Raw genomic sequence first — 70,124 nt, forward strand, 5'->3', positions numbered from 1 at the left:
GGCTGGGGCATAGCACAGAGGTACTATGCCCCTGGGTTCCATCCCCAGTACCGCAAAATAAATAAATAAAATAAATAAATGGGCTGGGGGTATAGCTCGGAGGTAAGACGATCCTGGATTCCATCTCCAGTACCACACGAAAGAAAAAAAGAGCTTTATTTACTTATTTATTTCTGTATTTATGTGTGTACTTATTTAGTGATACCAGGGATTGAACCCAGAGCCATTCTGGCATTCTATCTCTGAGCTACCCATCCCATCCAGCCCTTCTTTCTATTTTTATTTTGAAATAGGGTCTCATTAGGTTGCTGAGAGCCTTGCTATGCAATTCTGCTGTTGCAACCTCCCAAGTACCGGAATTACAGGTGTGTATACAATGCCAGTTTAGAGAACTTTTTTTTTTTTTCAGGTCTGGGGATGGGACCTGGGGGCATTCGACCTCTGAGCCACACCCCCTGCCCTATTTATTTTTTATTTTGAAACAGGGTCTCACTGAGTTGCAGAGGGCCTCACGAAGTAGCTGAGTCTGTCCGTGAACGATCCTCGGTTCTCAGCCTCCGGAACGGTGATACAAGCGTGCACCACCACCGGGCTTAGGAGACTTTTTTTTTTTTTTTTTTTTTTTTGGTACTGGGGTTCCTGGAAGCCCTTCTACCTCCGGGCTACACTCCCAGACCTATTTTTTATACTTTTTTATTTGGAAACAGGGTCTCATAAGCCAGCGCGCGCGGCTGGCTTCGAACCTGCGCGATCCTCCTGTCTCTGCCTCCCAAGCGCGGGGATTACAAGCGTGCACCACCACACCCGGCTTAGGAGACATTTTTAAAGTACCTACTGGATGACCTGGCACAGTGGTACACACCTATAATCTCAGTATTGGGGAAACTGAGATGACGGTTTCATGTTCAAGGCCAGCTTCAGGAATTTATCGAGGCTCTCAGCAACTTGGTGAGACCCTGGTTCAAAAATAAAAAATGCAAAGTGGCGGGAGTGTAGTTCAGAGGTAGAGTGTCTCTGGTTTCAACTCCCAGCACCAAAAAAAAAGAAGTTGTAGAATGAATGATTAGCACTTGTCAAATCTGCGTTTACTCGCCTGTCTGTCATGCCTCCAGGGCTGACAGTGCAAAACGCTGTTAGCGGAAGGAAGGGAACTGAACTAAAGTAGTTAAAAGGGGCCTCGCGGATAAAATGGCATGTAAATGACACTGGCAGGAAGGAGGGGAAAGTAAAAGGAGCCCGCGCGCAGCGACGCCCCAGGAATCGTCGGGCGGCCAAGATGGCGCCGCGCTCTCGCCTCCACATCAATATGGCGGCCAGAGAACGGCCCTGGAGGAAACCTCGCGAGAGTCGCGTGACGCCGACGGTCCGCGAGCTGAGCCGGGGGCGTGGAGCAGCCAAGATGGAGCCGGCGGCCGGCGTTCCCGGCCCGCTGGCGGTGAACAACAAGCAGCCCCAGCCGCCGCCCCCGCCGCCCCCGGCAGCCGCGCAGCCCCCGCCCGGGACCCCGCGCGCCGCCGGCGGCCTCCTGCCCGGGGGCAAAGCCCGAGAGTTCAACCGCAATCAGCGCAAAGACTCGGAGGTCAGGGGCTTGGGGGCGAGGCTGCCCAGCGGCGGCGGCGGGCGGGGGCCTGCAGGGCCAGCGCGGGCTCCCGAGGCCTGGGGAGCTGTCACTGGAGCGCGGGCGGGAGGGGCGTGGCCTCGGGCCGGTGGGCGTGGCCTCGGCGCGGCGGGGGACCCGCGGGGTCTGCGGGCGCCGCGCCCCTCCCGGGCCCCGCGGGTCTGTCCTGGGCCCCAGCTGGACCGCGCGGCGGACAGGGACGGGGCTGGCGAGGGCTTGGAAAGCGCTTAGAAGCCAGACAGCCGATTGCCACTCCTAATGCTGCGGCAGTCGCTGGGGGACATCCCGGGCCCCTCCGTCCTTAGTCGGACCCGTGGTTGGTGTGGCCGGTGCGGCTGATGCTGAGCTGTTCGGGCTGAGACGCGCACCGTGTGAACGTGCGTCAGGTACGGGATTCCCTCCACTCCGGCGAGGGAGCCGCGCCTCCCCTTCCGGAGACTCGGTAGTCTGGAGCTGACTATTCACCTCGCCCCGACTTAAAAATTCCTCCCACCGCTTCCCTTTGCAGAATTCATGAATGAAGACACGCGCGTCGCAGCGTTTTAGGCTTCTTAATCAGCACGTTCCCAGAGCTCTTACTATGCGATAGTCTCCTTCACCTGAGACGACTCCCAGGCAGATGAGCACTCCGGCGCTTAGTAATGAGAGGGAGTTACTCCTAGGCGAAGCTGGCCGTCCCAGCGCATGCCAGAGGGATGATACTGTTTTTTTAGACCTGTGAAATCAATTCCTCTCAAACGTCTTTTGTTTCGTTTTGTTTTTGTTGCAAGCCCAAAACTCTAGGAAAACGTGAGAAATGGGAAGGCCAAAAAAGTAGAGGTACCTTGGGCTGGATGAAAATTATTTGAAAAAGCAAAGAAATCAACTTTTTAGAAGACCTTGCAAGGTAGAATGCTGAGACAGCAGTGGTAAAATCAAATAATTTTTCAAATGTGGAGGATTATGAAAGTAGTGAGAGTGGGCTCACCTTCATGGGTGAGAGGGATAATTTTTTTTTCTTCAGTGCGGAGGATTGAACCCAGAGTCTCTTCTTGATTGCTCTGCCACTGAGCTACACCTCCAACTTATTTATTATTTATTTATTGTGCTGAGGCTTGAACCCAGAGGCGTTTTACATCTGAGCTACTCCTCCAGCCCTATTTTATTTTTTATTTGGAAACAGGGTCTTGCTAAGTTTTGGAGGGCCTTGATAAGTTGCTGAGGCTGGCTCCAAACCTGTGATCTTCCTGTCTCAGCCACCCAAGTACTAGAATTACAGACATGTGTCACCATGCCCAGGTTCCGACTCTTCTTTTAAAAATTAGTTTTAGCCAGGTGTAGTGGCGCATCCTTGTAATCCCCGTGCTTGGGAGGCTGAGACAGGAGGATCTCACAGGTTCAAAGCCAGCCTCAGCTACTTAGGGGCTCTCAGCAACTTAATGAGACTCTGTTTCCAAATAAAATATAAAATAGTTCTGGGAGTATAGCCCAGAGGTAGAAAGCCTCTGGGTTCCACCCCCAGTACCATATACACAAAAAAATTAGTTTTAAATTTTCAGAAGTAAGCCGGGCGTGGTGGCGCACGCTTGTAATCCCCGCGCTTGGGAGGCAGAGACAGGAGGATCGCGCAGGTTCGAAGTCAGCCACGCGCGCTGGCTTAGGAGACCCTGTTTCCAAAATGAAAATGTAAAAAATAGGTCTGGGAGTGTAGCCCGGAGGTAGAAGGGCTTCCAGAAACCCCAGTACCACCAAAAAAATAAATAAATAAAAAAAATAAGTAAATTTTCAGAAGTAGCCATAAATTGGTCAGTTAAATACCCTTTGATGTTACTTACTTATTTTGTGCTACTGAGGATTGAACCCAAAGGCATTCTACCTCCTAGGTACACTCCAGCTGTATTTTATTTTTTTTATTTTGAAATAGGATCTCGCTAAGTTCCGAAGGGTCTCACTAAGTGACAGAGGCTGGCCTCAAACCTGAGATCCTCTTTTTTTAACCTCTCAAGTACTGGGATTATAGGCGTGGACCTTCATGCCTAGGTTATTCATTATTAAGTGGTGGTAGGGATTGGATTCAGGGCCTTGTGCATGCCAGATAACTCCTGTACCACAGAGCTGTATGTCTGCTCCCTCTGATGCATTTTAATTTACTTTTCTACGTTTTAAGTATCATCACATAGACTCTAAACATGGGAAGCCAAACAAAGACCTGTCTAAATTCATAACTTAGAGATGCTGATATTCTATGCTTTTTCTAGGCATAGCTGAAATCAGTAGTTTAGGAGCCTGATCAATGTCTGGAAGACAAAGAGGCTGACATTTGATGAGAGCTTACTAATGACACATAATTTTGATTAGTCCTTAAAAACATTCAAGGCAGATTGTTGTCATCCTGTTCCATAAATGAAGACACGGAGGCTCAGTAACTTGTGAAAGTATATTACACTATTGTCTCTGAATAAGGAGTTTAGTTCTTGTCTGTGGGTAGTCTTTGTCTTCTCAAATAGAGTTTTTCCTTTTTCTTTTCTTTCTCCTTTTCTTTCTTTCTATACTGAAGATTGATCCCAGAGCCTTACACATACTAGGCAATTGCTGTACCACTGAGCTATACTCCCTAGACCCCAAAGTAGACTTTTAGTTAAGCTTAAGGCATTTAACTATTTATTTTGGGGGGAGTGGGTACTAGGGATTGCACCCAGAGACATTCTACCTTTGAGCTACACCCCTACTTTCTGTTTTTAGATAGGGTCTCACTAGGTTGCTGAGGGTCTCACTAAGTTGCTGAGGCTAGCCTCAAACCTGCAGCCCTCCTGTCTCAGCCTCCCAACTACTGGGGTTATAGTCACGCTCCACCACACCCAGTGCATTTACCTCTTTCTTCCTGACTTTTTTACTTTTCCTAGTACAAAGCTTCCAAGATGGCATGTTATTAGTAATCACCTATTCCCAGCAGTAAAAAGATTTTCTTTGTCACATTGTCTTCTATGTGTGGGAGGGAACCAGTCTGTTCCATTTCTGCCTTCTCTGTCAATTCTCACTGAAATTTGAGACAGGCAGGAAAACTGATAAGATTTCAGTACTCATTTTGTCCTGAGATATTGTAGTCCGCTACTGAGAAAGAAGTGAGTCCTCTGGATTTTTAATACACTATAGAGTGGTTATTCACTCCACACAATAGATAGAAGCCATATGTTAATTCATTCAATGGGTATATATTTGAATATATCTAATTCATTCACTCATTTGTACTGTCCTGGGCATTGTAGAATCATTGGTAAGCAAAGTGGACAGAGTTCCTGATCACAACTTGCAGTCTTGTAGGTAGGCAGACACTAAGCAAATAGACACGGCAATATATAATTATGTTATGATAATAAGTGCTGTGGAGGCAAAGTATTAGGTGCTCTGAGAGGGCTGATAGTAGGGTGAACTCAGCTACCCCAAGAAACAAAATAGTGTAATAAAACAACTGAGAAGTGGAGGCAGTGGTATCCTGTAACACAGCAGTGTCTCCAGAAGCTCATGTGTTTTTCCCTTTGGAAACCACTCGGGGTCATTTTCTCTCCTTTACCAACAGGGTTATTCTGAGTCTCCAGACCTGGAATTTGAATATGCTGACACAGACAAGTGGGCTGCAGAGCTCTCAGGTAAAACACAGGACTTCATGGTTTTGTTTTTTGTTTTGTTTTGTTTTTGGTATTAGAGATTGAACCCAGAGGCATTCTACCTCACTGCTACATCTTAGCCTATTTTATTTTATTGTATTTTTTTATTGTGGTACTGGGGATTGAAGCCAAGGGCATTCTACTTCTGAGCTAAACTCCAACTCTTTGTTTTATTTTGAAACGGAGTCTTACTAAATTGCATAGTTGCAGAGGCTGTCCTTGAACCTGCAATTTTCCTGTCTCAGCCTCCCAAGTACTGGAATTACAGGCATGTCACCACATCTGGCCTCAAACCTGTGATCCTATCTCCCAATACTGGGAGTGCCCAGCTGGCCTTCATGTTATTTGAGGGTCGTTTTTTCTTACTGGTTTTTAAGAAAATTAAGAATGAATATCAAGCCGGGCATGGTGGTGCTTACTTGTAATCCCAGCATTTGAGAGGCCGAGCCCAGAGGATCATGGTTCGCGGACAGTCTCAGCTACTTAGTGAGGCCCTCTGCAACTCAGTGAGACCCTGTTTCAAAATAAAGAATAAAAAAATAAAAAACAAAAATCTTTTTTTTTTTTTTTTTTGCAGGTCTGGGGATGGAACTTGGGGGCATTCAACCTCTGAGCTACACCCCCTGTCCAATTTTTTATTCTTTATTTTGAAACAGGATCTCACTGAGTTGCAGTTGCAGAGGGCCTCACTAAGTGGCTGAGGTTGTCTGTGAACTGCGATCCTCTGATCTCAGCCTCCCGAATGCTGGGATTACAAGCGTGCTGCCACCACGCCCAGCTAGAATATCTTTTTAGAATTTATTTTTAGACTTGTCAATGATACATATAAAACAAATATTATTTATTTGACTCAAGCCCTTTGTATGTCATAACTTGGAAGTGTCTATTTTTTGTGATAATAACAAATGGTCACTAGTTGGCCAGGGCCCAGTCTCGGTGCAAGACAGTGATGCTCCTTGGCCATACACTGTACATCCCCCTATAGGGATGCTATAGCTGTGGGTCATGAGGGATGTGCTTGCATCTGCACATCTGTTGCTGCCGTTGCTGTCATGTGTAATAGGTCAGTGATCTGTTTTTCCAGCCTCCATAATATGGGTCCTATACAGAAGATGGCACTTGAGAGAGATATGTTCAGGGTGATGGTCAGCCTCTGGCGTGGCAGGTTGGGATGGATGCATATCCGACTGTAAATGCCTGGATTTATGCTTCGTTGGCATTCTGGTTATGAGCTACAAGCCTGATCACTGTTCATTCCATTGTACTCATCAGACCACTAAGACTCCCTTAGTAGTTAGAGAGCATAGTCTAGGGGTCCCTGTGACTCAGGAACAGAGCTGGGACTGGAAGCAAATGTTACCCTCTTTACATGTGAGACCTGGTATGGAGTGAGGATGTGGAGCTGCTGCTGATGAGACTTTGTTCTTGACAGAGCTTTACAGCTACACCGAAGGGCCAGAATTCCTTATGAATCGGAAATGCTTTGAGGAGGATTTCCGGATCCACGGTGAGATGATTCCCCCCACTTCTTGGTTTCTTTCACCCTTTATCAAGAGAGCTGCAGAGTTTCTCTTAGTCATCTGATGACCTAAGTCATCCGAGCAACATAAGAAACTTGCTGAGCCATGATAGTTGAAGGCCAGATGCCCCATTTAGAGTGGGCCTTATGGGCACTTTGGTGGGGGCTTTTTAGGAAATGCAATTCACAGAGAAGGAGTACGACCTTAACCCATATGTGGGGAGTAAATTAACTTTTTGGCCCTGTGGTAGTCCTGAGTTTGGAGCATTAACATTGCTTCCATTCCATTGTGAGAATTTTTCTGGGTTTGGGTATAACTGGTCGATTGCTCTGCAGTGACAGACAAGAAGTGGACTGAGCTGGACACCAACCAGCACCGTACTCATGCCATGAGGCTCCTGGATGGCTTGGAAGTCACCGCCAGGGAGAAGAGACTCAAGGTGGCCCGAGCAATTCTCTACGTTGCCCAAGGTACCGCGCGGGCCTCCTCAGGGACCCATCGCTCCTCAGTGATGCTGCCAGGTGTGTGTGTGGAGGTGCTGTGTGAACTGTGCACTGTGTTTGCAGGCACCTTTGGGGAGTGTGGCTCGGAGGCAGAGGTGCAGTTCTGGATGCGCTACAACATCTTTCTGCTCCTGGAGGTGGGCACGTTCAATGCCTTGGTGGAGCTTCTGAACATGGAAATTGAGTGAGCATTTCTGCTGTGGGGATGGAGGAGGGAAGGGAAGACAGGAGGGGGGCAGAGCTGGCACTACTAAGTGCCTTACGGTAGGCTAATGGGCCACCTGGGGTGGAAGGTCTGGTCCCAGGCTTTGTTCTGACAATGCCAAGTTGAGTACTGGGTGAGTTTTTTGACACCTTCAAGAATAATGAAGATTAATGACAGGTCCTGGAAGCTCCTAACGCTGGAGCTTTTACACCAAACTGTGGGGACTGTCGAGGCCTAAGGCACCCCTCACTGGGAGGCTTCTCATTGAACTCATTTTTGAACCTGTGAACCTCTCTGTGTTTGCCCTGCACTTACCCTTTGGTCAGGAGGCCAGGCACAAATCTGACATGGACTCAACCAAAGCTTGCTCTAAAGTGTCTCTCCACTGATCCCTTGTTCAGTGAACAGGTCAGCTGCTGCTCATCTAAGAACGACACTGTTGGTAATACAGCTAAGAAGCTGGGCACAGGTTGCATGCCTCTAATCCCATTACAAGGGAAGCTGAGACAGGAAGATAGCAAGTTTGAGGACAGCCTCTCCAGTATGGTGAAACTCAGCAACTCCCCTGTTTCAAAACAAAAAATAAAATGAGTTGGAAGTGTAGCTTGGAGGTAGAATGCCCCCTGAGTTTAATTCCCAGTAACACACACACACACACACACACACACACTCCTTTGAACACTGTGAGTGCTTCATGTCTCAGGCTTTCTTCTAAGGGCATTGCATATACTAATTCACATTAATGCCATAGCTACTATTATCATTCCCATTTTATACATGAGGAAACTGAGGCACAAACAAGTTGGTTACCTTGGCACTCTGGTCTTGGGCTTGGGCTTGAGTTTTTTTTTTTTTTTTTTTTTTTTTTTTTTAGTGGTACTAGGGATTAAACCCAGGAGCCTTCTACCCACAGCCCTATTTTATTTTTTATTTTGAAACGGTCTCACTGAGTTGCCAAGGCTAGCCTTGAACCTGTGATCCTCTTGTCTCAGCTTCCCAAGTACTTGGATTACAGGCATGCACCATGCCGGGCTGGGGTTGAGTTCCTAACACCATGTCCTATGGCCTCTTGTGCTGTCTAAGCACATACCACAGCATAATTGTACTTACCTATTGGGGCATCACTTACCACTGCCTTGCTGGGCGAGGGTACTGACTCTTAAGTCTCCTCTACAGCAACAGTGCCGCGTGTAGCAGTGCCGTGAGGAAGCCCGCCATCTCCCTAGCTGACAGCACGGACCTGAGGTGAGGTGTGCAGAAGCCTGGGCCCTGAGCATTCCCCAGAGAGTGAGCTCAGACCAGAGTGTGTGTACGCTTAGAGCTGTGTGTGCATCCCTTCTGCACACACTAATGTCCAGGTGTAAGTAATGTCCATGCACATAAGCAGGGGGCTCTGCTGAGGGCTCTACCTGGGCAGGGTGTCTGGAAACCCAAGGGAAATCTAGGGGGGTCAAGGCACTTGGCGGAGCCAAAGTTAAATGTGCAGGAGGCCCACACTGCTGCTGAAGACTGGCTGTGGGTCTTTTATGGCTGTTGTCTCCTGGGCCCTCACCTTCTGTGTAGTTAGGTCATCTGCACTAGGTTGGTCCCGACAGCCTCATCAGGTTTCACAGCTGCACGTGAAGCAACAGCACCTGCTGAACAAGATCACCTTTCTGATTTGAGGGTAGAGCCCTTTGTTTTTGGATGTTTGCAGTGTTCCCCACTGTAGTTAGGGGCCTGTGTTTCCGCCCCTCAGGGTAAATTCTGCCCTTTCTCACTGTGGTCCTGCCCTGCTTTGACCCCCGCAGCTCACTGGAACCTCTGTGTTTTGTTTTTCTTTCCAGGAAGCTTAGGGCAGTGAGTTTTTTTAGCCATTCGTGTTCCTGTTTAATTCGACAAGCACCTATTAAGTACCTGCTTTGAGAAAGCACTTTGTTAGTTAGATACAGAGATACAAAACAGTGAGATCTGGGCCCAGCCAAAGCAACCTGAACCACTGGACGAAGGCCCAGGAGGGAAGGACCTAAGCGTTCCTTTGCCCTGCAGGTTGCTCGGATTGTCACCTCTCAGTTTTCTCTTACTGCAGCCTTCTCCCACCAGCTAGCCTCTGTGCACAGGCATTCTCATGTTAACTGGGATGTGAGGAAGTCAGGGGTACTCCTTGACACCCCGTCCTGCTCCATTATGGCCTCTGTGCTCAGGGTTCTGCTCAACATCATGTACCTGGTTGTGGAGACTGTTCACCAGGAGTACGAGGGTGACAAGGCCGAGTGGAGGACGATGCGGCAGACCTTCAGAGCCGAGCTGGGTAGGGCGCTGGGGACCCTCTCTGGGCCCTGCTGGGAACTGAGACCGGAGGGTGCTGGGGGGGTCCTGTTGCTGTCTGCTGTCCTGATGCCTTTGGGTCACTGCCAGGGTCCCCGCTGTACAACAATGAGCCGTTTGCCATCATGCTGTTTGGAATGGTGACCAAATTTTGCAGTGGCCATGCCCCTCACTTCCCCATGAAGAAAGTTCTCTTGCTGCTCTGGAAGACAGTATTGGTGAGCACTTGGGGAACCATGGCACTAGGGACAGGGCGGGAGGGGACCTCCTTTTGTACGCTCAGTCCTCTGTTTCCACGAGTTGGTATCTATGGACTCAGCCAACAGCAAACCCAAAATATTCGGGGAAAAAAATTGCTTCTCTACAGAAGATGTACAGATTTTCCATGTCATTCCCTAAATAGTACACTACAGCAATTTATATAGCATTTGTATTATATTAGGTATTTTAAGTAATCTGGGGATTATTTAAAATATATAGGAGGGGCTGAGTATATAGCTAAGTGACAGAGTGCTTATTTAGCATGCATAAGGCCTCAAGTTCAATCCTTAATACCACAAGTAATAATAATAATAATAAATATATAGGAGAATATGATTAAGTCATATACAAGTACCGCACCATTTTATATAAGAGACTTGAGCATCTGCAGATTTGGTATCTGTCTGGGGGAGGGGCATGATGGAAGGAACCTGAAACAATCCCCTGTGGTTAACAAGGGATGACTTTATCCTTTTGAATACTGAATTATATGGCTGTAATTTGCTTTGGTTAAAAATAAATACATTTAGCCGGGCATGGTGGCGCATGCTTGTAATCCCCGCGCTTGGGAGGCAGAGACGGGAAGATTGCGCGGGTTCGAAGCCAGCCTCGCTGGCTTAAGAGACCCTGTTTCCAAATAAAAATATAAAAATCTGGGAGTATAGCCCAGAGGTAGAAGGGCTTCCAGGAACCCCAGTACCACCAAAAAACAAAGAAACAAAAATAAATAAATTTAAAAGATTATTTTAAAAAGCTCCTGAAAGAGCCAGGCGTGGTGGCGCACACTTGTAATCCCAGCATTTGGAGGCTGAGACTGGAGGATCACGGTTCGCAGGGCGTGGTGGTGTGTTCTTGTAATCCCAGTACTTGGGAGGCTGAGATAGGAAAATCACAGGTTCGAGGCCAGTCTCAGCAACCGCATGAAGCCCTTCACAACTTAGGGAGACCTTGTTTCAAAATAAAACAAAAATAGGACTGGATATGTAGCTCAGAGGTAGAATGCCCCTGAGTTCAATCCTCAGTACCAGAAAAAAGCAAAAACAGCTTCATCTGTAAGCAAGGCACCTCAGAAAGCAGCTCCCCAACCTGGAATTTGAAGTGATTTGAGGCAGAGTTAGAGCTGGTGTAGTTGGGACCCCTCAGATGGCACTTGGGCAAAATGAGGGTGAGCCCTGAGCTAGTGTTTCCTTGGGACACGGTATGAAACGGACTCACTTCTAGCTGCAAAGGGAAGGGAACGTGTGGGGCTTGTCACAGGTCAGCACCCGTGGCCCAGAGGCACTGTCCGCAGTGGGCCAGGTGGGGCAGGAACCCTTCCCAAGGACACTGCCCTCCCCAGCTGGCTCTTTTCTTGCAGAAAGGGCCGACTGCAGCCAGGGCTCAGGGAGTTTCTGGCCCTTTAAGAGTCATCTGTGTGCTTTATCTTGGCAAGGCATCCTACTGGTTCCTCCCAGAGCCTCACTGAAGGCACAGAGGGAAGCTGAGTTGCTCGGGAACAGTGACACTAAGCAGTCTAAAATGGCTGTGCAGTGCTGGAATTTGGCCCTCTAGGGAAGAATTTAGATAAAGCTTTTTTTTTGTTTAATTTGAGCAACCAACAGTATATTTCCAGTTTGACTTCAAAAGACTAGTATGCACACCTTCTGAAGCAAGAGTTTTTCCAACTTTTTTGGGGACTGGAAAAGCCTGATTTTCTAGTCTGCTACTTTTTAGAACTGAAGATTATGTGATACCTCCAGCTAAGTGTGTGTACTAGGTTCTGTCACCAACGTTTTGCTCCTTCCTAGCTCCTTTTTCTCCTCTACTTTGCTGGAGTCTTTGGTATGTGTGGGTCTTTGTAAAGATGTAGGCCATGATGGGGTCACAGGAGCTTTTGAGCCTGACACCGTGATCAGGGACCAGGCCTGTGAACATGATGAGCCGGTGCTGCATCTCCCTCCATCATCTGACGCAGTGCACACTGGGTGGATTTGAGGAGCTGCAGAGCATGAAGGCGGAGAAGCGTACCCTCCTCGGGCTCCCCCCGCTGCCCGAGGACAGCATCAAAGTGATCCGCAACATGAGGGCTGCCTCCCCACCAGCATCCGCCTCAGACCTGATTGAGCAGCAGCAGAAACGAGGCCGCCGGGAGCACAAGGTGAGCACAAGATCCCCCTTGACTCCTGAGAGCTCTGGAGGTGCACGCTGCAGCGGTCCTGCCCTTGGAGGCGCGGGTGCTGAGGTTGCCTCTGATCAGCGGGGCAGAACCAGTGCCCCCGCAGCAGGGCTGCTTGTCTCCCGCCCCAGGCCTGCCTGAGCAGACATTCAGGACACAGAACCTTCAGGGTGGCTTGTCATTTGGTCCCAGCCTTGACTCCCTTTCTGCATCCTTCACTGTTGTCCGCTGTCTGCCCAGCACCTTTTTGTGCCCCAGCCGCGGACCCCACATTTCCCTCTTCTGTGCCGTCACTAGGCTCTGATTATCTCATCCTCCTCCCTCTCTAAGGCTTTGATAAAGCAGGACAACCTAGATGCCTTCAATGAGCGGGATCCCTACAAGGCTGATGATTCTCGGGAAGAGGAAGAAGAGAATGATGATGACAACAGTCTGGAGGGGGAGACGTTCCCCCTGGAGCGTGACGAGGTGATGCCTCCCCCACTGCAGCACCCCCAGACTGACAGGCTTGCCTGCCCCAAGGGCCTTCCGTGGGCTCCCAAGGTCAGGTGAGTCTCAGACAGCCAAACACTTGGCTCCTGGAGCCAGAACCAGCATGGGAGCCCCCAGGGAGCCTGAGGTCCCGCAAGGCCCTGCGCAGGGCTGGGGCTCTGTGGCTCTGGGGCGAGGCTCTCTTAATGTACCCTGTGTTGTCCTGGGGCTTAAGGGTCTACACGAAGTATCTTCGTGTGGCTTCTAAGCTAGTACTCTGTGTTAGCATTTGGTCAAATTTGCTAGTGAAGGAGGATAGGAAAAAATAAAAATAAGAGCACTTAAGCAACTAACTTTCCATTTATACCAACACCATATAAGTATTTGTTTTCACTGTTAGGGATAGAACTCAGTGCTTTGTACATGCTAGGCCATGTATTATGTAAGTTTTTTTACAGAAAAATGACAGTTTATGGAAGAGTTTATTTTGAATCATAATTAAGATATTTGAGGTATATGTGGGTGAATTGATGGATAGAAAGGCATATACAGATATAAAAATGATATATTTTGTTTTGTTGGTACTGGGGATTGAACTCAGAAGCATTCTACCACCAAGCTACACCCCTGGTGCTATTTTATTTTTTATTTGGAAATAGGGTCTTGCTAGGTTGTTGAGGCTGTCGTTGAACCTGTGATCCTCCTGTCTCAGCCTCCCAAGTTCTGGGATTATATGTGTGTACCATCACGCCCAGCAAAATGATATCTTTTTGATAGGCAGCAACTTAAAAAAATAGATGAAGGTGTGAAAAGAGAAAAAAAATCATTTTCTTGATCTAGATAAAGCTGCATTTTTCAATGTTCTGTGAAGGGAATGAAGAACAGGTCATCATACAGGGTGTACCAGTTGTTTGAGACAGGAAAATGTGACCCACATGAAAATTCAGAAGCTAGCTGGGTGTGGCGCATGCTTATAATCCCAGCGCTTGGGAGGCTGAGACAGGAGGATCGCACAAGTTCAAATCCAGCCTCAGCTACTTAGTTAGGCTCTCAGCAACTTAGTGAGACCCTGTTTCCAATAAAGTATAAAATAGGTCTGGGAGTATAGCCTGGAGGTAGAAAAGCCCCTGGGTTCCACCCCCAGAACCACAAAAAAAAAAAAAAGAAAAAAGAAAATTCAGAAGCTTATACCTTGCTCAGTGTGTAAAAATGTTAAATACTTAAGATGGAACTTATAATCTATTGATAGACTTACTACTGTCTGAGTAAAGTATACTTTGAAATTTGGTGTATCTCCTTAATGTTATGAGTAAACTAGGTACACATATTTACAAAATTATAAAGAACATCAAAATAGCTGAAAGGAAAACAGTAGTGGGAGAGTCTTCCTCCTGGTTCACACTTTCTGGTCATTCTGTTTCTGTGGACAGAGACATCTTGGCATGGCATTTGATAGCACCTTCTCTTTGCTTCCTTTGCAGAGAGAAAGACATTGAGATGTTCCTCGAGTCCAGCCGCAGCAAATTCATAGGTTACACTCTGGGCAGGTGAGTGCCATCTGAGTTCCTTTCGAAGTTTACTCTCCTGGCCTTTGGTGTGTGGAGACCCAGACGACTCGATGCTGAGGCTCAGCACAAGGCCTTCTTTATTCTCCAGTGACACGAACACAGTGGTGGGGCTGCCCAGGCCAATCCACGAAAGCATCAAGACTCTGAAGCAGGTAAGTGACTCTGGTGAGCACTTGGCCTAGTTTGATCCGAGTGAGTAAAGTGATACTGGCCTGAGGGAGAAGCCTTTCAGGATTGCTGTCTGGCTGCCAGCAAGAAGCTGAGCAGAGCAGTCTGGGAAGCAGCACTTTAGGCTTTTTCTTTTTTTGTTTTGTTTGGTTTTGGTGCTGGAGATGGAACTGATCATTCTAGCTCTGAGCTGCACCTAGCCCTTTTTATTTTTTATTTTGGAATAGACCTTTGCTAAGTTGCTGGGGATCTCACTAAGTTGCTAACCCTGGTTTTGAACCTGCAATCCTCCCGTCTCGACCTCCCAAGGACTGGGATTATAGGCATGTGGCCACCATGGACTGGCTTCTTAAATTTGATATCTTATAAACTGAGATTTAGGGTTTTGGCACTTAGTTCCTTAGTGGTCATATCACCTGCCAGTCACTCGAGTTTTAAGGATGCAATAAATGTGCTTCCTTTCCTTGCCTGAATTTTAAGGCAGTTGAGATAGAGGAAGGGGTAGACGGAGACTGCAGTGCCAGTGTACTGCTCACAGAGCAGTTGAGAGAAATGAGGTTTAAGAGGACCTGGAATGTCCTAATACCACATGTGAGTGTTAGGCAAGCTCACCTACCCATTCAGGGCAGGGCTGGAGGGCCTTGCTAGGCCTGGTAGAGAAGAGACAGGCTCTCAGCAGGCAGGTGAGTGGATTCTAAAGAAAACAGAGAGGGGCTGAGCCAAGACTGTCCTGTTCTTCTCCCATAGCAGTGGGTGGAAGGAAGGGGCTGGGAATTTCATAAACCCTCCACATGGAGGGGGACATCAAGAGTGGGGAAGAGGTAGCTTCCCCTACCAACATATCTGGAATGTTAACTACCATGTTTTGAAACATTTTTGAAATTTGTAACACTAGGCAGTGACTGTAGTTAGGCTTTTTGAGTATAAACTTGGTTTTGCTTTTAATAGTTTTTCTCCTATCACTTAGCTAATCTGAAAGTCCTTTCCCCTCCTTTAATTTTTTTTTTCTTTTCTGATTTACTGTGGGCTTTTTACCCTAGTTCTAAGAGATGTTCACACTTGCAAAAATATTTTGGGTTTGGGATTTTAGTTAGGGATCTTTGTGGTAACTTAGGCCTCTTTGAGAAGACTGTGTGGAGAAATGTATGTGGGTCTTTGCCAGGGTGTGGGAGTGGGGCCAGAGAATGAGGGGTGCTTTTCCAGTTCCTCCTTCCCTGTCTTTCTCTTCAGCATAAGTATACATCAATCGCAGAGGTCCAGGCACAGATGGAGGAGGAGTATCTTCGCTCTCCACTCTCAGGGGTGAGTTGAAGGCCCTCAGCCACAGGATCCCAGATGTTCCCCCCTCAGAACCTCCTGGGGCTCAGTTCTCACCTCAAGAGCTCCCAGCCCCGCGCCCAGCACCCAGTGTGGGGTGGTATGAGTCTAGCAGAGGTTTTGAGCCCGGCACCTGTCTTTGAACTCCAGCTCAGCAGTCAGTAGATGGCATCTTGGGCTTGTGAATGTCTTTCTCCATGCTTTGTGTCTCTGCCTATAAAGTGGGAAAAATAGTATCTTCTTCATAGGGTTTTAGTAAGGATGAGCTGAGCTATTCCAGGTAAAGCATGTGACACATTTTATGTGTTCAGTTTGCTATCGTTTTTATCATTCTTTACTTTGATGCTTACAGGTTCTCCTCCAGCCAGCTAGAAAGCTGGCTCAGGAGATTGTAGCTTGGACTGGGGCTTTGTGTTTGTACTCCTTGTATTAAAAGGGAGAAGAGGAAGTCGAACAAGTCCCCGCAGAAACTCTCTACCAAGGCTTGCTTCCCAGCCTGCCTCAGTACATGGTGAGTGCTCTGTGTGCAGGATCCCTCTCGGTGGCCGTCAGTAGGTACCTGCAATGGGATCCCACGGCCACTACTAGGTCTTCTTCACCCCCTTGAGCCCTTGGGCACCTGAGGAACATCACTTCCCAGGCCTTGGCTCCTGCCGAGCTCTTGCGTTCACGTGTCTGAGCATCTGCTCTTCCCAGATTGCCCTCCTGAAGATCCTGCTGGCTGCAGCACCCACCTCAAAAGCCAAAACAGACTCAATCAACATCCTAGCAGATGTCCTGCCTGAGGAAATGCCGTAAGTATATAATTTCTGTGAATGGGGGTCAGGGGGCAGAAAGCAGAGGGGAAAGGGGAAATGTGTTCTAGGTCAGTTTCTTTTGTTGACCCACATTTTCTGCCAATTCAGTTTAGGGTATTCCTGACTCAGACAAAGGAAACTACTGGGTTCAGCCATTTCACTGGTTGGGGTGGGATTTCAGTCCAGCGGGCCTGGATTCGTGTGTAGACTGCCACCAGTGAGCTTCTGAGTGAATTAGGAAAGTCATTCCTCTGTAAAGTAGATGGGGCGGCACAGACATTTCCCAGAGCCCACCTTCCAAAGACTGGGACATCACACAGCTGGAAGGTGAGCTCCCGGGTAGCTCACCAGTCACAGGTGAGCCTGTGCTGCTTTGTAGTTTCTCCTGTTGGCCAGTGGACTGGCAGGTAGAATCCTAGCCAGTGTCTCAGGAGACAGAGTGAGACTCTTAAGAGTTTTCCTCCCTTGGGATGACTTCATCTCTGAGCTGAGACTACAAGGTGAGATCATGTTCTACATTGAGAGGGGCTCGGGCCTTCACCTGCCTGGGCCTCCCCGTCATACTGTCCTGCTCAGCCCAGCCTGGCGTCTGGGAGTGAGGCTGGGGGAGGGAGGAGGCACCGACACTAGAGGGAGAGGCACAGGACGCTGGGCCGTCCTGATGGCCCTAGGAACACAGGTTCCAGAGTCAAATAGTAAATTACCTCTTATAAAGATTGACAGTGAGAAGTCCTAAACTAAAAAGCTGCTATAAATCAGTGCCTCCTAAATGTATCTGACTTCAAAACTCTTACTCCCTTAGCTTGAAACTGCTCAATGTACTGATATGCCACAGAACACTCTTTAGGAAACTCAAGTTAATATGGTGGCCAAGGTTTAGGGGAGATCTTGAGAAGATGAAATCTTATTTTTGGAGGAAAATAAGAGAAACAGGCTAAGAATACATTTGGGAGTATCCTGGAGAAATAATTTTTGCTCAGCTAGATTGCGTGGGAGGTGGGAGGTGGCGCGCCGGCCTGCCCTCTGAGGTTCATGCGGCCTCTGCCAGAGGACCCAGGAGTCATCTCTGCTTCGGGCACCTAGAAAGAGGGCACTGCGTGTGCTGGCAGCCCACCTGTGCACCTATGTTTCTAGCACCACAGTGCTGCAGAGCATGAAGCTGGGCGTGGACGTGAACCGCCACAAAGAGGTCATTGTTAAGGCCATTTCTGCTGTGCTGCTGCTGCTGCTCAAGCACTTTAAGTTGAACCACGTCTACCAGGTACCTGCAGGGCCGCCTCCCTGTCTGCTGGGCTGGGGCTTCAGGCAGTGCTGCTCCTCCAGCCCCAAAGAAGTGGCCTTCCAACCCACCGGAGCTCTGCATGCATGTTCTAAGACTCTTCCTCCAACCAAGTCCTTTCATCACTGGAGGAAAGAGGGTAACGTACTCAGGGACACGCTTATGTTTTTTCTTTTGGTTTCAGTTTGAATATATGGCCCAGCACCTGGTGTTTGCCAACTGCATCCCTTTGATCCTAAAGTTCTTCAATCAAAACATCATGTCCTACATCACTGCCAAGAACAGGTGATGAGGACCAGGGACCAGGAAGGGATGAGGACAGCCAGATGGCGGGGCTCCCAGCAGGTCTCCCACTGAGTCCGTTCGGCTAAGATTTTTCCAGTACCTACAGGCCAGCACTCTGCCCGGCGTCAGGACACAGTGAATGGAAGGGGTTCCTGCCTGAGGAGGAGCCAATGTGTCAAGTTTGAGACTGGCTAGTCTAGAGATAGTTTGAGCCTGGGCAGGGGGCTCATCCTGGGCTCCACTGCTGCCTTTTTGTCCCTTCTGTCCCCTCTCCTCCAAAGAGACAGTCTGGGCTGGCCCTTTCAAATGATTTTGACCACATACATGCACTGTGCAGTCTTGGCTGCTGACTCCTACACACACACACACACACACACACACACACTCTCTCTCTCTCTCTCTCTCTCTCTTACTCACTCACTCACTCACTCACTCACTCACCTCCTTGGGACAGCTGCACCCCAGAGTACCTGCTTATCAGTGTGTGACACCATAGAGTGAGCTGCCAGCCAGGTACCATCTCAAGTGAAGCTTAGTGCACATTAGTCACCTTGAGCCACACACACCCCCAGCTCCAGGTTTATTGTGGGAAAGGCTACAATAGGGTCTCCACCCCTTGCAAGATTACAAACCGAGCCAGCCAGCTGTAGTGGTACACGCCTATGATGATGATTCTGGTACTTCAGAAGCTGTGACAGGAGGATTGCAGGTTTGAGGATAGTCTCAGCAACATAGTGAGATTCTCAGCAACCTAGTGAGACCTTGTTTCAAAAATAATAAATAGTGCCAGGCATGGTGGTGCACACTTATAATCCGGCACTTGGGAGGCTGGGACAGGAGGATTGCACAGGTTCGAAGCCAGCCTCAGCTACTTAGTGAGACCCTGTTTTCAAATAAAGTATAAAATAGGTCTGGGAGTATAGCCCAGAGGTAGAAAAGCCCCTGGGTTCCACCCCCAGTACCCCCCCACACACAAATACAAAAAGGGCAGAGGGTATAGCTCAGAGGTAGAATACCTCTGGGTTCAATCCATCTCTCTCCTCTTTCTTTCTCTCTCTCTCTTTCTCTCTCTCTCTCTCTCTCTCTCTCTCTCTCTCCCCCCTTCTTTCACACACACAAATATTACAGCCTGGTCTCCAGCCACAAGGGCAGCAGATATAGCCTCATCGTACAGCTGGGGAGACTGGGGTGGGGCAAACAGGCTAGCTCCCTGCTTTTGCTTCAACATGCAAGGAGGAAAGCCAGGAGTCATTGAGTTGTGGCTGCTCCGCCAGACCCAGGCCTTTGCTCACGGGGGACGCGGCTCTCTTGCCTCTTCAGCATTTCTGTCCTGGATTACCCTCACTGCGTGGTGAACGAGCTGCCAGAGCTGACTGCAGAGAGTCTGGTGAGTGGCTGGGCTCTCCCCAGCTTTCCCTTGGGCATGACGTTGCCTCCCCCAACACTGTGACGGAGGAGCTTCCACAGAGGAGGTCACTTTTGAGTGCCGGGCTGCTGGAGCACCAGAAATGCACAGAAGTGCTCAGGGAGGGACCTTGCAGAGCAGGATTTGGATGTAGGGTCTTCAGGGACAGCTGGCCAAAGCTCCCTAGAGTTACTTCCCTCTCGGTGTCCACACTGGACTCTGGTTTATGGCCCATGTTTGCTGCAGGGAAAGTGTAGATATCGCCCTCCCCAAATCCCTGCCAGTGCTGGGGATAGGGTCCCACTGGGCAGCTCTGAGAGGAGGGTGCCTTTGGGAAACTGCTGAGCACCTGCAGCTGTGATGGTTGTGACTGTTGCTGTTTTACCCTGCAGGAAGCAGGTGACAACAACCAGTTTTGCTGGAGGAATCTCTTTTCTTGTATCAATCTGCTTCGGATCTTGAACAAGCTGACAAAATGGAAGCATTCAAGGACCATGGTGAGTGAGTGCCGTCAGCGGGCCTGAACTTGAGAACTCACAGAAGAGTACCTCATGCCTCCCCTCACCCCAAGAGCTAGGAAGCCCCAGGCTGGGGCTGCTGCCACGTTGTCCTTCTCCCTTAGCTTTGCTGCTAAGTTGAGCTTGATGAGTTGAACCAGAAGCTGGAAGAGGCTTAATCAGTGTGCTAAAATAAACCCACACTCACAGATGAGCTTTTTCTGTATTCTCTTAATCTTGATTGGTAACATTACCAGGGTTCTAGAGTCTTCCTTAACATTGGTCTCAGGATGCTCCTGGGGTGGGCGGCCCATGAGTTTTCTGAGTTTTGTGCATGTGAGTGTTTGGTAAAGGCATGTGTAGTTTCTTTAGATTCCAGAGTCACCTGCAGTTAGGGTGACCAGGGATCCTGATTTGCCTGGAACTCTTCCAGTTTTAGCCCTTAAGTCTCATGTGCCAGCAAGCCTGTGAGTTCAGGAAGGGCTGGGACAACTTGTCTGTAACCCGGGCGGTAAGCCGGGGTGCAAGCATTTCCTGTCCTCACCGCCATCCAGATGCTGGTGGTGTTCAAGTCAGCGCCCATCCTGAAGCGGGCCCTGAAGGTGAAGCAGGCCATGATGCAACTGTATGTGCTGAAGCTGCTCAAGGTGCAGACCAAGTACTTGGGGCGGCAGTGGCGCAAGAGCAATATGAAGACCATGTCCGCCATCTACCAGAAGGTGCGGCACCGGCTGAACGACGACTGGGCCTACGGCAATGGTGAGGCCGGGCTGGAGGCAGGACTGGGGGAGGGAAGGGGAAGGGGACGTCTTCCCGCTCTGCGCGTAGCTCGGGGGCCTCTCTGTGCTGAGTCGGAAGGAGCCCAGCTCCCGCTTTTATGGCACTGGGGTGGGAGCTCTAGGAAGGACTTTGGAAGCTGCCCAGGTTCCGCCTCGGCCGCGCCCTGTTTCCATCTCTCCCCTTCAAACCATTCCTTTTCTAGAGCTTGTCATATGACTACTCCTCAACCCCACAGCTGCCTTAGTTCTGGCTACATAAACTGGCAGCTCCTGGCTGGTTCCCTGCTTCCAGTTTCTTCCCCTCAGCTCCTCAGACGTGGCCCTGGTGTTCCTTTCAGCACGGAGATCCTGTGATCTTTCACCTCCCCAAATAAAATACTTTGCTAGCTTCCTATTTCCCTTAGAATTGGATTGAAACCCTTATGCAAGGCATGTGAGGCCCACTCATCCCCCCCACCCATAATCGAACCCAGCTTCCTTTCAACTGGATTACCCAGGGCTCTAGGCGCAGCACAGCGTGCCGTGTTTATCCACCAAGCATTGGTTCCAGGGGCCCATGCAGATCAAAGTCATAGGTGCTCAAGCCCCTTTATTCAGTTCGGCATCCACAGGTACAGAGGGCTGACTAATTACTTACTCTTGAAACATTAGCCATGTCACTGCCTGCTTCTGGGCCTCTCTGTCTGCTCCCTCTGCTCGCCCCCTCAACGGCTCTGTGTCTGCACATGGCTGCACACTACAGTGTCTGGAACACAGCCCCAAGGTGACACGTGCCACCTGGTCAGGGAGTTGAGAGGATGAGCAGATGAGAGCACCTCCAGGTTCCTGCCTCTGACCTAGAGAGCCAGGAGGACCTCACCTTCAGGGAAGGGTATTGTGCGTGCTTTCCCTCTGAGTCTACACAGTCTCTGTAGTACAGGTCTTTCTCAGTAGATCTGCATTTTCTTCTTATACCTGGCTCCTGGCTCTCCTTTGCATCTAGGAAGGAGTGTGTGTGCGCGTGCGTGCTGGGGATTGAACTCGGGCATTCTACCTCTGAGCTATACCCCCAGTCCTATTTTATTTTTTATTTAGAAACAGAGTCTCACTAAGTTGCTGAGGGCCCTGCTAAGTTGCTGAGGCTGGCCTTGAACCCACAATCCTCCTGTCTCAGCCTCCCAAGTACTGGGATTGCAGCCATGTGCCACCACACAAGGCTTAGGGAGGAGTTCTCATCAGTCTTCCCGAGGATGAGCTGGGAGGTGTTCGGTTTGCAGTCGACAGTCACCGTTCTCATCCCTGGCCAGCCTGGCCTGAGCTGTAGTGCCCACACAGCTGCTGCAGGGTTGAGCTCCTAACCATGTCTTCCTTCTCTGTCCCAGATCTTGATGCCCGGCCTTGGGACTTCCAGGCTGAGGAGTGTGCCCTCCGTGCCAACATCGAGCGCTTCAATGCCCGGCGCTATGACCGAGCCCACAGCAACCCTGACTTTCTGCCAGTGGACAACTGCTTGCAGAGTGTACTGGGCCAGCGGGTGGACCTTCCTGAGGACTTCCAGATGAACTATGACCTCTGGTTAGAAAGAGAGGTCTTCTCCAAGCCTATTTCCTGGGAAGAGCTGCTGCAGTGAGGTCGCTGGCAGGGAACTGGAACAGAAAAAAGGGGCGATCTTATACCTGAGGCACTCTCCTGGTCATTGCTGCAGTGCTCCCATCGCCCACCAGGTGGCAGCACAGCCCCACTGGGCCCCGCCAGGTTGGCCTCAGGTTGATTCCTGGCGTCCTGAGGAGTGGTCATCTCTCTGCTCAGGCTCCACTCTTCCTTCACTCCCCTCAACTTCTCCCCACTCCGAACATGGTTGGTTGCAGCTCATTTCACAATCAGCCTGAGGCTGGGAAGAGCTAGGAGGGGATGGGCACCCTTCTCTTCACCTCTGAAGTTCAGGGTCACGCTGACTCCTCTCAAGATACGTAGCCTGGCATGTCAGCTTGCCCAGGAAACAGGCTTAGGATTAGGGCCAGGGCCAGGTTGTTGACATCTTGGTTGTGCTATGGGATTTCTGATGTCATTCCAGCCTCTCACTCAGTTTCTTCCAGAAGCAGCAGCAGGGGCTTCTGCAGCTGTTGCACTCTGGTTTTGGACAGCGTTGAGGCAGAGAGAGAGGCTGCCCCTTATCCAGAGGTGCCATTTCCTCTGGGCTTGCAAGGGCCTGTAAATATCTCTCTATAAATCTCTGTGTTCTCTTGTGTTATTTTGGGGTTTTTAATGTGCTTGTGTATTCTGTTTACATTAAAAGGAAGCAAAAACAATCCTCGTTTCCTTGTGTGTGGGAAATATGGCTTCTGAAAATCTCCAGGTTTCAAAAGTAGATTTCCCTGCCAGCACTGACAGGTCACATAACCCACATATCCCCTGCCAGGCTGCCTGCCTTTCCTAGTTAAGGTACTTAGCCCAAGGGTTACCTCCTGAGATCAACCTGGGGTTGCTACAGCCCAGGTCCAGGTCTCTGGGTTGCTGGAATGGTGAGTGTTTCTGCACCCCTGGGTTTGATATAGTTTGTGTAAGAGCCCCAAGTTCCTCGGGATCACCCCCTGAGCTGGTCTCAGCCAAACCAGATTTAATGCTAGATTAAAGTAAGGTCAGGCCTCACTGGGGCAGGTGATTGAGATGAAGAAAGGTCTGGGAAGTAGGCCACCAGGTGTCAGTGAAACCATGGGAAAGTGTGTGGGAGAGCCCAGGAGAGGCTAAGGGAGAAGAGAGGATAATCTTGGGGTAGGGAAGGGTCAGATCCCTGGTCAGGTTTGCCTCTGCCTTTGTCCACCTGCAGGCCCTGCCCCTGAGGATATTTCACTTCCATTCAGGTGAAAGGACTATTCTCTTTTCAGAATTGCTATAAGATCCCTTATCTTACCTATAGGCAATGTGTATGGGGGCTTAAATTCTCTACAGGATCTTGACCGATATAGGAAACATCCTGCAAAGAAACCCGTGTTGAGTGTCTGTGGAGCAGCTGGGTGGAGACCACAGTGCACTCCTGAGGGTCACGCAGCCTTCGTGATGGGGACTCCTGGGACTCACTGGCCCTTTTCCCCAAAGAAACTGTACAGGACAAGAGAGTTTGACACAATCTCTGCGTGTATGATGGACTTTCTGCTATGTTTTGCCAGGACTGATAGAAATTATATATCTTGAGATTTTCATTTTAGGAAGGGTAAATTTTTTTTTCAGTACTAAGCATGGGACCCAAGGGCATTCTACCTCTGAGCTATACCCCCAGCCTTATTTTTTATTCTCTAATTTAAAACAGCCTCACTAAGTAGCTGAGGCTGGCTGCGAACCTGGATCCTCCTATCTCAGCCTCCCAAATGCTGGGATTACAAGCGTGTACCACCACGCCCAGCTGGAAGGGTGGATTTTTAATATTCTCACTCCAACATGCATCCAGGTCTCTGGAATTGCCTGGTCTGATATTTTGGTTACCTTCTCTCAACTTCCCTGGTCTTTCCTCTGCCTTGCAAGAAAGAACTTAGAGCCATCAAGAATCCCTTCATCTGGAGGTTTAAGCACCAGCCATGGAGGACAAGCGGCTTCTAATGGCTATAGAGCATTAGTGGCAGGTTGGCCACTTGAACCTGGGTGCTTGTACAGGAATGTCTTTTAGAGCCACCCAGTCATCCCATCTGGGTCATGAGATGGACAGGGTACATGGAGCCCTCGGCAAGTGGTTGGGTTGCATAGAATGTGGGTAATCACTGGGTCACATCCCTGAGGCTCGTGTCAACTTGAGAATGGAAACCGGTTCTTCTTAATCAAGAGCTAACCACTTGCTGGGTGCCAGGCACAATATTGGATGCTTCTTGAAAGCACGTTCTTCTGCTTACTAGTCAGAAAATGCTGAATATTATGTGCAAACCACCGTTCTAAGCAATTTATGTAAAATATGCATTTTGGACAGTAACCCAAAAGGTAAATACCAATGCAATCCCTGTTTTGCAGATGAGAACATTGTAGCACAGAAATGGTAAAGAACTTCTCCACAAAACATCTCAACAAAAATAAGGGCTGGGGCCAAAATTCCAGGTCCCTGCAATATATGAATTCCCTGCCTCACCCCTTTCTGTTAATCTCTGTGGTTCCCTGGCACTTAGCCACCAGTACGCTCCTTTGTTCGCCTTAGCCAGTTCTTAGTGTTCTCTCTAGCATGGGTCCTGGCCATTTAAGCTTGGCCTTGGCCTCCCCTTTGGTTTGCTCTAATATTCCCTTAAAGGAAGTTGGGGTTGCTGCTACCTTTTTTCCCCTTTTCATCCTGAGCCTCAATTTTTTTTCTCTGGTGGACCCAGAGGACTCTGTCAGCTGCCCCTGCCATTCCCACTGGGCTCATCTCCCTGGCGCTGCCTTCCTGTCTGTCCTCCAATGAATTGACCTCTCAGAGCCGCAGTAGCTGCTGGCATTCATTTGGAACATGGCACAGTCAGCTTCAGGTCGCTGCTATGAAACAAGGGGTTAGCTCCATTTGGCAATGAGACAGGCCTGTCTTTCTCAGCCTAATCAATCTCTAAGCCTCAATTGGCTCATTTATGAAATTTGGTTTCATATTGGTCCTACAAGCTGGGTGTGGTGGTGCACACCTGTAATCTCAGTACTAGGGAGGCTGAGACAAGGAGGATGGTAGGTTTGAGGACAGTCTCAGCAAGTAGTGAGACTCTCATCAACCTAGTGAGACCTCCTGTTTGAAAAAAAAAAAAAAAAAAGCCGGGCGTGGTGGCGCACACTTTTAATCCAAGGATCACAGTTCGCAGACAGCCTTAGCTACTTGATGAGGCCCTCTGCAACTTAATGAGACCCTATTTCAAAAAAAAGAATGAAAAATAGGGCAGGGGGTATAGCTCAGAGGTTGATGTCCCTGGGTTCCATCCCCAGACCTGCAAAAAAAGAAAGAGAAGGCCAGGCGTGGTGGCACATGCTTGTAATCCCCGCGCTTGGGAGGCAGAGACAGGAGGATCGCGCAGGTTCAGAGCCAGCAGCGCTGGCTTCAGAGACCCTTTTTCCAAATAAAAATATATTAAAAAAAAAATAGGTCTGGGAGTGTAGCCCGGAGGTAGAAGGGCTTCCAGGAATCCCAGTGCCACCAAAAAAAAAAAGAAGAAGAAAAGAAAAAGAAAGAAAGAGAGAGAAAAGGAAGGAAGGAAGGAAGGAAGGAAGGAAGGAAGGAAGGAAGGAAGGAAAATTTTAAAAATAGGGTGGGGCTGTAGCTCAGAGTTAGAATGCCCCTGGGTTCAATCCAGTAACACATGCACAGACACACACACACACACACACACACACACACACACACACCCTACAGCAAGGGCTAAATAAGAATGGGTGATGGACCCATGCACCTGGCTGGCAAGGGACAACAATAGTTGGTAGCAATTGGTAGCATTGTTAATGGCCCTTAAACCTGGAACCTATAAATTTGTGTCCATTTCCTGTGTCCCCTAGAAGACAACTCTCTTTCAAGGACTAGAACCACATCTTTAAAGACCAGAACAGTGTCTTGGGCCTCCTCATATCCCCATCATAGCTCACTGCTCTGAATCCACAGGCATCCTCTCAGAGCTAACCACAGCTAGCACCCCTTAAAGGCCTGCTTTAGGCCCAGCTCCACACTAGGTGCCCTGGATGTCCAGGTGATTAGGACACCATAGTCTCTTGCTTCTCTTGTGGGGACAGAGATATCTGAAGGTCCTAGAGGGGAAATTGAGGCCAAGGCGGGGAGGGGCTCTGGCATCAGGATCTAGGGCTCTGGGAGTAGATAGTTTGTGCTCATTTTCCTGGGGAGAGGGCTGGGCAGAGGAAGTGGGCAGGATAAGGTTTGTATTCCTCTGCTGGGAAATGTCTGCCCAGTTCCCAGCCAAGCTAGGCTCTTCCTGTCTGGGGCGGCAGAGGGTCTGCGCTTTGGGGTTGTAATTCAGGATGATGTGTAAGTAGCTGGGGGAGGTGGAGAAGGAAGATTGAATGCCTCTCATGAGAAGTGGGAAGCCTGGCTTGATGGGCCTCCTGGCCAGGACCCGCCCATCCTGACCTGGTGTTCATGCTCCTGCTCGGACCAATATTTAAGGCTTGAATCCTTAGGTGGGCCTCACTGGGAGAGAGACAAGCCTCAGCCACAGAAGACTGAAGCTGGATATAGTGGCACATGCCCGTAAGTCCAGTACTTGGGAGGCTGAGGCAGGAGGATTGCAGGTTTGAAGCCAGCCTCAGCAACTTAGGCTCTCAGCAACTTTGTGAGACTTTGTTTCCAAATAAAAAATCAAATAGGACTGTGGGTGGAGCTTGAAGGTAGAATGTCCCTGAGTTTCATCCCCAGCACCACACACACAAAAAGGGAGACTGAGCCTAGTTGGGATTCCAGGCGGTTCGCTTCCCCGTCCTTGTCTCAGGAGTGAGCAGAGCTCCAGTCTGGCCTGGGGAACAGCAGGGCTAGCCGAGGTCTTGGGTCACCTCTGGGGTGAGGCTGGGGGCAGGGGCATCTGGAGACCTGGGGGCTGCGTCTTGGGGACGTGGGGGAGGAAGGGCGCACAGCTAATGGGAAGCAGGTGGACAGCTGGCCTTGCCCCAGCCAGGGGACAGGCTGGCTGGGATGGCCCAGTCAGTGGGAGGACCCGTCAGCTCACAGATAATCCCATGGAACAGGCTCCGGGATACCCATTCATATTCATTATGTGTGAAGTGGGCGGTTGTAAAGTTAGCTTTCTCTTCATTTAGCTGTCACTGGACAGAAAAATATGAGCTGTGGGCAGATGCCCTGGATGGGAGCCAGTAGCCAGTCCCTGGCCTCCTTGTGCCCTCCTCCGGCAGGCCTCCCCCAGCCCCGGCCTGCTCTGCCTGGGCTCTGCCCGTAGCCTCTGCCTTCATCTCGAGCTTGACTTGACTTCCATCCTCTGTCTGGTGCCCACTTTGGCTTCGAAGATTCTTCCCACCTCCTTCCTGCTATTCATCTTTTTCTTTTTTGTGGTACTAGGGATTGAACCCAGGGGCATTCTGCTACCTCTGAGCTACACCCAGCCTTTTTTTTTTTTTTTTTTTTAACAGAGTCTCACTAAGTTGCGAAAGGCCTCACTAAATTGCTAAGGCTAATGCTGGCTATGAATCTGTGATCCTCCTCCCAAGTACTGGGATTACAAGTGTGCACCACCATGCCCAGCCACCCCAGCCCTTTTTTTTTTTAAATTTTGAAATGGGATTTGGCTAAGCTGCTGAGGGCCTTGTTAAGTTGCTGAGGCTGGCCTCCACCTCATGATGCTGCTCTTTCAGCCTCCCAAGTACTCGACGTGCACAGCTGCCCACAACTCCTCCTCCATCCTTTTCTAAGTTGAGAAAAAAGGAATCATGTTTTTGTCGACCATTGCTGTCTCTGGTACAGCACAATGCCAGGCATGGAGTAGGACTTCAGTGAACACTTGTAGAACAAGCCAACCTCGCTTTGCAGCTTTCTAACTTTTGCGAAGCAAAAGGTACAGAACTTTGAGGACCACTCTGTGGGTGAAAAAACGCCTAGTGCAATGGTACGAGCCCTGGAGTTAGAGGTGGGGCTTGAGTCCCAGTTCCATTGCGAGGCTCATGGAGGTAGCTAGAGGAGCCTCTCCCTCCCACCGACTCCAGACCTCCTAATGGCTTCCTCTCCCTGCCAGTGTGAGGACTAGATCAAGGGGAAAGAAGTTACTAGAAGCTGGGGAAGAGAAGATGCTGACCCCTCTGGGGATGCATGGCTTCATCACAGGGACTGTCTTGGCTGGGAAATCTGATCCCAAGGGGGGCTTGATCCTAGCTTGGGAATAAGCACAGCACCGAGGTGTCTTTGTGTGCTTGGGTTTCTCTGTGCCTGAAAGATGAGGCCTGGGGTGGGGGTGGCTGGCCTGTGTCTGAGGTGGAATTCATCTGAGCAATGTGGTTGTGTTTACTGGGAGGGTAGGAGGGCCAGCTTGCTTTTTTCCCTGCCTTCCAGGCTCCAGAGATAAGGCAGAAAGTGGGGATGAAGGGTAGAATGGGTAATATTCTGAAACCACAAGAAAGAGTTCTGGCTTTTGTCTCTGCCCCACAGCTCAGACATGCTCCTGGGCATCTGGGAGAAGGCAGCTGCCCCACCCCCAGCACTTAGGGGTTCAGACCGCTGGAGCTCAGAGCCCTTGGAGGGCACCCTGTTCTCCCACTCTCCCCTCCATTGTAAGTTCAGCCACAAACTTAGCTTCTTCACTCCCTTCCCACCCCCAAATTTCCCCACCGAAGGAGCTCCGCCCCAGAGCTAGGCTCTTCTCCCGGCCTCCCAGCACCTGTAGAAGCCACAGAGACCCTGAATAGGTGGCAGGACCAGGTATGGCACTCATCATTCTTGAGGGCCCTGCAGCAGGCCCACCTTCCCTGGGCGATGGGATCCTAGACACACCAGCCCTAGAGCCACCAAGTGCCAAGCCCTGGGGCTATGCAGTCCCCTCGAATAAAAACTGCCACCACTTCTATTACTATGCTGGGCAGCTCTTCTTTCTATAAACAAAAGTATCTTTACAAAAGCGGGTAGGATCTCAGGGGCTCAGAGACTGTAGAAATCTTTTATTCTGACCAACATCCAATAGTTTCCATGGCATAGCCCTGGCCCCATCCCATGGAAGCAAATCCAAATATGTGGTTTCTGGTGGAATTTCTACCCCTTGGAGAAGATGACTCCACAGCATGTTGGGAGATCGGGCACAGGGCAGGGGAGGGATGGTTAGGGCAGGGGAGATGGCACCTTGCATGCCGACCTTCAGGCCTGCCGCTGGTGTGCGCCCGCCCCTTGGTGGTGGGAGAGGGGAGCAAGGCCGACCCCAGGTGGTCACAGACTCTCGGTTTCTCCTGTGTCTCAAAGAGCTTCTGCATCATCCTCCTCCTCCCATCTTCCTGGCTCAGAATGAGGAGCCCATGGAGGTGTTTCAGCTGAGAGGCGACAGCTGGACAGAGGCATGCTGAGGCAGGGCAGCGTCTCCCTCCCTCCAGCCCAGTGTGAGTGAGAGGACCCAGTCCGCGGCGGGAAGCTCTGCCTGCTTTGAAACCCCCTTTCTTCTAGGCAGCCCCATTTTATTCTAAGAGAAAAGACCCTGTAATATGCTCCCTGCATGGGGCTGAGGGTCCCAACTCCTCTCCTGGGCTTCCGAAACCAGCCAGGCTTGGAGGCAGAGGTGTATACTCTCCAGTTTCCAGGCAGGGTGGGCTGAGAGCAGCTGGGGACAGAATCAGGAGTGGGCAGCTCAGTGTGCGTGTCCCCACGACCTGTCACGTGGTCCAGTTCAGCAGGCTGGGAGGCTCCTTGGGCTTCACCCTGAGCGAGACGAGGCTTGGAGACTTGTAGTCACCATCTGGTGAGGGCTCAAAGCTGTGGCCCCCCAGGGTGGGGGGAAAGCCATGGATGGAGTAGATGCCTGGGTGAGCTGCGGGGGAGGCTGGCATCCCCATGAAGCCAGCCACATTCCCATGGGAGTGGGAGTATGGGGACATGCATGGGGAAGGGATGCCCTCTGGAGACACAAGACAGGGGCCCCCTGGGCTCCCGGGCCCTGGACTGGGCCACAAAGAGTTCTGCAACTGAAAGAGAGAGGAAAAGAGGGCCCATGAGCCAGTAGCCACAGAAGCTGCCTGCTTTACCCAATAGCACCAGAAACTTTCCAAGAAACCTCCACTTGGCCTAGGGCTGCCCCCTCCTTCTCCCCACAGTGGCAGCCAGGAGCCCCCAGCCTGGCTTCTCAAAATGACACTCTCTTCTGGGATGCCTTGCTTTATGCGTGCATCACCCCTGGGGCAGGAAAGAATGCATTTCATAGAAGAAGAAATTAAGTGGTCTGCCCCTGTCACCCGGGCCTGCATGCTGCCCCGGGGCTCCCCAGGCCACCCCACCAGGCTCCGACTTGGGGTGGGGCTGGGTCTCACCTGGGGGTGGCTGTCAGTGCGCGGCAGCACAGAGATGTCATAGGCCGTGGTGAAGGGGTTCCGCCCCTCCTGCATCTTCCCATAACGCTCACGCTTCCGCCACTTGGCTCTGCGATTCTGGAACCAGACCTGGGGACAGGTGGGGAGGGGTTGGGGGTGCTAGAGCAGCCCTGAGGAGTGGAGACTGCTGGGGAGAGAGCCAATAATCGTGTTCTCTCGTGGGTGAGAGCTGGCTCTAGGCCGGAGGATCCGGAGCTGAAGGGGCTTGTAAATCCACAGTGTCCTTGGAACAGCCTGGGAAGGGGCCTGGGAGAGGCCCAGGCTCAGAGCGGGTTTACTGGCCCCATGGGCCGCAGCTGCCATTCCCTAGGCTGAGTCACTCTCTAGTTCTCCAGCTTGGCTGTAGCTGTTGAGGGTATCAAGGACCCAGGAGGGCTGGGGCACTTCCTAGGTGTGCCAGTGCACCAGTGTTGGGGTTCTAATCTCCTTTTCTAATCTACCCATCTCACAGAATCTGAAGAATTGCAAAGACATTCCTGTTCAGGTCATGGTCCTGTTTAAACTCTTCGTGGCTCCCTAGAGGCCTCAGCTCAGAGCCCTACTCCTTAACAAGGTCCCTTGGGACTGGCCTGGCTGCTCCACAGCCACGTGTCCCACCAGGCAACAGCACCAAGTTCCTACTAGTTGCCTCCAGGTTCTAACCGTAACAGTCCTTTTTTGGTTGTTGTTTTGTTTTTTTCTGGCTCTAGGGAGGGGACCCAAGGGTACTCTTGCACTGAGCTATATTCGCAGCCCTTTATATTTTGATACAGGGTCTTACTAAGTTTCCCAGGCTGGCCTTGAACTTGCGATCCTCCTGCCTCAGCCTCCCAAGTTGCTGGGATGACAGGCATGTGCCACTGTACCCAGCCACAGCTCTTCTTTGAGATGCTCGGCTGTCTAGCTCCTTCCTGCCTTAACTTCGGTTTTGCTAATCTGGGCTGTCCACTTCCCTAACACACATCCAGGCTGGTACCTCCTGCATGTCCTGACACCTCGACCTCTGTGACCGTGGTCTGCTTGGGAATCTCACTCACCTGTTCATTTGTGAGTCCCTGGCAGGTGGGGCTGGCATGTCTGTATGTTGTCACATCTGTGCATGTATTTGTGATGAATTTTCTGTTTGGTGTATGCCTGATACTATCACCTATGCTGCTGTATGTGGGGTTTTTTTGGGGTGTATGTGTGGTACTGGGGATTGAACCCAGAGGTATTCTACCTCCGAGCTATACCCCCAGCCCTATTTTTATACTTTTTTAAAATTTGGAAACAGGGTCTCCTAAGCCAGCATGGCTGGCTTCGAACCTGCGATATCCTCCTGTCTCCACCTCCCAAGCGCAGGGATTACAAACGTGTGCCACCATGCCCAGCCTTATTTTTTTATTCTCTATTCTGAAACAGGGTCTCACTCAGTTGCGGAGGGCCTCACTAAGTAGCTGAGGCTGGCTGCGAACCCGCGATTCTTCCTGTCTCAGCCTCCCAAATCCTGGGATTACAAGTGTGCACCACCACGCCCAGCTTGTGTTTTCACTTTCTATTCTTTAATGAACATTTTATGTGTCAGCCTCTGGGTTAGATGCTGTTAATATCAAAACCAAACCAAACAAACACAGCTGCTGCTTTCAAGGAACCTAGCTGGGAATCACAACAGGTGTGTGTGTGTGTGTGTGTGTGTGTGTGTGTGTGTGTGTGTGTGTGTAACCCAACCATCCTGGCTGAGGTGAGAAATTACCCCCTCCCCCATCTTCACACCTCTCCCCATGGTTATTCCTACTCATGTAGTCTGCAAGGCCCTGCCAGTTGAGAGGCAGTGCATGCCCAAGCCCCTCACTACCAGTTTGCAGAGCAGAGCTGGCTGAGGTCTGGGGTGGCCACTTGCCTGCCCAGCTGCCTAGATTTCCTTCTTCTACTCTCTCTCCCCTGGATGCAGATGTAGGAACCAGCCAGTCTGATAACTTTACTGGGACTTGCTTCCCTGCCACCACCCCTTTCCCCCAGAGTCCCCACAGAGGACCTCCTCCTGGGCTCTGGACCTGGCCTCTGCATTGTCTGGTGTGTGGTCTTATTACTCCCCTCCATGGGGTGGGGTTTGTGGGTGGGTGTCACACTTGTGTCAGAGTAAACATGCCTACTCTAGGGCCTCAATTGTTAGGGAAGTTCAGACTGGGTCTGGGAGCCTCATGGCTACTCCACTGCATGAGGGAAGTGTGGGCCCCTGCCCGCCAGCACTTCCACAGGGAAGAGCTATTCAGATCCCACCCTCAGGCGTGCCATTCTGTCTCCTGGCTTGTGAGATCTGGGCTTGCTGACGCCCCCAGGCCCTGGGGAACCTGGAATGCAGTCCTGCGGGAAGCAGGAGAACCCAGCAAAGAGGAGAAACATCCAAGCCCCTCTGGTCCTATGTCGGGTCCAGCTGTCAGGCCTTCTCTGCTCAATGGCAGTGGCCTGGCAGACCCCATATACTGCCAGAGTTTGCCCACCACCTTCAAAGAGTCCCTGGAGGAGCCCCATGCCGGGTGTGATAAGCATGAGTTGCCCTTGCTCAGTTGGGAGAGGCAGTTACCTCCTCACCTTTCCTAGGACCCCAAGCCCACCCCTGCCAGTGCCTCCTGCTTGGCACCAGGGAGTCTACCAGGAGCAAGCCAGTTCAAAGCAAGGCCATAGAGGACATCTTCCTCTTGGGCCAGTCCCATGCTGACATCCTTCCCTACTCCTAGCTCTGCTTGCTGTCTTCATGCTCAGTGTAACTTCCAGCATGCTTGGGAATTGGCTTCCCTTGCCCCCTTGCCAGCATCTGACCACCCCTCCCTCCCCACAGCCGGGTTCCCCACTACATGAAGCTGGCCCCAGCCCCACCAGGGAAGCCCTGGGCCTGGTCTCTCTAAGTTTGTTGCGGTGGGGAAAAGCTCCTAACCACATTCTCCCGGCTGGGGTCTGGAGGCTGGCAGGGGCTGATGGTTCTGGCTCACAATGACCCTGAGGCCCTCAGTAGGGACATTCCTGCTCTGGGCAGCCACCTTGGGAGCAGCCCTGATATGTGTTTGACACTTTATTGCTGTTGCTTCTTTGTTCTCTTTGAGGGGCGGGGATTAAACCAGGACCTCACACTTGCTAGGCAAGAGTCTACCTCTGTGTGATGTGAGTGATGTCACTGCTTCTGACGCTGCCTCTCTCAATGTGCACCCCAAGTTACTGTTACCATTCCCTTCTCCTAAGGTGGGCAACTGTGGCTGAGGTTCACTGCCATGCCCCAAGCCACCTGGCCAGCTAGTCAGAGGCAGAGGTTGGACTCCCACACAGGACTTTTGACTCCCAAGAAGCCATTACCCACACACCCATGCGTAAACCTGGGCCGGAAAAACCTGTGGCCAGAGGGTGACCCCTCCCCCGCCCCCGGGGTCAGACTCGGCCAGGACCTGCAAGGCAGTCCTGGGAGGCACTAGTGACTGCCTCTCGCAGCCCTCCCAACGTCCAGAGGCAGCAGAGAGCCCGGTGTCTGGGATGCCCTCACCTGAACCCGGGCCTCGGTCAGGTCTGTGCGCAGGGCCAGCTGCTCCCGGGCATACACATCAGGGTAGTGGGTTTTCTGGAAGACTTTCTCCAACTCCTCCAGCTGGAACGTGCTGAAGGTCGTTCGGTTCCGGCGCTTCTTGCTCTTGTTCTTGGCTAACTCCATGGAGTCAGGGAGTCCCGGGGAGAGAGGGACTTGCAGGCTGGCCAGGCAGGGGCCGGGGGAGCCTTGCAAGTCAGAGGGTCCGTCTCTGGGAGCCCCCGGGCAGTCCAGGGGCCGCTGGGGGAAGCTGGCAGCTTTGGAGGCCTTCTCCTCAGCTGCAATGGAAAACACAAAAAGAAGGATGGAAACCGAACCCGGGGTTTTGTGGGTGGAATAGAGGGAGGGGTGGATCACTGGTGCGTCAGTCTCCGCCTCCCCCTTCCTTTCCCTTCCTCGGGCAGCCACCCACCCTCCATGGGAGCCTGATTCAGAGGCTTGCCTGCTGAGCCTCCAGCTGGGGAGGGGGCCCTGGGGAACCATGTGCTCTGTGGTCTGGGCGGATCTGCTGGGGCCAGAGGGGGGCTCATTTCGGGGAAGTGCTCTGTGGCAGTGCATCCCACAGGGCGTGGAGGTGCCAGGATTGGCGCCATAGAGGACCGCCACCCTGGCAGGGCTGAGGATGGGGGCGGGGGTGAGACGGGGTGGCTGACATCTCCTCCCCTTGCCAGGCAGCGCTCCCTGTTCCTAAGGCTTGGTTCCCATGCCCCTGTGCTCGCAATCCTACTCCCAGGACCAGGCAGCAAAGGGTGGGGGTGATCAGACCACTCTCGGCTGCCCTGCCTGTGCCTCCTTCTCATGTCTCAGGCCAACATCAAACCCCCCACCTCTGAAGCATGAAGGGTGGGATGACAAAGAAGCTTCCAAGGCAGGGCCTCTTTCCATTTCCCCTAAAGTTGTAATGTCTGGGCAAGGACTTAAGCTCAGCAGTAGACAGATGGAGTCCAGAGAGGCAATGTTTGATGGAGAGGTCAGGGACAAGTGTCGCAATGGGGCACAGGCCCCTGCCCCTGTCACATCACTGCCTGCTCCTCCCGCCTCAGGAGTTTCTGATGTCCCCCACTGCCCCTGATTAACAGGCAGGGAGGCTCCATTGCAGGCTGGGCACAGTTCCCAGCAGCCCCACTCTGACATGCAAACCTTACTCAAGAAGCCTGGTGGAGCCCCACCATGACCGATTGACAGGGCATGGCGAAAAATAGGTCACCCCGATCGCCCCTGTCCCCCCCCCCCGCCTCCTCCCTCTGGCAAGGACCCCCAACAGTGTCCCCATGAAAGCCCTCCTCAACAGTCCACTGGGATAGCAGCCACCACGCCACAAAGACGCCCCACTGACTCACATGGCCCCTTCCCTGGCCTCAAGCCCATCTCTAGCAGGGGGGCCTGGCCCCAAGAGGCTGAGCTAGCTGGTACCAAACAGGCAGCTTCTTCCTGGGGACTTGGTGTGGGGATCACAGCTGCAGTTCTGTGTGTGTGTGGGGGGGGGGGGGAATGCAACTAGAGAGATGGGCTTCTAGAACCTGGGTCAGATGAATCCCCTGCCTCCTTGTAGAGATCAGGTTGGGCAAGGTCATCCTCATCCAGAAGATGGTCAGTGACCTCCTAGGACCACCCAGGATGGGAAATAAGTTCAGCTGGGGCATGATGGTTCACACTAATAATCCCAATAGTTGGGAGGCTGAGACAAGAGGATTGCAGGTTTGTGGCCAGCCTCAGCTACTTAGTGAGGCTCTCTGCAACTTAGTGAGACCCCCATTTCAAAAGAAAAAAAAAGAAAAATAGGGCTGGGGGTATAGCTCTGAGATAGAATGCCCCCGGGTTTAACCCTCAGAACCATGAAAAAAGGAAGGAAGAAAGAAAGGGAAAAAAAGGAAGTTCCCCGTGTGTGTTGGGAGCCTGAGAGGGTCAGACAGGCCTGGCCTGTGGCTATGCCCAGCCTTCAGTGACAACCCAGACACCAGGTCTCCTGCACAGGTGCCTCAGGTGGAACTGAGGGGAGAAACGCTCCGCTCCGGTCCCTGCCTTCCATTCTTGGCAAACACATTTTTGTTTGTTCTAGGGGTAATTCTACCTGGTAAAAGCTTAGGAAGGAGGGTTTGCAGACTTTTAGCTAAATGGTTACACATGACTGGGGAGAGCAGGGTGAGAAGGAAGTGTGTTGGTGTCTTAGGTTCGCAGTCAGGTGGTGCAGGGTTTCAGGCAGGAGAGGTGAAATTCGGTCAAAGCAGGGGTTTGGAAGCACCGACAACACCGACAACACCGACAACACCGCAGAGAGCTCCACAAGCCTCCAGGGCTCATCTGCCGTTTGCACCTTCAGCGCCTGTTCCAGTATGCCCTGCCCAAAGGAAATGATCAAATCTAGCGCTTGATTTCCTGATCTGGAACCACCCAGCTGTCAGGGTCAAGGGATGAATATGCAATATGCAGCAGGATTTTTCAGAACCGCACCTCAAAAAAAAAAAATAAAATAAAATAAAAAAAAAAAACAAGCCGACTGGCCTCTGCTCACCTCCGGCGCCTGCCCAGTCTATTGCCCTAAGGACCACAGAACTGCTCTCCTCCTCATGGCCTTGGAACCTGCTTGAACCCAAAGACTCCAGGGGGAGGGCAGCATCTCTCTTTCTTTGGAAGACAGAGTCACTTGTCAGAGAACTCCAGGCATCCTCCCGATGGGCAAAGTCCAGAAGAGAAGAAAGAAATGGGAGAAACTGAGAGCAGCCATCCAGGAAAGGCTGTCCAGGACTGGAAGCCAGCAGTTTGAATCTAAGTTTTTTTTTAGGGGAAGGATGCTTTAAGGAGCACACATTTGAGGTGTGTGGGGGAAGAACTGCATCTGGTCCAGAGGAATGGTGGAGGGGGAGAATTCCTGTGAGATGTTGGAAGCCCAAGGTTCACCGCTCAGTGTCTTCCACTTGCACAACTTCAGGACCCCGGGCAGCAGTGAAAGCCACCAGGGCTTTTAACAGGACAAGGGAGGTCTCTGTCCTTCACCGGGGCCCTCACACCTGGGGCTCTCACACCTGCTGCGATGCTGCCTCTAAGCTGGTGGTGCCGGGCCACACCCCCGGCGCTATACACAAGCCCCACCGCCCAGAAGGATGGTGTCCAGTGCTTCGGGAAGACCCACCGCTGGACTTTCACCTCTGGCTGCACCCTTGTTCCCCCTTGCACCGTGTCCAGGCGTCACTCGGAGGTAGCTAAGCCACCGCAGAGTTCGCTGAGACCTGGGCTGCTACAGCTCTAGCTGAAGAACAGAATCCCGGGTGGATTTAAGCCGAGCGCAGGACCCCGGTAAGACGTCGGCGCTCTCCCTAGAGGTTCTCGGCCTTGACCTAGAGGCCTTCACTCTGGGCCTGAAGACTTGGGACTTTCCGTAAAGTCCACTATCGGCGGAGTCTTTTTTGGTCTCTGGGTCTCAGCCGCAGCGGCAAAAGTCCAGCAGGAATCACTTCCAGAGGATGCGCTCCGAAGTCAGGGGGCCAAGCTAAGGGCCGGGGTGGCAGAGAAAGAAGGAACCACGGGTCACCTCCCCAGCCCTCAGAGCAGGCGCGCGGGGAGGGAGAGAAGGTGCGGGCGCCGCAGGGTCCAGAGCAGGGCTGGGCGCGTCCTGCAAAGGGCTGCGGAGGCCGCGGACGCCGGCGGGGCGAGCGGAGCGCAGAGCGCAGATCGCCGGGCTCTGCACAGCGCGACTGCCCGGCCTCTGCGAAGACCTCGCTGCAGCCGGGCGCAGCTGCGGGGCACTGGGCACTCAAAACTGGAAACGCTCTAGACCCAGTACTTTAAAATCGGGGCGGAGGGGGGGGATAAGGCGCGTTCCTCCTTCGCCCGTCACCTCCCATCGAGTAGACCCCGTGGCCCGAGCCCCTGGGGCTGAGCCCCAGCCACCCGCAGGGCCGCGGGTCTGCCCGCCCGCCCGCCGCGGCGCCCTTTCGTTCGGCCTGTCCCCCGCTCCGCTTGAATCCTTAATTCACGAATCCCACTGGATCTCTTTTAGTAGGGTCCCTCTTTTGGGACGCCTCCTTTTCTTCCGTTTGTTCTGGGTTTGTCTTCTGCCTCTTCCTCCTTCTCGCTCGTATCGACCCGCTTCGTTCGTTCGTGCGGTGTTCGTTCGTTCGTCCACTCTTCTCCTTCTGTTCCGTTCCGCGGCCGCCCTTCTCCGTCCCCACGCCCGTCTCGGCCGCGGCGCTCGGCTCTGCCGTCGGGCCGGGTCTCGGGGGCCGCCGGCCCGGGGGGCTGGCTTTCCCGGCATCTCGTGCCGGCGGCGGCCCCGGGCTCCCCGGCGGGTACCTGCGCGGCCCGGGCTGCGCCGCCGTCTGGCGGGATCAGAGGAGCCGGCAACTGCTTCTCATTAAGTCCCCACGGCGGTTTTTATCAGGGAGCCTCTTTCAAAGCGCACAGACGCGGCTCCGCGGGCTCGCTCATTTCCTCGCTGGCCCGCACACCTCCCGCCGCCCGGGCGGGACGAAGCCGCGCCGCCACGTGGAGGCTGCGGGGCGCGGGCGGCACCGACGGGGCGGCGGCCAGCCGGGGCGAGGCGGGCTCGCGGGCGCAGGCCAGCCCGCCCCGGGCAGCTCCGACGGCGCGGCGAGACGCGAGACTGCGGGCGGGCGGGCGGCCGTCGCGCGCAGAAGGCCGGGAGGCCGGCTTGGGCTGAGAAGAGCGCGCGCCGTCACCCCGGGGAGGCCCGCGCCGCCCCGCGACCCCGGCGCGGGCAGCTTCCTCCGCGGGGCGGCCGGGCAGGCGCGGCCCCCTGGCCCCCTGGCCCCCGGGTCCCGCCCGGGCCCTGCGCCCCGGCGGCGCCAGACACAAAGCCGCGCGCGGCGACGACCTCCGCGCAGCCCGCCGCGGGCCCGGGCGGCTCCGGCGGCGCGACCTCGCCCCCGGGCTCTGCCCCGCAGCCCGGCCCGAGCCCCGCGGGCGGCGGCGCGTTACCTTCGGCCGGGCCCTCGTAGAAGCGGCCGCCGAGCGGCGCGGGCCCCAGGTCCTGCAGGTACTGCGCGGGCGGCTCGGCGGGCTCCGGGAGGTAGGGCTCCCGCGGGCCGCGGGCGGGGAAGCGCGCCAGCCGCGGGCCGAGGGGCGGCGCGGGCTGCAGGTGGGGCGCGGCGGCGGGGGCGCCCCGGGGGCCCGCGGCGTCGTCCCCCGCGGCCGCGTAGGGGCCGGGCGCGGGCCCCACGCCGAAAGGCGCGCAGCGCTCGGGGTCCATGCCGCTCGGGGCGCGCAGGCCGCGGGGCTCCGGGGCTCCCGCTGCCCGCGCGGGCTGTGAGCGCCGGCCAAGGGGGAGGGACCTGGGCTCGGGGGCGCGGAGCCCCCGGGAGCGGCGCGCGCCGCGGGGGGCGGGGGGCAGCGGAGGGGGACGCTCCTCTGACTTAATGCTGGAACTATCCACGTCACGTGCGGCCCCCAGCGGGTTAACCCCTCGGAGCCCGGGAACCCCCGGTTCACCCCTAGCCCCGCGCCCCAGCCCTTCCTGGAGAGGAGAAGGAAGGTCGCCTCCTTTCCAGGCCAGGATCCCTTTTGTCCACCCTTCGGGTAAGTTATTGCTCAGAGCTGCACCCTTGGTGATATCCACCCCGGGGGCTCTTGCCTTTGGCGGGATGAGGCAGTGTGGTGGCAGACCCCTGCCCCCAACAAATGCTTTTAGGCCTAGTCTCCTGACATCGGCCTGGAAGGCGCACAGGGGTTGAGCTTTTACTTAGCTCTGTTTGCTGGGAGCTAAAAAAAAAAAAAAAAAAAAAAAAAAAAAAAAAAAAGTCTCTTGGAGCATATACATCTCCCTCTTGATTTTGCCAGGAACAGGAGTCATTGGGCATGTTGTGTGGACGCAGCTATAAATTGTGAGTGGGGCTGGGGAGCTTGGGCCTGGGCAGATCTCCTTAATTAACTATGGAGCCTTGAGCCAGTCACTCAAGAGTCCTCATTTGACTGTGGAAGCGGCAGGATCAGCTTCAGAGTCTTTGTATATGATCCTGGTGAGTTTCAGAGCCTAGTTGGGCCAGAGCTCCAGGAGGTTCCGGGAGCAGCTCGGGACTGAGCAGGGTCCAGTGCAGGCATCATTTGGAGCAAGTGGAGCAGCAGGCAGGGAGAGTTGGGGAAGCACTGGAGAGGAGCCTCTGCAGCTCAGACCCCAGGGCTCTGCTTCCCCACACCTGTCACTTTGAGGGGGTCAGGTGGGACCACATCTCCTGAGTTGGGTCTCCCGGGTCAAAAGGAAGCATAGGTTTAGAGCATAGGATTTAACAGTTTTAAAAAGAGAAACAACCTCTACCCTGGCTACGATTTGGGAAGAAATAGCCAAAGGCCCTCAGACCTGGTTCACTTCCCGTGGATTGAGGAGTCCTTGGGTCTGGGTTAAACCACTTATATTTTCAGTGTCCCAGAGACTAGCAGGAGGGATCAAACACCGTTTGTATTTCATGTGAATTCTCAATTTTTAAAGGAATCCAAGAGGCCTGGTGTGAACACCTCCCTCTTCCGTTGGAGGCTTAGAGGGGGTTTCTGGGCTGTCCTCAGCCAGAGTTGGGCTGTAAATCAAGGCAAAACAGGAACCAGAAGCCTTGCATCTCACAAGGAGTCATTAAGCCATTATTAAACATACCGTAATTTCTCTGAAGCCTTATTGGTTTAAACACCACATTGGAGGCATTATGGCCATTAGGGGCCCTAATCACAGACTGTAGGCTAGGCAGTGAGACAGGAGCACCTGGGGCTGATATTTCTAGCCTAGAGGGAGGTTCAGCTCAAAATTAAGTTCTCCCTCTGGCCTTATCAGGGGCTTCCATTCTCCAGAGTCCAGTGGACCTGGCTCTGGCAACTAACTTGATCATTAATAAAGTTAACAAATGCATTGATCATTAATAAAGTTTTTCAATAATTGTCGATTGGCTATTGTTGACTTTCTAAGAGAATGTGTCAATTCAGGGCACCTATTGAACAAAGTTATCAAGCAGCTCACTTTGGAGGATGCAAGTATGAAACAGGGAAAATATCACTAATAAGTTAAACAAGGCAGCCTGGAGTCTCAGTTTCCTCATCATAAAAATCGGCCTCACAAGCTGGGTGTGGTGGTGCATGTTTGTAATCCCAGCATTTGAGAAGTAGAGACTAGAGGATTGAGGTTCATGGACAGCCTCAGCTACTCCGGTCTCACTGAGGCCCTTTGCAACTCAGTGAGTTCCTGTTTCAAAAAAATAAAAAAGACAAAAAAAAAAATAGGGCTGGAGGTGTAGCTCAGAGGTACAATGCCCCCGGGTTCCATCTTCAGTACTACACACACACACACACACACACACACACACACACAAATAGCCCATAAATGTGGATATGGGTATTTGAGATACACTCTTTTTTAAATGTCTAGATGCACTCTTTTAAAAATGTGAGTTAAATATAATAAATTTCACATACCTTAGGTTCCATTAGAAAGGTATATTTCAGCTGGGTATAGTGGTGCATGCCTGTAATCCAGTACTTGGGAGGCCGAGACAGGAGGCTGGCAGGTTCAAGATCAGCCTCAGCAATTTAGCAAGACCCTCTGCAACCTAGTGAGACCCTGTTTTAAAACAAAACATAAAAAGAGGAATAGGGGTGGGTGTAGCTCAGAGGTAGTGTGCCCCAGTAACACAGACACACACAGACAGACAGACAGACAGACACACACACACACACACACACACACACACACACGGGGTGGGGGAGGAATAAAGAGAAATAAAGGTATATTTTCTAACAGACTAAAAATTATCAATAAAATTTAGGAAACATTGAGAAGCACTCATGTTTTGAAGTATCCTGCTAATTTAAGAGATCATCATCATGCTGATGATGATTTCTCCAGAAATGGGAGCCCAGGTTTCTGGGTTCCATTACTGAATTGGTGGAAGACTCCTACCTCCAGACTGAATGATCCTAAGGCTGGAGCTGAGCAAGGGACCCAGGGCTCTGCTGCCCCAGGGCAGCCGCACCGCTTCCCAAGCCCACTTGGATGTGTGGCCAGTTAGTTGAACTAAGGAGACAGGACAGCTCAGATTACTGAGTCTGGTGGTTATGTGGAGATGCCCCTGTGGGGAGGGCTTTCTCCCAGGACTATGCAAGATAAGACACTGAGAGGACCCCTTCCACCCCCCCCCCCTTTCTTTTGTGGGTCTGGGATGGAACCCAGAGGCATTTGACCTCCGAGCTACAACCCCTGCCCAATTTTTGTTATTCTTTATTTTGAATCAGGGTCTCACCGAGTTGCAGAGGGCCTCACTAAGTAGCTGAGGCTGTCAGCAAGCCGCGAACCTCCAGTCTCAGCCTCCAAAATGCTGGGATTACAAGCATGCGCCACCACACCCGGCTCCACCCCATTTTCAATCACTGGTGCAGATGCCTATCTTTATTCCTTTCTGGCCTGGGAGGATTTTGATGGAGCAGGTGCATAAAACAAAAACAGAACTTTTAGCTTATTAAACGTTCATCCTTAGGCTGGTTGGAAGATCCTGGAATACCACAGAGACCCTCATTTTACAGACAGGTACACATATATCACATATGTAAACTGGGCATTATCTTAGGTATTCCACATACAACTGACTTATTTAATCTTCACGACAACCCCACCAAGTAGGCACAGTTATCATCCCTGTTTTGTACAGAAAGAATGCACCTGCAGTCAGAGAAAGGAGCCATTTGTTCAGGGTGGACAGCCAGTTAGTGGTGGAACCAGAACTTACACTCAGATCCATGATCCCGCACTCCACGCGATTCTCTCAAGTCCTCCTTCAGCTAACAGAACGAAGTTGAAATTGTTCACTGCACACATTTGCTTTGCAACGGGAAGGTCTTTCTCAGAGGGAAGTTGAGACCAGAGTGGATGGGGCCAGACTCAGTCTGAGACAGCTGCACTGCTGCCTTGGGGGGCTCCCAGGGGCACCCGCTGTGATGGCCAAGGACGGGTTCAGGAGAGTGTGGCTTCTGCTAAGCTGAGACCAAATGAAACAGTGTCTAACACCTGAGTGGTTTTACAAGCCACTCAGCTGTGTGGGGCAGAGTTTTAAGAGAATGTGTGAGTTCACCATTCGTGCTGTTTACTAACCAGTTGAATTAACAACTGCTGCACATTCGTCACTGATATGCTGTCTAGAGGGTAAAAGATTGTAAAAGATGAGCTGATAGATGATCCACGTAATTCTAGATCCTGTAATAAGAAAAACTTTAAAAACAAAACTTTTCTCCATCTGTTGAGAAAAACTACTTTTAAAATGGAAATGACACTTCTTGGCTGTTTTACCCTGGCTGGTTGTCTAATTCATTCACCTCAGAGGAGGGCCTGCCGACCACGGGTATTTGCTGGCACCATGATAAAGCAGAGAGCAAGAGAGATGTGATCCCTGCCTGCATGGTGCTCTGACTTCCTGCAATGGAAATGTCTCCTTCACATGGAAACAAAGCTTCACTTGGAAGGGAATTCAGTGGAATCTGGTGTTGAGAGTAGAGTGCCCAGCTCCTGGCCCAAGTGGAAGTCGGTTCTTTAATTAGGGACGCATGAGCTCCAGCTACCTCTTTTCCCCAGCCTGCACCACGTGAAGGACAGTGCTCTCCTTCTTCTCCCAGTGGATATCCAGAAGGGGCTGCAACAGTGAGAAAACAGAACCTTGGATCTGAGATTCGCTTGACGTGCATAAAACTTCCAGACAGGAAATACTCAAGTTGCTTCTTTTTTTTCTCCTTTCTTTTTCTCTGAAAGAAAGACAGTCGACATTGCCCTTGTCCTGTTTAGAAGCTGGAATCCTAAATTGATCCCTATGAAAATTCAGGGTTGGGGAGCCCAAGTAGATTGTTTCTTATTAGTGACATTCTTCCTGGAAGCTCATGCTGGGGAATGGAAAATAAACCTTCAGATCCGGTGCTTCCTCCTCACCCAGGAGATTTTTATAAACGGGTATGTGCTCGGGATACCCAGGAGTGTTGGCTGGGATTCTAACAGTTCAGCCTAAAGTCTGTGCTTTGGGGTGAAATTTCTGGGAAGTTAGGAAGCTATTTTCCTTCTCCTGTTGGTTTGATATGTTTCATTGGGAAAACCACTTAACCTGCCTGTACCTCGATTTCTTCACTGGATAACTGGGAGGAACGATTCTGAAATCTGGCTTCCCTGGGCTGAATGTGCTTGTGTTTATACAGATGTTTCTTGAGCCCAAATCCACCATGGAACCTCTATTTTTTTTTTTTTTTTTTTTTTTTTTTTGCTTATCCTTGTTGTCCACCTCACTGGGGTGGAGGGGGGAGCAGAGAAGTAGAGCCGCGTCTGTGACAGGGCAGTGTCCAAGGGGCCTCAGGTTGTCCTGCCGTGTGTGAAGATAAGTGAATTCTGTGGCAAGTGCCCACGTGGATCATGAAGTTGTTTTATGGAGGAGGTTTTAATGAACTCGTTCTTGGTATGGACCCAAAGGGGCAGATTTTTAGACTTCTCGGCAGTTTTAACATTTTGATTAATTAATTTCATGCATTCATGCACTTGCCAAGCCACTGCTGACTGTTGCCATGTGCTAGACAGTGGGACCACGCAGAGGACAGAGGCAGAGACACTACTAATTGCTGTCGGGTTTTTCTAGACCAGCAGGGCAGGGACACAAAGCAAAAGGCATTTACCCCATAGAGTGTGCTGGGGCTAAGGCAGAGAGCAGGGGGCTTTCAGGGCCGTGAGAAGAATGTCTGTCCAAGATAGGGGACAGCTGATCACTGGATGCTCCAAGACTGACCTGGAACACTGAATGGGAGTTACCCAGGTGAAGGTGTCTGGAGGGAACAGGGAGAGGGCATTCCAAAACGAACAGCCACGGGTGAGAGAGAAAGCTAAGCTGGGGGAGCTCAGATTTGTTGAGTCTTGCTGATCCTAGAGAGAAAGAGCTTGGGTTCAGATGAGAGGAAGAGAGACAAATGTGGGGCATCCACAGGAATCTAGAGACACTTCCAAGGTAGTAAGGATGGCTCCAAAGACTTCAGTCCATGCTGAACACAGCCTCAAGCAGTGTTTTCATTAGCAGAAAATAAGAGGAGGAAGCTCGAGGCCCTGAGAAGTCCCTCTACTAAAAGGGGGGCACCCAGGACCCAAACCTAGCAGGCAGATACTGCAACAACAGAAGATAACAAGGTAGGTATGGTGGTACACACCTGTAATCCCAGTACTTGGGAGGCTGAGACAAGAGGATCACAAGTTCACGACCAACCTCAGCTACTTAGTGAGGCCCTCCGCAACTTAGTGAGACCCTGTTTTAAATTAAAGAATTAAAAAAAATGGGTCTGGAGGTATAGCTTGGAGGTAGAATGCCCCTGGGTTCAATCTCCAGTACTGAAAAATATAAAAATAAACAAATACATAAACAAAAAGGGCTTGAAGTATAGCTTGGAGCTATAATGCCCCTGGTCCAATCCCCAGTACCAAATAATAATAATAACAATAATATTATTATTAACAACAAGGAGAACAGAAAAACACAATGGTCGGTTCTCTTAGAGCCCTGAGGTGGGAGTGGAGGGGTGTGGGCTGGGCAGGACGGCCTGTGAGGCTTTTTATGCAAGCGTTTTGGCAATTATGCAGAGTATTGGTCAAGGAACCCCTTGAATTCATTTCAGCAGGAAATCCATTGGTTCCAGAGTGCAGATTCCAGATTTGTTATTTTATAGGACTAATAAGTATGTAATTATCACATTTGGGGCCCTTCAAAGGGAATGCACACACATATCACTGACACCCTGAGAAATGTGTGTGGACTCACCCCCGAGTTCTGGAAGGAACTTGTCACTAAGTCACAGTTACATCCACTCTGGGCCATGGCCTCCCCTGAGTGAAGGAAGACAGAGGGGAGATGGGAGGAGAGCTGGGCGGCGGGTGGAAGGCAGGCCTCTGCTCAGGTCCTGTGGAGTCTCCAGGGAAGGAGAGGTGGAGATGGGTAATCCTAATACATTCACTGTTTATAGAACGCCTGCTCCAGCAAACACCATCTCCTTAATCTCCACATTGCTAGAAAGTTGGCATTAACATTCCAGTCTCACAAATAGAGAAACTGATTTTGGACTGTGTATCAGTTATCTAATGCTGCATAACAAATCGCACCAAAACTTAGTAACTTACAACAATACTCAGGACCCGAACTCGGATGTTGGCCAGGGCTACAGTATTCTGAAGGCTTGACTGAGGCTGGGGGATTTGCTTCCAGGTGGCTTGTTTACATGGTTGGCAAGTTGGGGTTGGCCGTGGGCAGGAGTACTCAGTTTCTCTCCTGTGGGCCTCTCTCTGTGGCTGAATGAACGTCCTCCACAGCAAATGGTCTGAGACACCAAGGCAGAAGCTGCCATGGTTTGTAAGCTGGCACACACTGCTGTTGGCTGGCTGGAGTCTGCTAGTCACACAGTCCAGCTCTCTATCAGTGTAAGCAAGGGCTACATAAAAGGCAGCTCCTTGGAGGTCATTTTGGAGGCTGACTGTTATACACTGGGTGAGAAGACAGCCGATGTCCTGCCACTGCCATGTGCTATTGAGATTTAAACCTAAGTTTCTGCCTCCATAGGTTAGCCAGGGGCTATAGGACCCGAAGAGGCAAAATGGGATGCCTGGAAGGAAAATGCCAATGCCCATTGGGCAGCAACAGTCACACTGCCTGTCCTGAGGAAGACTGGGGAGGCCCAGGACTAGGGTCAAGGTGACCTAGCCTTTTCTCCAGCCTGGATGCTCAGCTGTTACAGCAGGCAAAATCTTGGGGTGCCATCCATACTCTCAGAGTGGATCTCAGGGGTCCACGGGGCTCTTAGTCCACATGAGTGGAGGAAGGAAGCCAGCAGCCTCACTCTTCTCTGTGCTTTGCAGGGGAGTGAGAAGTATGTTTGAAATCCTGATGCACACTGCTGTCGCCTGAACAAAGGCATTCCCAGACCGGAGGCACCTGAGCCTTGCACCTGAGCCTTACACCATCTCCAGGATACCAGGGGGGCCTGGGTCCTCTGGGACAGACAGGGCTGCCCTTCCTTCAGCCATTTAAGGGGTCTGAGCACCAGTAGAGGCTGAGACCCTGCTCCTCGGAATGATGGGGCTAAGATCCTTCTTGCTGGTTTTTATCTCCTGAGGAGACAAGATTTGGATCTATTAACAATTTCCTAGAAATTCAAGATGCTGTGTAAAGCGTGAACTGCCTGCCCTTGCCAAGGAGCAGATGTGAACAGGAAGGGGCTGCAGTCCACCCAGGTCATCGCCAGGTAGAGGTGGAAACCAGGTGGCTTAAGATGTCAGCAGCCATCCCTGCATGCCCAGAGGCACAGCCATGGAGACTAAGGCAAAGGCCTTCTCTTCCCCCAGGGGATTCTTGGAGATCTTTGAGCCACTGTCTGCAGCCTAAGAAGACCTGAAGGGCCATTAAAATGTGGGCAGATGTGGGAGGGAGGGTAATGGCCTCAAAGGAAGTGAACCTGGTACCTACGAGCTTAAGAAGCTGCTTGTACCTCCAGCAGAGGGTTCTGTGAAGGAGCAGCAGAGATGAAGACAGGCTGGGCATGATGAGAAAGTAGCAGGTGTGAAAACCGGAACCTGGAGTCAGGTATGGTGGCGCAACCTGAAACCCTAGTACTTGGGAGACTGAGACAAGAGGATCACAGGTTTGAGGCCAGCCTCACCAACTTACTGAGGCTCCACAACTTAGTGAGACCCTGTTTCAAAATAAAAATAAGTCTGGGGATGTAGCTTAGAGGTAGAGTGTCCCAGGGTTCAAAATCCCAGTACCACCAATAAATAAATAAATAAATAAATAAATAGATAGATAGATAGATAGATAAATGGAACTTAATTTCCATTAGGCAGTGGAGGGCATTGAGGAATATTAAGAAGCATCCCAGGACAGGCGTAGCCTATCACAAGAGTTCAATAAGTGCTACTATTACTGCTGTTGTTATTTAGCCGGAGGATGTGAAGTCTGCTTAGGGAAGATAATTTTTGGTAGCTTGATCAGGATAATCGTAGTAATGAGGATACACAACGTTTACTGAGCATTTACTATGGGCCAGACCTTTGAGAACATAATCTTAGTTCATTTTAACCTCTTATGAAGGAGGTATTATCTCCACTTAGAAAAAATATTTGGGAGCCAAGCATGATTGTGCATGCCTGTAATCAAGTACTTGGGAGGCTGAGACAGGAAGATTGCAGGTTCAAGGACAGCCTCAGCAACACAGTGAGACTCAGAAATTTAGCAAGACTCTGTTTCCAAACAAAAAATTACAAAGGCTGGGAGTCGCTTGGAGGTAGAATGTCAGAGTTTAACTCTTACACACACACACACACACACACACACACACACACACACACACACACAATGGGAAGGAGAGAGAGAAAGAGAAGGGGAGAGAAGGGAGAGAGTGGATGGAGAAAGGAAGGGGTCATTCGACAGATGAGAAAACTAAGGCGCAGAGAAAGTGACTTGCGGAAGACAGCCAGGGGCACAGGAGAAGGGACACGCTCTGGAGGTAGGAGGGCAAAGTTGACTCAGGCCTGCACTGGGGTGTGGTTGGAGGGATAGAGAGGGCTGCCTAGAGGGAATGAGTGTTAGTGAGAAGACATGACCAGACATGCTTTCAGACAGGTGAAGGTGGTGGGCAATCAGCAGCCTGGAGAATGGGGACCACGGAGGCTGCTGTGTGGCATTACCTGGCTCTCTGGAGAGAGGGTACAGGACTGTCTTCAGGGGATGTTTTAAACCTATGAGCCAGATTTTATGCAGGAAGGGTTGTAACCCTAGTAAGCCTTGTAACATGCAAAGTCAGGGCATCTTCACAGCCCCAGGCTGCTCTCTGGACTTGGGGGTTCTCTCAGTCTGGGTCTTCGGGGGTAGGGGGAGCGTGGGTTAGAGTAGACTTCCCAAGCTCAGGAGTCCTGTGATCAGTACCACAGGCAGCAGCTCGCAGTGTACTAGGTGTTAAGTGAGAGGCAAGGCTGTGGGCTCTCTTGCCCCTCAAAGAGTGTGGGCCAGCCCCAAGGCTAGGCTGAAAGCCTCTCAGGTGGGGGAGAGGTAGAGCGAGCCCCTGGGACTGATTCCTGTGGAGCAAGCTGGGGGTTGGGTAAGGGGGTGGGGGAGAGCAGGCCTGTGGCTGTTTTGAGTCTCCCTGTGGTGTATATGAAATGCGTGGACCCTTTAAAGAGGTACAGAGGTGCTGAGCCTCTTCTTCAGGGAGGGGGCTTTCTCTGCAAAGCTCCCAAAGTTCAGGACTGATACATCAGTGATGATTTTAGAAGCAGCTCCTGCCTTTGGGCCAGGCGCTCTGCCAGGCCGAGTGGGATGGGGCACAGAGACCAGCCTGCTGCGCAGTGGGGAGCTCTGCTGGGGGGGTGTGTGAACACTGCACATGCACGTGTGGCGGGTGTCTGTGTCTCCCTACCTAGAAGTTTCGGAACTCAGCCTCTGCTTCAGGGGTCCCTTGCAAGTGAACCCTGGACTTTGCAGGGTCCTCGCGGCCGGCCAGCAGGGTGTCTGTAATCACACAGAGACCCCAGGATGTCTGGGGCAAGCAGATCTGTAGGCACATTCACACCAGATATCAGACACAGAGACCGGATATTTTGCTGTTTGATAAACTTCATAAAATAGTGGAGCTGAGTGATTTTGCTGCTGCCTGAATGGAAGTATCCTAAGAACCCATGCCAAGAAGATAAATAAGACTGTGGGCTCCAGGAGAGGGGCTGAAACAAATGTGCAGTGAGAGGTACATCAAAGTAAAACTAGTTCTCCCGGCTGTGGGCTCCGTGTGTGGCTCGGTGTGTGTGCATGTGTGCACACATGTGCATGTATATGTGTGTGTGCACGCACCAGTGTGTGTGTGTGTGTGTGTGTGTGTGTGTGTGTGTGTTCGGGCAAGTGTTTGGCAGACACCAGGACACATTGAGATGTGCCCTGGGCGGTTGCCAGCCCTTCTGAAGGCAGCCGGCTACACACCAGGCCTGCCTGGGGCTTAGCTAGGATGAGGCCCAGCCCCGCTGGGCACAAAGGAAGGCCAGCATTCGCCACACCAGGAGGGAGGACTCGGTCCTACTTAATTGGCCAGCGGTGGGAGAATTCAAACTAGAATATCTGCATCCGGAATTAGGAATCCCTCGGTGGGGTAGGGTATCAGCCCCTGTTGGTCAGCTGAAAGACTTATTCTGCACTGATGACTGAGGTTCAAGCTTGGGTATAAAGTGCTAGCCCTCTCATATCTGATTCCAAACACTCCAGGGCATGCCGGAGAATGGGAACTATAGGAGCGCGGGATAGAAGGCAACGTTGGATCTGGATGGGTGCTTAAAACATTGTCCAGTCCAAAGTTTTCTCAAAGTATGATTCTCAGGCTGTAGCAGCAGCAGCAGCAGCAGCAGCAGCAGCAGCAGCAGCAGCAGCAGCAGCAGCAGCAGCTGGGAACTTGTTAGAAAGGCTAACTATTGGACTCCACCCTAGACTTCCTAAGTCAGAAACCCTTGGCTGGGGGCCCACCCATCTTAATTTTAGCAAGGTTTTTCTGGGTGATTCTGATGCACTTGGAAGTTTTGAGAACCATTGACATTCTCTGCCATCTTCACTTAGAAATGAGGTTCTGTGTGCCAAGAGCACACAGCTAATTAGGACACAGCCACTTTCCCCCTCACCCAGATGGTCTCAGCTATTTGTTTTGCAAAGCGCATGGGGGGGGGATTTAAATAATTTTTTTCTTAGAAGCAATTGTGTGTTTATATATTTTCCATTTTTAATTAGCTATTTAGATCAGTAGTGGCGCTGGGGCCCAAACTGTGGGATTATTTGCTCAGGCTCCGGGAAGTGGGTTTGGTGGCCTTTTCAGTTCAGCTCCAAGCTCAGGCAGACAGGCCATGCTCCCCCAGTGGGCCCCAAGTTGCCAGCACCATCCACCCACCTGTGGCCCCCACGGTCTTGCTCTGTGTGGATGTTCTGGTCTATAATCCCTCCCTCAATTTGCAGGGCCAAATTAGGGTGGAGTGGAGGGATTAGTCTCGCCCACTGGCCTTCTGCCTTCCTGAGACCTGCCTCTCCTTCCGGCTCTCACAGTGGACTCAGCGTGCTTTCCCCAAGAGTAACTCTTTAATAGGGCAGATTTGTTCTCTGGACTGAAAACATGTGGGCCCTTGTCAGGAGCCCCGTGAAGCAAGTTACTCTCCACTGTGGTCATCTGGTCACCTCTGGGGACTCCCCTCGCTGAGCTCCAAAGGGCAGTTTCCTAGATCCGGTGGTATAAGGAGAAGTGAGGGGCCCTCTGAGACTTTTGGGTGAGTAGCTCTTCTAAAAGAGCAGAACCACGACACCAGCATGTTTATCTATGTCCAAAGTTACACAAAACTTCCTCCATTTGGCCTGGATTTCCCAGCAAGTAGAGAAGGGACAAGTGTGGTTTGTTCAGTGAAAACTGCACTCTACTGAAGGATTTTAAATGTGATGCGGGTGGGAAGAGAGAAACCTGTTCCCTTCCTCCTCCAGAGTCCTGAAAGGCTATGGCTTGGGAAGAGAGTTGGGGGAGGGAGCTAGGGAGCAGGACAGAGTTCCTGGCCGATTGCTCCTTGCAGGGCTGAGCCTTCCCTGGCTCACCCAGCTCAATGCACCAAAACCCTGTCCCCCTTGGAACTGGATTTTCTTATCTCACACCCTGAGCTATCTGATGCTCTCCTTTCTTACCTGAAGGAGCTGTGAACCCTGCCAGAATGGTTTGTTGGGTTTACCAACATCCTTCTTGGCTCCCCCCCCCCCCCCCCCCGCCCAGCCAGGGATCTATAATCTATAAACAGTGCCAATTAAAGCTTATTTCACATTGAGCTGAAATGCTCAAATCTAGGGACTTGTGAAATACAAATCCCTAGAGATCAGTGGAGTCTCCCTGGAGTTACAAAATGAGGTTTGAGAATCTCAGACGGAGAGAATATTGACCAGTGGATACAGACAAAGGGGAAGAGGTGAGGGAGAGACAGCTTTCATTTTTGAGGGGTCTCCCAGACTGGGCTCCAGGCTCTGCCTGGTTTAACAGCGATCAAACAATTGTTAATTCCGTTCTGGTGTACAGAGGGCCCAGATGAAAGGAGAGTGCGGGCAAGACAGAAAGAGACCAGGAGAAAGTCTCCCTGGGCCTCCCCACCCAGCCCAGGACTACAGCCCAGGAAAACGCTTCCCGAATCTCCAATTCTCTGCTTCACCCAAACCGCAGGGGATTTGAGGGAAGCCCCTCTTTAGAAGGCTGCTATTTTGACTTTGGCCCCTAAAAACGCTCCTTCTACCCCCGAAGATTTATTTTATTAAGTGGTCCACACCTGAAAGTAATTGAGTCCCGGCGTGGGCGCGGGGGCAGCGGAGGGAGGCCCGGCTCAGCCCCGGCCGCCCGGCGCCCGGCTCTCCGGGTCCGGCTCTGCGGGTGCAGGACCGAGGTGCAGGTGGACGGCGGAGGTGTGCTGGGCGCGGGAGGCGAGATGGGTGCGGGAGGCGAGATGGGCGCGGGAGGCGAGATGGGTGCGGGAGGCGAGATGGGTGCGGGAGGCGAGATGGGTGCGGGAAGGGGCCGCCACCCGCGTCGCGCCCGCCCCGCGCCGGCCGGTCCCTGCGCCGCGCACGGGTCCCCTCCGAAATGGGCAGCAGAGAGAGAGACTGACGGAGATAAAAAGCGCTCCAAGTTCAATGTCAGCTCCAGGTCTCTATAAAACCAGATCAAAGGCAGCAGGCGCTCGGCGCTCCCCGGGGCCGGGGCTCGGGCGCCTCGGTCGGCCCGGGAGGGGCCGCGGTCCCGGGCACCGCGGACCGAGCCTCTGCTTTCGTTTTCTCTTGTCTTGGTTCCAATCTTCGGTAAGGCGTCCGTGTGTGTTGTCTTTTGTCTTTCCCAAACAATTCTTCTTTAAGATGTACGGCAAAATGGAAATTTCCTCCCAAGACGGGAGGAGTCGCGGGGGGGAATTCGGCCCTTTAAAAAATGATAAACCTCCAATCTAACGGAGCCTTCGCGGCTATGACCCTGAGAAATGTGCGGAGAGAAGAAATGTGAGCCATCTTGAGAATAAATATGGAGAGTTTTATTAGTAGCAAAATCACAGTCTTTTTCTCTCATTCCACATAAAAAAAGAATTGTAAATTGTGGGACTTCGCTGTGTGTATCAGTTTTACATACTGTAGCATTCCACCCCTCCTGAAATAAATTCCCATGTCTGCAGAGCCTGCTTGTAGGTAAAACCACATGTCTATTCTGTGTGCCTGTGCATGCTGGCATAGTTATGTTTCGGTGTGGGAGTTTTGGTGATGTCCCGGGAGAAGGGTCCCTAGGTGGTCTTGGTGGAGGGTCATTTGTGTTTAGATACCTGGAAAAAATACCCAGACTTACACTGGGAAATTAACCAGCCAAAGAGGACCTTCACCTCCTACATGGTCTGGAGTGACAGGAAATTTCCAAGCAGGAATGGGGCAAAAAATTCAGGAGAGGACAAGGAAAAAAGTTATTTCAGAGAGAGAGAGAGAGAGAGAGAGAGAGAGAGAGAGAGAGAGAGAGAGAGAGCGAGCTTAAAGAAATGGAAATTCATACACACAAAAAATAGAATCTAGGAGGGGAAAATGAGGGAGCTGGAACACTGCTAGAAAAATAAAATAAAGGTGGATAGATAGATGGAAGGAGAGAGAATAGGTACAAAAAGATGAAGGAATGCACCAAGGGGATGAAGAGACAAAGGGTCCCAGCTCAAACGGGGTGGGCTGGGGTGGGGAGGGGAGCCTTGGAAGCCGGGAGCCTCCCCAGGGGCAGGCGCCTCCCCAGGGCCTCCCTTCTCAGGTTTCCTCCAGTAAGGGAAATCCAGGGAGGCCTTTGTGGGCACCGTCTGTTTGCTCCATACCCGGATCTGATGATGCTGTTGATTTGGTTTTTAAACAGTGGGTTTGCAGTCTTCTGGGCTGGGGCAGGGGTCTGCTAGCCATCCTTAGACCTGCAGATTGGATTGAATTTCGGCCACTTTGATGGTCCTGTAATCGTCTCCCAGTTTTCTAATTTCCAGTCCTCCTCCCCTCCACCCGGCTGGGGGTTGAAAGGGGACTTTAAAGACGCCTTTGATAATGTCTCACGGTTACATATTTCCATAACAATTTTCTTTACCAGATCTTTATGTTTGATGCAGCCCCAGATGTTCTGGGTGGGGGTTGGAGGGACCAGTTCCCTCTTCTAGCCAGCAGGCACTGGAAGCAGGCACAGGGAGGCAGACTCCTATGCTGTAGGATGGGACGCTGCCCCAGCGTTTCTTGGTTCTGCTGCCCCGACCCCTGGAGCTTCCTCAGCCACCCTCTCTGACCCTTTCTCAGAGCCAGAGACCCATCTTTTCATGCAGCTCTGGCACGGCTGGGCCTTACATGTCCCCTCCCACCAAGACTCCCCTGTGCTGGGTCCCCTTCTGTGCTCTCTGCTTGGAGATAGTTTTCGAAGTCGATAAACTTAATGCCATAGGAGATCAAATTGGTTCCAGGTGCCCATCCTGGGGAATATGAGCAGGCCCTTCTGGAGACACTGTGTCCTTAGGAACACCAAGAGAGACCTTTCCTTCTTCCTCCCACATGTAGTGGTGTCACTGTGGGAAAGCACCAAGAAGCCACATACCTCCTGTCTTTGACAAGGGTGATGTCTACACTGTCTTGGAAATGAGGCAGGAATGCGAGCAACGTTGGCAGGGGGCTGAGTGAGTGTTAAGAATGCGGGAGAGAGGCGTCATAAAGAGGCTGCAGGATTCAAAGGCAGAATGTGGGGAGGCTTCATGGAGAAATTGGCATTTGTCCTGGGTCCTGGGGGACATGTAGGGTCAGACGCCTGGTGATGGGAGACATTGGGCACTGTGGTAGGCTGACCCTGTGGGGGAGGTGGGGGCAGAGACACTTTGTGGTGCCCTCTCCCCAGATCAGACCTGGGTGGTTGTTAGAACAAATTTCTTTAATACATTGCACTCAATATTTGTTGAAACAGGGCACCGGACTGGACATGTGCTGGGCACTGACTCAGAGGAATGAAAGAGACAGGACCCTGCCAGATTGGTGCAGAGCATATTCTAAGGGGTTCCAAGAGCTCCTCGGGGCTGCTGGGGCAGCGAGAGGGGGAGTCAGGCAGGCCCCCAGCCCCACTTCAGCCACACTGGTTTCACTTTGCATACGCTGGGGTTCCAGGTGAAGTTTCCTTTTGAGAAAAAGGAGGACCCTGCTGCTTAAAAATAAAGGAAGAGAATCTTTTGTTCTTAGGAATTTGAGTTGTAAAAAATAGCCAAGGGGATAATTAGCTAAATGAAAGTGTGCTGGGAACCAAAGATTATGATTAAGTCATAATCCAATTCTGGACACCTAGGTTTCAATTTTAAAAAGCTCTGTGGTCCCTTCTGTGCTCGCCCTGTCTGTGGCCTGTGATGAGTGTCTGTGCTCCATGGTCTTCCCACATCCGGCTTTTTTTTTCTCTCCCACTTCCCAGCTGGTTGGGAGTAGCTGGGACCCAGCTGTTCCTAGAACCCATTCCAAGACCAGACCCCAAAGATGTGGAAGTCCAGCAAGCTTATACACAGTCAGAACCCCATAGTACTGCTTTTTTTTTTTTTTAAACATCTCATATGTTGTAATATGAAAAAGTGCCACCAGGGGGCAGGACAGAAATGTGGGGCTCCTGTTGGTGAGGGCCAGGCTTGGTCTGGTGCGGGTGCACTTGAAGCACTCCCCTGGGGAGGTATACCCAGATGGTTGTGAAAGCTCCTACCTGCTGGAGGCTTACAGTCTCAGGTGACTTCATGATCAATCCCCTCCTGCTTAGGTGGAGAGGGGCATCTGTTGCAGATGTAGTCAGAACCTCCAGCCTCTTCCAGCGCTTACCCCGACCCCCACCAGTGGTCTTTGCTGTGCTACAGCTGCTTAGCCTCTGCCCAGGTTCCCCACTGGCTCCTCCAGGCTTGGCTCTGTGTCCCCAGCAGACCCGCAGACACATATTGTGGGCTTCTTGCAGAGGACCACAGAGGAGACAGGAGCCTGAAGCCAAGACCTTTCAGCTATGTGAGGAGCTTACAGTCCGGCTTCTGTCTCCTCTCGACCTACCCATCTCAGGGGTATCTCGGCCCAGGCTGGGGTCTGCCTACAGGCTGGTCCAGTCCCTGTGAGAGGGCGGGCCAGCCCCACTGTGTGAGGGCAGGGAGAATGCCACTGGAGCCCAGATGCCCTGTGTACATAGGTGTGTGCTTGTGATGGTGGTTGGGAGTGAGGGGCTTTGAGCATTATGTGCTGAGACATCCCCTTCTCCAGCCTGCCCTCCGTGCCTTCGCTCTTAACCCAAGACGTGCAGTAGATACCTCCCTGCTCAGGGCCCTGTGCTGGGCACCCACTGTGGTGGGAGGGAACGCAGTGGCTGGCAGTCCCCACCCTTGGGGAAGGACCTCTGAGGCCCCATGGGGGGCTGCTGAACAGGAATGGATGTTGCAGGTTGCATAATTTCCCAGCTCTGGGACGACAGGGACATGTCCTTTTACTCTGAATTGCCACATAGGAAGCATTGCATTAATATTTGGTGAATGCGTACTGGGAGGGGGAGAGTTAAGAAGGCATTCAAACAAAGGAGAACAGACAGGTCCCTCGGCCAGAGCTTGGGTGACCAGGTGATTGACCATTCTGGTTTTGAAAACGAACGTCTCAGTGGTCAGAGAAGCCCCCGAGTCCAGTCAAAACTGGGAAACTTCTCCCTTTAGGAAAGGGCCATATGTCACTCCCACTCTGTCCTCCTGCCCTCCCTTGTCCCCCCTTTCTTCTCTGCCCAGCAGGGTCTCCTCTCAGGTCTCCTGGGCCTAGCCTTGCCCCAGCCGTGACCCCCCCCAGCCTGACCTCAGGGGCTGCCCACTTCCCTTTCACTCCGCCACTCCTGATAAGGAGACTGGAAACAGGTTTGCCCTTTCACCTCTGCATATCTCTCTCAGGGGCCTGCAGGGGTCCCACATCCTGGGTCATATCCTGCAAGGCCCCCAGATTGTAGACCAGCAGCCCAAGGCTTTTGGTGGGAGAGGAGAATATGGACGAGGGGCAGCTGAGGCCACAGTTCTCCGGAGATGGGCCCCTCCCATCCTGGCCTGAGATGCTCCAAGAGCTGGCTCCCAGGACACCAGAGCTGGCAGGCAAGATGGCTGAGCTGTCGACCCCTCCCTCAGATTTTGACTGACATTCTGGATGGAATTGGCCGGATGTTTCTCCTTCACAAGAGACATGGCTTCAGGCAAGACAGCTGTGCCTTCCTTAGCCCTGTGCAGCTGGAGGTGCTGAGATCCCAGAACCCACACTTCCTACTTTGGGGATAACATCACTGGGTCAAAAGGTCTCTAGAGAAGGGGTGTGGGGGCTTCCATGGGGTCCCTGGAGGGTCAGCGCGGCTTGCATGGATGATCTTCTGCCCTCTCTCCTTGGAGCGCTGCTCTCTGCTTGGGTCTGAGGACCCCCCTGAGTGCTCTCATCTGACACTGGCAGGCAGTGCTGTGTGGACCACCTAAGTGTCAGAGACCTCTCCGGGTCTGGCCTCGGCTAGATGCCACTTGAGACACTGAGTCATGCTAAACTCACTCCCAGTTTTGAGCATGCACTGTCTGGGGACCTTGTTAACAAGTTCAGAGGTCCCTCCCAGGAAGTTACAAATGTGATCAGAAACAGCTTTCTTTTATTCAAAATGGTACATTGTGATCATTGTTGATTTGGCAGGTGTTTCATGAATTCGGGGCACTTGCAGGGACTTTGTTGGTAACAACTAATTTTGGTGAAATGTCTTCACAGCATATATCAAAAGTGGTAGAGAAAGCTGGGCGTGGTGGCGCACGCTTGTAATCCCTGCACTTGGGAGGCTGAGACAGGAGGATCACACAGGTTGGAAGCCAGCCTCAGCTACTTAGTGAGGCTCTCAACAACTTAGTGAGACCCTGTTTCCAAATAAAATATAAAAAAATAGGTCTGGGAGTATAGCCCAGAGGTAGAAAGCCTCTGGGTTCCAACCCCAGTACCACAAAAAAAAAAAAAAAAAAAAAAAAAAAAAGTGGCAGAGAAAGCCAGGTGTGGTGGTGAATGTTTGTAATTCCAGCATTTGGGAGGCTGAGACAGGATGATTATGGTTCATGGACAGTCTCAGCTACTTAGTGAGACCCTGTTTCAAATAAAAGAATAAAAGATAGGTCTGGAAATGTAGCTTGGAGGTAGAATGCTGCTGGGTTCCATCTCTGGTACTGGAAAAAAAAAAAAAAAAAAGGTGGTAGGGAAAAGGGAATGTTACCCACTGTGGCCTGCAGGGGCCGGTGAAGGGGAGAAGGGTGTTCCCACCCTTTTAAACCTTGGGTGTGTTGCCTGGTAATGAGCTTTGTGTCTGAAGATGAGGCTCAAGCTGAGATTTTTGTTTCATTACCCTTTCCAACCATGTTTTCCAGACTCTGAGCACTTTAGTTTAACCCTCAGGATTTTAGTCCTGTGTGAGTGCCTCTTGAACTATTAATATTTTTCTTTACCCTGCTCTACACACACACATACACACATGCACTTCTTTTGTATTTTGCGGTTCTGAGTATTGAACTCAGGGCCTTGCACATGCTAAGCAAGTGCACTACCGCTGAGAAACATGCCCAGCCCCTTTAATTTTTTGGGGGTACTAAGGATGGAACCCAGGGGCATTCTACCTACGAGCTACACCCCCAGCTCTATTTTTTATTCTTTATTTTGAAACAGGTTCTCACGGAGTTGCAAAGGGCCTCACTAAGTAGCTGAGGCTATCTGCAAACTGTAATCCTTCTGCCTCAGCCTCCCAAATGCTGAGATTACAAGCGTGAGCCACCACATCCAGCCTTTTTATTTAATTTTGAGATGGGGTTTTCAGTGACACTGGTCTTGAACTTGCATTTTTCCTGCTTCAGCTTCCCAAGTAGCTGGGATTACAGGTGTGCCTGGCTCACAAATACCCCCCCCCCCCACTTTGGTACTGGGGACTAAACCCAGTAGCGTTCTACCTCAGAGACACAGCCCCAGGCCTTTTTTATTTTTAAATAAAAATAAAATAAAAAAGTTTGGAACAGTGTCTCACTAAGCTGCTATGGGGTTTACTAAATTACTGAGGTTGGTCTCAAACCTGTGATCCTCTTCTTTTCTCAGCCTACCAAATGCTGGGGTTACAGGCATGTGCCACCCTGCTATAGATACCTTCTGGAAGGAAATTTTACATCCTTACCACAAATAGAATACTAGTAGCACTTGTCATAAAACAGACCACAGCTAAAAAAATAAATAAAATGAAAAGGTAGCATTGTTACTGCAGTGTGGTGAGGGTTGCCAGTGGAGGGCTTGACATTTTCTTTCTTTCTTTCTTTCTTTCTTTCTTTCTTTCTTTCTTTCTTTCTTTCTCTTTCTTTTTGTGGTACTGGGGATGGAACCCAAGGGCATTCTACCTCTGAGTTATGCTCCCAGCCCTATTTTTTATTCTTTATTTTGAAACAGGGTCTCACTAAGTTGCAAAGGGCCTCACTAAGTAGCTGAGGCTGTCCAAGAACCCTGATCCTCCTGTCTCAGCCTCCCCAATGGTGGGATTACAAGCGTGGGCCACCACACCTGGCTGCTGCTTCTTCTTTTTTTTTTTTTTGGTGGTACTGGGGTTCCTGGAAGCCCGTCTATCTCCGGGCTACACTCCCAGACCTATTTTTATTTTTGGAAACAGGGTCTCCTAAACCAGCGCGGCTGGCTTTGAACCTGTGCGATCCTCCTGTCTCTGTCTCCCAAGCGCGGGGATTACAAGCGTGCACCACCACGCCCGGCCTTTTTTTTTTTTTTAAACAGGAATGTTGGCAAGTATTGGGAGTGTCACCCCTTTGTCCCCATGTGCCACATCTCTGGGGCCTCGGTGCAGCTATTACTTAAGGGCACATTGTGTCAGATGGGAAAGGGAAACGGAGAGGAAAGGTTTGCTGGCTCTGCTGACGGCTCCATCTCCCGTGTTCCTGTTCTGCCCGGGAGCCTGGAGTGGTCCCCTGCCGTCCAGGAGGTCTGCAGCCTCTCTAAGGCTCTCCCATGTTCTGCCCGGGATCCTTCCCTGGCCTTCCACTTGCAGCCTCTTCCTGACCATGCTTTCCTGGTGCTCTGCCCCCTTAGGGAGACACTGAGGGAGTTGCTGAGACCCAAGGAGCTGGCGTCTGATGTTGCCAGAACATTTACCTTGACCAGGTTGCTAGAAAGATCCTTTCACTTGCCTCAGTGGAGCCACAGGACTTTCCCCACGCTTGAGCCCAGGTGAAGCACCTGACAGCTCCCAGCCATGGCCGCGGCCACTCCTGAGTGACAGTCCCACTCTTGCCCACTCCCCTGCACTCTGGACTTGTGTGTCCTGTGCCCTCAAAGGCCAAAGAGGCGCCTTGGACTTCACATGTCCAAACCAAGCAGAAGTCCTTTTCTTTGGTGGTGATGCACTAGGGAGCATTGAACTGAACTGAACTGAACCCAGGGGGCATTCGAACTCTAAGCTATACCCTGGCCCTTTTAATATATTTTATTCTGAAATGGGATCCTGCTAAATTGCTAAGGCTGGCCTCATACCTGCAACCCTCCTGTCTCAGCCTCCCAAGTACTGGGATTACAAGCCTGCACCACTGGGCCTGGCTTAAAACAGGAGTCTTAGCCGGGTGTGGTGGTGCACGCTTGTAATCCCTGCGCTTGGGAGGCTGAGACAGGAGGATCACACAGATTCGAAGCCAGCCTCAGCTAATTAGTGAGGCTCTCGGCAACTTAGACCCTGTTTCCAAATAAAATAGAAAATAGGTCTGGGAGTATAGCCTGGAGGTAGAAAAGCCCCTGGGTTCTACCCTCAGTACCAATAAAATAAAATAAAATAAAACAGGAGTCTAACTCCCCCTAAACCAGCTGCTCTCCCAAGATACCCGACCTGGGGAAAGGAGCTGCCACTCTCAGTGAGCAGGGGCCTCTTTCTGCTCCTCACACCCCAGATCCACCCACCCCTGGGTCCTGACAGCTCCACCTTCCAAAGGTACCTGGAATCCAGGGACCTTTGCATGCCCTGCCAGCTCTTGCCTGCTGCTGGTGTACCTTCTCTTCCTGTGGTTTCTCGTGACTCCCTCCACAACGGGGCCTTGTCTGCCTTTCCTGGTCATCTCGTGGCCTCTACCTGGGCTGGGCCTCTTCTACAACTGTGCCCCTCCCTGCTTCCCCCGAACAGCTCCCACAGTCCTCTCTGCCTGGAGCAGCTCCTGGAGGAGGCCTGCAGCCGCCCCTTACCCACTTGCTTTATTTGTCTTCATGGCTCTTATTGCTGTTGACGTGGTTTGTCTGAGCAAGTTATTTCTCCTTCACTTTTGAAGCATAGTTTCACCAGACACAGAATTCTAAGTTGGTGGGGTTTTTGTCTTTCAGCACTTCAAATATCCACTCTCAGCCAGGCGTGGTGGTGCATGCTTGTGATCCTGGCACCTGGGAGTCTGAGACAGGAGGATCGCACAGGTTCAAAGCCAGCCTCAGCTACTTAGTGAGGCTCTCAGCAACTTAGTGAGACCCTGTTTCCAAATAAAATAGAAAATAGGTCTGGGAGTGTAGCCCAGAGGTAGAAAGCCCCTGGGTTCTACCCCCAGTACCACAAACAAAATAAATAAAAATATTCACTCTCACCTTGTTTGTGTGTGGCTTTTTTTTTTTTTTTCCGAGTCTGGGGATAGAATCCTGGGGCATTTGACCTCTAAGCTACACCCCCTGTCTTATTTTTTATTCTGTGTGTGTGTGTATGTGGTACTGGGGGTGGAACCCAGGGGCTTTCCACCTCTGGGTTATACTCCCAGACCTATTTTATACTTTATTTGGAAACAGGGTCTCACTAAGTTGCTGAGAGCCTCACTAAGTAGCTGAGGCTGGCTTTGAACCTGTGCGGTGGCACAGCCACCCTCGCTGGCTTAAGAGACCTTGATTCCAAGTAAAAATATAAAATAGGTCTGGGAGTGTAGCCCGGAGGTAGAAGGGCTTCCAGGAACCCCAGTACCACACACACACACACACACACACACACACACACACACACACACACACGAATGTAATCTCATACACTGTACTCCTTACTACAAATTATTTCGTGTTTCATTTTCTGTATTTGAAGTTACTTGCTTTATTTTTACATGGTAGTATAAAGTCGTCAGCTGGACTTGCTTGGAATAATATTAATAGCCACGACTGACCACTTACAGAGTAATTACTACAACCGCCCACTGTTTGATGGGTTTCACATGTTGTACTCGCGCTGAGGCCCAGAGAGGCTAGGCAATTTGTTCAAGTCACCCAGATTCCAAGAGGTAGAGGTAGAATTTGAATCCATGAGTTGAGACCCCCTCCTGGGGCCCTGAGCTCTGGCTTTGATCTCCACCTCTACTGGCCTTCCCACGGAGGTGTCAGTGTGCTAATCCACGGGCAGGCTTATGGACTTTCTTTGTGCATTACCCTGGTGTAAGCACCTCCCAGACCTGGCACTAGACCCTAACCAGTGTCCTTTTCAATCAGTTCCCCCAAAGCAGCTTCTGATCTAACCTCTACCACTGCAGATTGATACTGGGAAGGACCATCTTTTTATTTTATCCTTTTTGTGTGTGTGTGGTGCTGGGGATTGAACCCAGGGGCATTTTACCTCCAAGCTACACTCCCAGCCTGATTTTTAAAAATTCTTTATTTTGTTTTTGTTTTTGTTGTTGTTGTTGTGGTACTGGGGATGGAACCCAGGGGCTTTCTACCTCCGGGCTACACTCCCGGGCCTATTTTATATTTATTTGGCAACGGTCTCACTGAGTTGCTGAGAGCCTCACTAAGTAGCTGAGGCTGGCTTTGAACCTGCATGATCCTCCTGTCTCAGCCTCCCAAGCGCTGTGATTACAAGCGTGCGCCACCACACCCGGCTTTTATTCTTTATTTTGAAACAGGATCTCACTAAGTTACAGAGGGCCTAAGTAGCTGAGGCTGGCTGTGAAACCAGATTCTCCTGTCTCAGCCTCCCAAATACTGGGCTTACAAGTATATGCCACCATGCCCGGCTTTTTCTCCCTTTCTTTCTTTCTTTCTTTCTTTCTTTCTTTCTTCCTTCCTTCCTTCCTTCCTTCCTTCCTTCCTTCCTTCCTCTTCCTTTCTTCCTTTCTTTCCTGTGGTACTGGGGGTGGAACCCAGAGGCTTTCTACCTCTAGGATACACTCCCAGACCTATCTTATACTTTATTTGGAAACAGGGTCTCACTAAGTTACTGATAGTCTCACTTAGTAGCTGAGGCTGGCTTTTAACCTCTGCAGTCCTCCTGTCTCAGCCTCTCAAGCGCTGGGATTATAAGCGTGCACCACTATGCCCGGCTTATCCTTTCTTTTTAAAAAAGTGCTGAAACACCCTTGGGCAGAGTGATTGATTATCTGCAGCAGAGCATCTCTGCCCTGGAGACTTTCTATAGACCTTGGCTTTCTCTCTCTGGGGAGGAAGCACCTCTGCCAGCTGCTAAGGTTGGATGTCTCAGGCTGCCAGCCTTGTGCTCAGAACTGTCCAGTGCCTTCTGGGGTGCTTACCAGCTTCCTACAGGCCTGTCAGCATCATCTCCATCCTGTGGCCCAGGCCTGGCTGCACTCTGTGGCTCCTTCCCATGGATGCTGGCCTTTCCCACACTGTACAGGACTTACCTCTGCCTCTGGGGCTGTCACAATCCCTGACTGAGGGTTTCCATCTAGGGCGAGGTGTGCAGTCCAGAGGGAAGAGAAACCCACAGACCTTTATTTGCCCTTGAAAGCCCAGAGTGCTCTGTGGTCCTGTCATTTCATCCCCAGCCTCACCAACCCCCCCCCCACACACACCTCTTTATGAATAACTGTGAGTGGACAGTAACATATAGTTTTCTATTTTTTTTTTTTTGTGGTACTGGGGATTGAATCCAGGGGTGTCTTACCACTGAGCTACACCCCCAACACTTTTTTTTTCTGTTGTAAACATTTGAAACAAGGTTTTGCTAAGTTATTGAATGTTGGCCTTGAACCTGCCATCCTCCTGCTTCAGCCTCCCAAGTCCTGGGATTACAGGTTTGCACTGCTGCACCCGGCTCGTCGGAGCATCTTCATTGCGGTCTGAGGACCCTTTGCCATCTCCTGCCACTTGCCCTCAGCTCCCTCTCCAGTGTCTCCTCTAAATGCTGAGAGTGCCTGGGAGCCAAGGCATAGTTTAATTTTGATAAATATAGCTGAGGAGACAGACAGCAGGGGAACGAGAGAGACAGGGTGAGGACAGAGCAGGTGGCCAGGGCGTGATGGGACAGAGAGGCCAAGGAAGACATGGTTCCCCCCCCCCAGGCTGAAGCTTCTAGGGGCCCCTGGAGTATGCACATGGCCTGGAAAAGATGGGGCAGCCCTGGCCTATAATCCATCCTTTAGCTAAAGATGCTGAGGGGCAAATTTGTCCAACTTTGGAGTGATGGTGTCAAGAGGTTTTGTGATCCTTGGACAGTGCTGCCTTCGCCTCCACCTGCCCCATGCAGCTAAGCCGGCCACAATTTCCAGGTTCCTTGGCCTCCTAAGGAGAGGCCAGGAGGAACAGGGCAGGCTGGAGACTGAGGGTCCCCGCCCTGCCTGGCTAGGACCCCCCAATCCTGCAGACCCCCACGGCCATCTCCCCTGCTCAGCCCTGTCTCGCGCCCACTTGGAACTTCATAAGCTTAGACTGCGCCCTCCCCAGCCTCCCCATTCCCAGGCCTTCCTCAGTGTCAGCAGCAATTTCCTGGCAGGTCTGGTGACAGGAGCCTGAGCCGGCCCAGGGGAAACCCAATGCCATGGTGTCAGCGGCGGGTGTCCCTTGGTGTCTGGGGAATGGGGCTGAGACTGTGCAGAGCCGAGCAGCCTGAGGGGTGGGAGGACTGCCGCCCTCCCTCCTGCATGGCTCCCCTGCCCTTTTGATAGCCAGCGGAGGCCACCGTGCCCACTCCTGCACCTGAGGTCCTGCCAGACACCCCCACCCCCTTCATAACTGGATAAAGACTGGAAAAAGGCACCCACACCTGGAGATTGTCTGGTGGGCAGCGCTCTGCTCTGGGCAGACAGATTGGCCTCAGCCCCTTCTGCTCACTCTGGTTCCACCATTCAGACCAATGTCTGCACCACAGGCCCCACTGGTGACAGACTCGGAGGCCTTCTGCCTCTGGCTTACCTGCTTCCTGATCTTGCAGGACACTCACCTGTACAGTTGTCCATACTACTCCCTGAGGGAGGGGTGTCTCCCCTCTCTCAGCCTGCCCTCCAGGGTCAGCAGGGCCGCCCTGCTCACCACCCCTGTGCTGATCCACGCGTGGCCTTCCGGGCCTTCTTTCCTGCTACATCCCAATGTGTCCTCTGTACTTGGAGCTGTGCTAAATACCGGACCCAGTCTCTGTTTTTGGAAAGTCCACAGCGTGGCGAGGGGGATCTGATTGGAAAAAAACAGAATAGAGTGACATAAAGCTGTGATGGAGGACGTGCTGTTCTCAAAGCTAAGAAAAAATGTTCCCACAGCCAAGTACGAGGGCCAGACCTGCAATGCTAGTACTTAGGAGGCTGAGACAGGAAGGTCACAGGCTCAGGCCAGCCTCAGCAATTTAGCAAGACTCTGTTTCAAAATAAAAATATAAAAAGGGCTGAGGGTGTAGGTCTGAAGTAAATGCCCCTGGCTTCTAGTTCCAGCTTCCCCCCAAGAAAAAGCCTGGGGGCAGAGCTCTGTGCTTAGTGCTGGGGACTGGCCCAGATTATACCCTCAGCGTGAGCTCAGCCGCCGGTCCTCGAGCGATGGGCTTCTGCTGCTGGGGCTCGTCTCAGAGGGTCCCTCCTAGTCCTGTCTCCTCCTTTTGCAGAAGCAGAAGCTGAACATGCAGCGGTTTGCTCAGGCCTGCCCAGCCTCTGAGCTTCTGCACCCCAGATCCCCCAGCCCAAGTCTCTGTTGACCCCAATCATGATGCACCCTGTGATAGGCATTTATTTTATTTGTGAGGCTAGGGAATGAACACAGGAACATTTTACCTTTAAGCTACACCCCAGCCCTGTTTTGTTTTTATTTTGAAACAGGTTCTCACTATGTTGATAAAAGTATCACTGCTTGCTGAGGTTGTCCTCGAACCTGCAATCCTCCTATCTCAGCCTCTCAGGTACTAGAATTACAGCATGTGCCACCACCCCTGGCTTGATGTGCATTTATAAGTACATGTAGCATGCAAAGTCCTGGACTGTGCCTCGGGCTACGTAAGAATAGTGCTAAACCAGGCATGATGGCGCACGCTTGTAATCCCAGTGCCTGAGACAGGAGGATCGCACAGGTTCGAAGCCAGTCTCGGCTACTTAGTGAGGCTCTCAGCAACTTAGTGAGACCCTGAGGAGACAGTATAAAATGGGTCTGGACATATATCCTGGAGGTAGAAAGCCCCTGGGTTACACCCCTAGTACCACTAAAAAAAGAAAAAGAAAAGAAAAAAGAATAGTGCTAAATAAAATAATGTAGTTATCTCCAAATTTATGGATTTTATGGGCTAATTAACAATTTCCGTTGAAAGATGGGCTTGTATTTGATCATTTTTATCTTGTCATGATTAGACTTTCCAGAAGTCCTACCTTCATCATGTTTTATAATAAGAAAGCCTTTTAGGTCAGAATAGGGGCAAAAGTGTTTCAAATTTTAAAACGAAAACTTCATCATGTGAAGAATCCATTACTTATTTTTCTCCTTTATTTAAAACTGGTAAATACATCACTAGGGACCAGAACCCTTCCTTGTAATTACAAGACTCAGATCTGCCCCAGGAAACTTGCTCTCTGGCCTAAGGCAGGGACGGAGCTGGCCCAGATCCCAGCTGTCATGGAACGGTTCCCTCCAAGCAAAGGTGTCCCAGAATGTTGGAGTCCAGTGGGAGTCCCGGCAGGTCCCGGTCCCTCTCCTTGGCCTGGAAGGGGAGTGGAGGGCCTGAGAAGGGCTGGAGGTGCTCTGCCCACGGTGGGCCGACGTCACTGCTGCCATGTGGGTGCTCACTCTTGTGCAGTTGACTGAGGCTGTTCAGCCCCAGGGTCTGGGGCGTTGGCCAGACACCCTGAGCCCTGGGCTCTTCTCTCTGCCTATGTGACCTTGGTCTTGTACCTGAACCTCTCTGGCCCTGTCCTCAGCTCAGTGTGCTATGAGGATGATGCTTCTGTAGCAAGGCATGGCTGTGTGGCTATAGAGGATTCTTTTAAGAAGTTGCTGAGTGTCTCCCAGAGCACTTAGCTTATATTCTAAAACTCCATCTTATAGACCAGGAGACCCAGGTCTAGAGAGGGATGTGGCCCCTGAGCCCTTATGGCCAGCTGGCAGTGTGACACCAGAGTCCAGGCTCCTTCTGAAGACCCCGCAGCCTCCGGTTCTTCACCCACCTATGAACTTCCCAGAGATATCATTTCCTTCCTTCTTTTCCCCTCCCTCTCTCCCTCTTTCTTTCTGTCCTCTATTCCTTCCTTTGGATCGGACCCAGGAGAGTTCTATTTAACTCCAAGCTATAACCCAGACTTTTTTTTTTTTTTTTTTGCAGTACTGGGGATGGAACCCAGGGTCACTGTACCTCCGAGCTACACCCCCAGCCCTAGCTTTTAGTCTTTTTGGTTTTGAAACAGGGTCTCACTGAGTTGCGAAGGGCCTCGCCAAGTAGCTGAGGCTGTCCAGGAACCATGATCCTCAGGTCTCTGCCTCCTGAATGCTGGGATTACAAGTGTGCACCACCACTCCTGGCTTACCCCCAGCCTTTTTAAAATTTTTTATTTTGAAACAGGGTCTTGCTAAGTTGCTGAGGCTGATGTTAAGTCTGTGCTCTTCCTATCTCAGCCTCCCAAGTCCTGGGATTGTAGGCATGTGCCACTGCACCCAGCCAGGTTGCTATTTTCCTCCCAGGCCTTTCTCAGCCAGGCCTCTGTTCCCTGGATCTCACACTGACACTGCCTGTCTGTCTACTGGACTCTGCACGTTCACCTTAATGATAGCCCTTGTCCCTTCAGGTGGCATATCTAGGCATGAGACTGAGGCCAGGTGCCCTCGCTTGGGCCTAGCAGGGGGTCCTCTTGCCACAGGGTGATGGAGCCTGCTGTCCACTCTCCTTCCCTCCTTCTTACTATCTCTCATTCCAAAGACCAGGAGGAAGCCCTCCTCTGAAAAACAACTCTTTGTTGGCTCTTTTAGGCTTCATGGGGCTCCCTCAGCTTCCCATGGTTATCCCTCACCCCAGGACCCTCCACCACTTCCCCTCCTGCCTCACCCCAGGAGGGACAGGGTGGCCTGGGCCCCCCTACCCCTGCCTCTGGGGAAAACCTGTTCCTTCTGCCCTTTTCATCCTCTCCCTCCGCCTTATCTGCCGCAGGATCTGACCTGTGGATGCACCGCAGCTCTGCTGCTCCTGACCCGGGAGGGCATCGCCGCCCAGCCTGCCTGCCCCGGGGCCAGCTCCGGCCTCTTCTCCTTCCCTTTAAAAAGCCCCCATGTCTTGAAGCTGATTAAAACAAACACAGCTCATATTTTTGTTCTTAATCCAATTCTGCGCCAGGCGAGGGTCGAGGAGGGAGGATAGGATGACAGCGCATTCCTCGCGGTGCTGGGGACAGTCAGAACAGGTACCCACTGGGAAGTCTCCAGCGGCCTGGAGGCCACCGGCCAGGCCGGTGGCAGTGGGCCCTTCCCTCGCAGACTCAGATGCTCCCAGGGAGGGCCAGGGGAGAGCAGGTCAGAAGTCCTCCAGGGCCTTCCCAGAATGGGGAGGGGCAACAGGCAGGCCAGCTGAGGGCCAGGCTCCCAATAGAGGCCTTTATTCTCTCTAGACTGGAAGCCAGACAAGAGCTCTGTCTCAGCAGAGCCCTTCCTGTGACTCCCCCCCCCACCCTGCCCCCAGCACTTGGCCTTGGAGCTCCACAGGACACACAGACACAGGCTTGGGCGGTGGCGCCTTCTCATCCCATGGGCCAGGCTCACAGGCCTCTGTGAACCAGAGACCGCCATCGCAAGTGTGGAGGAGAGGCCCTGGATGGAGCCCAGGCTCTGGAGACCGGGTGGTGAGCCTCAGCCCTGTTCTGCCGTGGCCAGTTGTGTGACTGTGGGCACGTTGTTTGGTCTCTTTGCTCCTGTTTTGTCCCCTGTAAAATGGGGTCAGAAGTAGTACTTCCCTCTCAGGATTGTGAAGATGTGTGTGCTGGGACCCAAATACCAAGGACCCCACCTGGCACTCTCAGTATGTTCTTCTAAGTGTATTACCTCTCTACAGTCTGTTGTAGTCTGGCCCTGAACTTTATATTGCTACAATGGGGAATCTTACTGTTGTTGTTGCTATTATTATTATTGTTGTTATTATTATTGGTTGAACCTAGGGGCTCCAAGCTACACTCTAAGCCCTTTTGTTTTTTGTTTTGAAACAGGGTTTTGTTAAGCTGCCCCTGTCTTGCTAAGTGGCTGAGGCTGGCCTCAAACCTGTGATTCCCCCCATCTCAGCCTCCCGGGTACTGAGGTTGCAGGCATGCAGCACCACACTTGGCTAACTGCTATTACTGAAGGCAGACAGAGATAATGTGAAGTCTGCCCTGTGATGGCCACGTGGAACTAAGACTTGCCTGTTCCTTGAGCCTCAGTCCCTGCACTTTCCAACTGAGAACAAACTCAGCCGCAGAGAAGGATTGTGGGGTTTAAATGTAATAACAAACTGGAACGTGCCCAACACTGTGCAGGTTGTGTGTTTACTGTATCTCATAATTGCAAGAATTCGTTGTTAAACGAGACCTTAAGAGACTTAAACCTTAAGACCTGTCCTAGAAAGAAGGGAAGAGAGGCC

At 51.6% G+C, this 70,124-nt stretch overlaps 2 protein-coding genes across 3 annotated transcripts; one reads left to right on the plus strand and one right to left on the minus strand.

Moving 5' to 3' along the window:
* Window positions 1-1,399: 1,399 nt before the first annotated feature.
* Window positions 1,400-22,388, plus strand: STRIP1 (striatin interacting protein 1; the record flags this gene model as incomplete). Of its 2 annotated transcripts, XM_080691199.1 has the most annotated exons (21): window positions 1,400-1,579; window positions 5,175-5,244; window positions 6,695-6,769; window positions 7,118-7,252; window positions 7,349-7,469; window positions 8,667-8,735; window positions 9,674-9,780; window positions 9,888-10,015; window positions 12,013-12,195; window positions 12,544-12,761; window positions 14,166-14,231; window positions 14,341-14,404; window positions 15,651-15,722; window positions 16,174-16,248; window positions 16,434-16,531; window positions 17,669-17,795; window positions 17,998-18,098; window positions 19,419-19,485; window positions 19,896-20,000; window positions 20,555-20,759; window positions 22,141-22,388. In XM_080691199.1, the coding sequence occupies 21 exons, from the start codon at window positions 1,400-1,402 to the stop codon at window positions 22,386-22,388; spliced, it is 2,514 nt and encodes an 837-aa protein (XP_080547325.1). The 2 variants fall into 2 exon arrangements, with proteins under 2 accessions (XP_080547325.1, XP_080547326.1); XM_080691200.1 differs by lacking the exon at window positions 1,400-1,579 and having other exon boundaries at window positions 5,181-5,244; window positions 6,656-6,769.
* Window positions 22,389-30,049: 7,661 nt separating this feature from the next.
* ALX3 (ALX homeobox 3) lies at window positions 30,050-39,495 on the minus strand (the record flags this gene model as incomplete). Its single annotated transcript, XM_080691210.1, has 4 exons — window positions 30,050-30,358; window positions 30,701-30,829; window positions 34,251-34,567; window positions 39,225-39,495. The coding sequence occupies 4 exons, from the start codon at window positions 39,493-39,495 to the stop codon at window positions 30,050-30,052; spliced, it is 1,026 nt and encodes a 341-aa protein (XP_080547336.1).
* Window positions 39,496-70,124: the final 30,629 nt, after the last annotated feature.

This window comes from Muscardinus avellanarius (genome assembly GCF_963383645.1).
Source record: "Muscardinus avellanarius genome assembly, chromosome: 3".
NCBI classification, from domain to species: Eukaryota; Metazoa; Chordata; class Mammalia; order Rodentia; family Gliridae; genus Muscardinus; species Muscardinus avellanarius.